The sequence below is a fragment of the Salvelinus namaycush genome, unplaced genomic scaffold, assembly GCF_016432855.1.
Source record: "Salvelinus namaycush isolate Seneca unplaced genomic scaffold, SaNama_1.0 Scaffold1096, whole genome shotgun sequence".
Lineage (NCBI taxonomy): Eukaryota > Metazoa > Chordata > Actinopteri > Salmoniformes > Salmonidae > Salvelinus > Salvelinus namaycush.
In genome coordinates, this window is record NW_024057782.1 from 513 (window position 1) to 72,601 (window position 72,089).

Consider the following 72,089-nt stretch of genomic DNA (forward strand, 5'->3'; position numbering starts at 1 on the left):
AGTGCAGTCTCTCACACCTCAGAGGTTACAGTACAGTGCAGTCTCTCACCTCAGAGGTTACAGTACAGTGCAGTCTCTCTCACATCTCAGAGGTTACAGTACAGTGCAGTCTCTCACACCTCAGAGGTTACAGTACAGTGCAGTCTCTCTGTCTCTCACACCTCAGAGGTTACAGTACAGTGCAGTCTCTCACCTCAGAGGTTACAGTACAGTGCAGTCTCTCACATCTCAGAGGTTACAGTACAGTGCAGTCTCTCACATCTCAGAGGTTACAGTACAGTGCAGTCTCACACCTCAGAGGTTACAGTACAGTGCAGTCTCTCACATCTCAGAGGTTACAGTACAGTGCAGTCTCTCACATCTCAGAGGTTACAGTACAGTGCAGTCTCTCACATCTCAGAGGTTACAGTACAGTGCAGTCTCTCTGTCTCTCACATCTCAGAGGTTACAGTACAGTGCAGTCTCTCACACCTCAGAGGTTACAGTACAGTGCAGTCTCTCACACCTCAGAGGTTACAGTACAGTGCAGTCTCTCACACCTCAGAGGTTACAGTACAGTGCAGTCTCTCACACCTCAGAGGTTACAGTACAGTGCAGTCTCTCTCACATCTCAGAGGTTACAGTACAGTGCAGTCTCTCACACCTCAGAGGTTACAGTACAGTGCAGTCTCTCTGTCTCTCACACCTCAGAGGTTACAGTACAGTGCAGTCTCTCTGTCTCTCACATCTCAGAGGTTACAGTACAGTGCAGTCTCTCACACCTCAGAGGTTACAGTACAGTGCAGTCTCTCACCTCAGAGGTTACAGTACAGTGCAGTCTCTCTCACATCTCAGAGGTTACAGTACAGTGCAGTCTCTCACATCTCAGAGGTTACAGTACAGTGCAGTCTCTCACACCTCAGAGGTTACAGTACAGTGCAGTCTCTCACACCTCAGAGGTTACAGTACAGTGCAGTCTCTCACATCTCAGAGGTTACAGTACAGTGCAGTCTCTCTGTCTCTCACATCTCAGAGGTTACAGTACAGTGCAGTCTCTCTCACATCTCAGAGGTTACAGTACAGTGCAGTCTCTCACACCTCAGAGGTTACAGTACAGTGCAGTCTCTCTGTCTCTCACATCTCAGAGGTTACAGTACAGTGCAGTCTCTCTCACCTCAGAGGTTACAGTACAGTGCAGTCTCTCACCTCAGAGGTTACAGTACAGTGCAGTCTCTCACCTCTCAGAGGTTACAGTACAGTGCAGTCTCTCACACCTCAGAGGTTACAGTACAGTGCAGTCTCTCACACCTCAGAGGTTACAGTACAGTGCAGTCTCTCACATCTCAGAGGTTACAGTACAGTGCAGTCTCTCACATCTCAGAGGTTACAGTACAGTGCAGTCTCTTACCTCAGAGGTTACAGCACAGTGCAGTCTCTGTCCCTCACACCTCAGAGGTTACAGCACAGTGCAGTCTCTGTCCCTCACACCTCAGAGGTTACAGTACAGTGCAGTCTCTCACATCTCAGAGGTTACAGTACAGTGCAGTCTCTCTGTCTCTCACATCTCAGAGGTTACAGTACAGTGCAGTCTCTCTGTCTCTCACACCTCAGAGGTTACAGTACAGTGCAGTCTCTCACACCTCAGAGGTTACAGTACAGTGCAGTCTCTCACACCTCAGAGGTTACAGTACAGTGCAGTCTCTCACACCTCAGAGGTTACAGTACAGTGCAGTCTCTCACACCTCAGAGGTTACAGTACAGTGCAGTCTCTCTCACATCTCAGAGGTTACAGTACAGTGCAGTCTCTCACACCTCAGAGGTTACAGTACAGTGCAGTCTCTCTGTCTCTCACACCTCAGAGGTTACAGTACAGTGCAGTCTCTCTGTCTCTCACATCTCAGAGGTTACAGTACAGTGCAGTCTCACATCTCAGAGGTTACAGTACAGTGCAGTCTCTCACATCTCAGAGGTTACAGTACAGTGCAGTCTCTCACATCTCAGAGGTTACAGTACAGTGCAGTCTCTCACACCTCACAGGTTACAGTACAGTGCAGTCTCTCACACCTCAGAGGTTACAGTACAGTGCAGTCTCTCACACCTCAGAGGTTACAGTACAGTGCAGTCTCTCACCTCAGAGGTTACAGTACAGTGCAGTCTCTCACATCTCAGAGGTTACAGTACAGTGCAGTCTCTCACACCTCAGAGGTTACAGTACAGTGCAGTCTCTCACACCTCAGAGGTTACAGTACAGTGCAGTCTCTCACCTCTCAGAGGTTACAGTACAGTGCAGTCTCTCTCACATCTCAGAGGTTACAGTACAGTGCAGTCTCTCACACCTCAGAGGTTACAGTACAGTGCAGTCTCTCTGTCTCTCACACCTCAGAGGTTACAGTACAGAGCAGTCTCTCTGTCTCTCACATCTCAGAGGTTACAGTACAGTGCAGTCTCTCTCACATCTCAGAGGTTACAGTACAGTGCAGTCTCTCACACCTCAGAGGTTACAGTACAGTGCAGTCTCTCTGTCTCTCACACCTCAGAGGTTACAGTACAGTGCAGTCTCTCACCTCAGAGGTTACAGTACAGTGCAGTCTCTCACATCTCAGAGGTTACAGTACAGTGCAGTCTCTCACATCTCAGAGGTTACAGTACAGTGCAGTCTCTCACATCTCAGAGGTTACAGTACAGTGCAGTCTCTCTCACCTCAGAGGTTACAGTACAGTGCAGTCTCTCTCACCTCAGAGGTTACAGTACAGTGCAGTCTCTCACCTCAGAGGTTACAGTACAGTGCAGTCTCTCTCACCTCAGAGGTTACAGTACAGTGCAGTCTCTCTCACCTCAGAGGTTACAGTACAGTGCAGTCTCTCTCACCTCAGAGGTTACAGTACAGTGCAGTCTCTCACATCTCAGAGGTTACAGTACAGTGCAGTCTCTCACATCTCAGAGGTTACAGTACAGTGCAGTCTCTCACATCTCAGAGGTTACAGTACAGTGCAGTCTCTCACCTCTCAGAGGTTACAGTACAGTGCAGTCCCTCACCTCTCAGAGGTTACAGTACAGTGCAGTCTCTCACATCTCAGAGGTTACAGTACAGTGCAGTCTCTCACATCTCAGAGGTTACAGTACAGTGCAGTCTCTCACCTCAGAGGTTACAGTACAGTGCAGTCCCTCACCTCTCAGAGGTTACAGTACAGTGCAGTCTCTCACATCTCAGAGGTTACAGTACAGTGCAGTCTCTCACATCTCAGAGGTTACAGTACAGTGCAGTCTCTCACCTCAGAGGTTACAGTACAGTGCAGTCTCTCACCTCAGAGGTTACAGTACAGTGCAGTCTCTCACACCTCAGAGGTTACAGTACAGTGCAGTCTCTCACATCTCAGAGGTTACAGTACAGTGCAGTCTCTCACACCTCAGAGGTTACAGTACAGTGCAGTCTCTCACACCTCAGAGGTTACAGTACAGTGCAGTCTCTCACACCTCAGAGGTTACAGTACAGTGCAGTCTCTCACACCTCAGAGGTTACAGTACAGTGCAGTCTCTCACATCTCAGAGGTTACAGTACAGTGCAGTCTCTCTGGCTCTCACACCTCAGAGGTTACAGTACAGTGCAGTCTCTCACACCTCAGAGGTTACAGTACAGTGCAGTCTCTCACATCTCAGAGGTTACAGTACAGTGCAGTCTCTCACATCTCAGAGGTTACAGTACAGTGCAGTCTCTCACATCTCAGAGGTTACAGTACAGTGCAGTCTCTCTCACATCTCAGAGGTTACAGTACAGTGCAGTCTCTCACACCTCAGAGGTTACAGTACAGTGCAGTCTCTCTGTCTCTCACACCTCAGAGGTTACGGTACAGTGCAGTCTCTCTGTCTCTCACATCTCAGAGGTTACAGTACAGTGCAGTCTCTCACACCTCAGAGGTTACAGTACAGTGCAGTCTCTCACCTCAGAGGTTACAGTACAGTGCAGTCTCTCTCACATCTCAGAGGTTACAGTACAGTGCAGTCTCTCACACCTCAGAGGTTACAGTACAGTGCAGTCTCTCTGTCTCTCACACCTCAGAGGTTACAGTACAGTGCAGTCTCTCACACCTCAGAGGTTACAGTACAGTGCAGTCTCTCACACCTCAGAGGTTACAGTACAGTGCAGTCTCTCACACCTCAGAGGTTACAGTACAGTGCAGTCTCTCACACCTCAGAGGTTACAGTACAGTGCAGTCTCTCACATCTCAGAGGTTACAGTACAGTGCAGTCTCTCACATCTCAGAGGTTACAGTACAGTGCAGTCTCTCACCTCAGAGGTTACAGTACAGTGCAGTCTCTCACATCTCAGAGGTTACAGTACAGTGCAGTCTCACACCTCAGAGGTTACAGTACAGTGCAGTCTCTCACATCTCAGAGGTTACAGTACAGTGCAGTCTCTCTGTCTCTCACACCTCAGAGGTTACAGTACAGTGCAGTCTCTCTGTCTCTCACATCTCAGAGGTTACAGTACAGTGCAGTCTCTCTCACATCTCAGAGGTTACAGTACAGTGCAGTCTCTCACACCTCAGAGGTTACAGTACAGTGCAGTCTCTCTGTCTCTCACATCTCAGAGGTTACAGTACAGTGCAGTCTCACATCTCAGAGGTTACAGTACAGTGCAGTCTCTCACATCTCAGAGGTTACAGTACAGTGCAGTCTCACACCTCAGAGGTTACAGTACAGTGCAGTCTCTCACATCTCAGAGGTTACAGTACAGTGCAGTCTCTCTGTCTCTCACACCTCAGAGGTTACAGTACAGTGCAGTCTCTCTGTCTCTCACATCTCAGAGGTTACAGTACAGTGCAGTCTCTCTCACATCTCAGAGGTTACAGTACAGTGCAGTCTCTCACACCTCAGAGGTTACAGTACAGTGCAGTCTCTCTGTCTCTCACATCTCAGAGGTTACAGTACAGTGCAGTCTCACATCTCAGAGGTTACAGTACAGTGCAGTCTCTCACACCTCAGAGGTTACAGTACAGTGCAGTCTCTCACCTCAGAGGTTACAGTACAGTGCAGTCTCTCACATCTCAGAGGTTACAGTACAGTGCAGTCTCTCACATCTCAGAGGTTACAGTACAGTGCAGTCTCACACCTCAGAGGTTACAGTACAGTGCAGTCTCTCACATCTCAGAGGTTACAGTACAGTGCAGTCTCTCACATCTCAGAGGTTACAGTACAGTGCAGTCTCTCACCTCAGAGGTTACAGTACAGTGCAGTCTCTCACCTCAGAGGTTACAGTACAGTGCAGTCTCTCACATCTCAGAGGTTACAGTACAGTGCAGTCTCTCACATCTCAGAGGTTACAGTACAGTGCAGTCTCTCACATCTCAGAGGTTACAGTACAGTGCAGTCTCTCACATCTCAGAGGTTACAGTACAGTGCAGTCTCTCACTTCTCAGAGGTTACAGTACTGTGCAGTCTCTCACACCTCACAGGTTACAGTACAGTGCAGTCTCTCACACCTCACAGGTTACAGTACAGTGCAGTCTCTCACACCTCAGAGGTTACAGTACAGTGCAGTCTCTCACACCTCAGAGGTTACAGTACAGTGCAGTCTCTCACCTCAGAGGTTACAGTACAGTGCAGTCTCTCACATCTCAGAGGTTACAGTACAGTGCAGTCTCTCACCTCTCAGAGGTTACAGTACAGTGCAGTCTCTCACACCTCAGAGGTTACAGTACAGTGCAGTCTCTCACACCTCAGAGGTTACAGTACAGTGCAGTCTCTCACACCTCAGAGGTTACAGTACAGTGCAGTCTCTCACCTCAGAGGTTACAGTACAGTGCAGTCTCTCTCACATCTCAGAGGTTACAGTACAGTGCAGTCTCTCACACCTCAGAGGTTACAGTACAGTGCAGTCTCTCTGTCTCTCACACCTCAGAGGTTACAGTACAGTGCAGTCTCTCTGTCTCTCACATCTCAGAGGTTACAGTACAGTGCAGTCTCTCTGTCTCTCACATCTCAGAGGTTACAGTACAGTGCAGTCTCTCACCTCAGAGGTTACAGTACAGTGCAGTCTCTCACCTCAGAGGTTACAGTACAGTGCAGTCTCTCACATCTCAGAGGTTACAGTACAGTGCAGTCTCACACCTCAGAGGTTACAGTACAGTGCAGTCTCTCACATCTCAGAGGTTACAGTACAGTGCAGTCTCTCACACCTCAGAGGTTACAGTACAGTGCAGTCTCTCACCTCAGAGGTTACAGTACAGTGCAGTCTCTCACCTCAGAGGTTACAGTACAGTGCAGTCTCTCACATCTCAGAGGTTACAGTACAGTGCAGTCTCTCACATCTCAGAGGTTACAGTACAGTGCAGTCTCTCACCTCAGAGGTTACAGTACAGTGCAGTCTCTCACCTCAGAGGTTACAGTACAGTGCAGTCTCTCACACCTCAGAGGTTACAGTACAGTGCAGTCTCTCTGTCTCTCTCACCTCAGAGGTTACCGTACAGTGCAGTCTCTCACACCTCAGAGGTTACAGTACAGTGCAGTCTCTCACATCTCAGAGGTTACAGTACAGTGCAGTCTCTCACATCTCAGAGGTTACAGTACAGTGCAGTCTCTCACATCTCAGAGGTTACAGTACAGTGCAGTCTCTCACACCTCAGAGGTTACAGTACAGTGCAGTCTCTCACACCTCAGAGGTTACAGTGCAGTCTCTCACACCTCAGAGGTTACAGTACAGTGCAGTCTCTCTGTCTCTCACATCTCAGAGGTTACAGTACAGTGCAGTCTCTCTCACCTCAGAGGTTACAGTACAGTGCAGTCTCTCACCTCTCAGAGGTTACAGTACAGTGCAGTCTCTCACACCTCAGAGGTTACAGTACAGTGCAGTCTCTCACACCTCAGAGGTTACAGTACAGTGCAGTCTCTCACACCTCAGAGGTTACAGTACAGTGCAGTCTCTCTCACCTCAGAGGTTACAGTATAGTGCAGTCTCTCACATCTCAGAGGTTACAGTACAGTGCAGTCTCTCACATCTCAGAGGTTACAGTACAGTGCAGTCTCTCACCTCAGAGGTTACAGCACAGTGCAGTCTCTGTCCCTCACACCTCAGAGGTTACAGCACAGTGCAGTCTCTGTCCCTCACACCTCAGAGGTTACAGTACAGTGCAGTCTCTCTGTCTCTCACATCTCAGAGGTTACAGTACAGTGCAGTCTCTCTGTCTCTCACACCTCAGAGGTTACAGTACAGTGCAGTCCCTCACACCTCAGAGGTTACAGTACAGTGCAGTCTCTCACACCTCAGAGGTTACAGTACAGTGCAGTCTCTCACATCTCAGAGGTTACAGTACAGTGCAGTCTCTCACATCTCACAGGTTACAGTACAGTGCAGTCTCTCACATCTCAGAGGTTACAGTACAGTGCAGTCTCTCACACCTCAGAGGTTACAGTACAGTGCAGTCTCTCACACCTCAGAGGTTACAGTACAGTGCAGTCTCTCACATCTCAGAGGTTACAGTACAGTGCAGTCTCTCACACCTCAGAGGTTACAGTACAGTGCAGTCTCTCACACCTCAGAGGTTACAGTACAGTGCAGTCTCTCACACCTCAGAGGTTACAGTACAGTGCAGTCTCTCACACCTCAGAGGTTACAGTACAGTGCAGTCTCTCTCACATCTCAGAGGTTACAGTACAGTGCAGTCTCTCACACCTCAGAGGTTACAGTACAGTGCAGTCTCTCTGTCTCTCACACCTCAGAGGTTACAGTACAGTGCAGTCTCTCTGTCTCTCACACCTCAGAGGTTACAGTACAGTGCAGTCTCTCACACCTCAGAGGTTACAGTACAGTGCAGTCTCTCACACCTCAGAGGTTACAGTACAGTGCAGTCTCTCACACCTCAGAGGTTACAGTACAGTGCAGTCTCTCACATCTCAGAGGTTACAGTACAGTGCAGTCTCTCACACCTCAGAGGTTACAGTACAGTGCAGTCTCTCACACCTCAGAGGTTACAGTACAGTGCAGTCTCTCACATCTCAGAGGTTACAGTACAGTGCAGTCTCTCACACCTCAGAGGTTACAGTACAGTGCAGTCTCTCACCTCAGAGGTTACAGTACAGTGCAGTCTCTCACACCTCAGAGGTTACAGTACAGTGAAGTCTCTCACCTCTCAGAGGTTACAGTACAGTGCAGTCTCTCACACCTCAGAGGTTACAGTACAGTGCAGTCTCTCACCTCAGAGGTTACAGTACAGTCTCTCTCACATCTCAGAGGTTACAGTACAGTGCAGTCTCTCACACCTCAGAGGTTACAGTACAGTGCAGTCTCTCTGTCTCTCACACCTCAGAGGTTACAGTACAGTGCAGTCTCTCTGTCTCTCACATCTCAGAGGTTACAGTACAGTGCAGTCTCTCTCACATCTCAGAGGTTACAGTACAGTGCAGTCTCTCACACCTCAGAGGTTACAGTACAGTGCAGTCTCTCTGTCTCTCACACCTCAGAGGTTACAGTACAGTGCAGTCTCTCACCTCAGAGGTTACAGTACAGTGCAGTCTCTCACATCTCAGAGGTTACAGTACAGTGCAGTCTCTCACATCTCAGAGGTTACAGTACAGTGCAGTCTCACACCTCAGAGGTTACAGTACAGTGCAGTCTCTCACATCTCAGAGGTTACAGTACAGTGCAGTCTCTCACATCTCAGAGGTTACAGTACAGTGCAGTCTCTCTCACCTCAGAGGTTACAGTACAGTGCAGTCTCTCTCACCTCAGAGGTTACAGTACAGTGCAGTCTCTCACCTCAGAGGTTACAGTACAGTGCAGTCTCTCACATCTCAGAGGTTACAGTACAGTGCAGTCTCTCACCTCAGAGGTTACAGTACAGTGCAGTCTCTCACCTCAGAGGTTACAGTACAGTGCAGTCTCTCACACCTCAGAGGTTACAGTACAGTGCAGTCTCTCTGTCTCTCACACCTCAGAGGTTACAGTACAGTGCAGTCTCTCACCTCAGAGGTTACAGTACAGTGCAGTCTCTCACACCTCAGAGGTTACAGTACAGTGCAGTCTCTCACATCTCAGAGGTTACAGTACAGTGCAGTCTCTCACATCTCAGAGGTTACAGTACAGTGCAGTCTCACACCTCAGAGGTTACAGTACAGTGCAGTCTCTCACATCTCAGAGGTTACAGTACAGTGCAGTCTCTCACATCTCAGAGGTTACAGTACAGTGCAGTCTCTCTCACCTCAGAGGTTACAGTACAGTGCAGTCTCTCTCACCTCAGAGGTTACAGTACAGTGCAGTCTCTCACCTCAGAGGTTACAGTACAGTGCAGTCTCTCACATCTCAGAGGTTACAGTACAGTGCAGTCTCTCACCTCAGAGGTTACAGTACAGTGCAGTCTCTCACCTCAGAGGTTACAGTACAGTGCAGTCTCTCTGTCTCTCACATCTCAGAGGTTACAGTACAGTGCAGTCTCTCTCACCTCAGAGGTTACAGTACAGTGCAGTCTCTCACCTCTCAGAGGTTACAGTACAGTGCAGTCTCTCTCACCTCAGAGGTTACAGTACAGTGCAGTCCCTCACCTCTCAGAGGTTACAGTACAGTGCAGTCTCTCACATCTCAGAGGTTACAGTACAGTGCAGTCTCTCACATCTCAGAGGTTACAGTACAGTGCAGTCTCTCACCTCAGAGGTTACAGTACAGTGCAGTCCCTCACCTCTCAGAGGTTACAGTACAGTGCAGTCTCTCACATCTCAGAGGTTACAGTACAGTGCAGTCTCTCACATCTCAGAGGTTACAGTACAGTGCAGTCTCTCACCTCAGAGGTTACAGTACAGTGCAGTCTCTCACATCTCAGAGGTTACAGTACAGTGCAGTCTCTCTCACCTCAGAGGTTACAGTACAGTCTCTCATCTCAGAGGTTACAGTACAGTGCAGTCTCTCACCTCAGAGGTTACAGTACAGTGCAGTCTCTCACACCTCAGAGGTTACAGTACAGTGCAGTCTCTCACATCTCAGAGGTTACAGTACAGTGCAGTCCCTCACCTCTCAGAGGTTACAGTACAGTGCAGTCTCTCACATCTCAGAGGTTACAGTACAGTGCAGTCTCTCACACCTCAGAGGTTACAGTACAGTGCAGTCCCTCACCTCTCAGAGGTTACAGTACAGTGCAGTCTCTCACATCTCAGAGGTTACAGTACAGTGCAGTCTCTCACACCTCAGAGGTTACAGTACAGTGCAGTCTCTCACATCTCAGAGGTTACAGTACAGTGCAGTCTCTCACATCTCAGAGGTTACAGTACAGTGCAGTCTCTCACCTCAGAGGTTACAGTACAGTGCAGTCTCTCACATCTCAGAGGTTACAGTACAGTGCAGTCTCTCACATCTCAGAGGTTACAGTACAGTGCAGTCTCTCTGGCTCTCACACCTCAGAGGTTACAGTACAGTGCAGTCTCTCACACCTCAGAGGTTACAGTACAGTGCAGTCTCTCACACCTCAGAGGTTACAGTACAGTGCAGTCTCTCACATCTCAGAGGTTACAGTACAGTGCAGTCTCTCACATCTCAGAGGTTACAGTACAGTGCAGTCTCTCACATCTCAGAGGTTACAGTACAGTGCAGTCTCTCACCTCTCAGGGTCGAGCAGAGCGTTGCTAATGTGACGCATTTCATCTCCTCTGTCACAGCCTCCTCATACACTGAACACCATCTCAAACACACAGTCGTATACCTACAAATATATGAATTCAATCCAATCCATTTGTGTAACTGTATTGCCCTTTACCCAGATACATCTTATTCCACTTGGATGGTGATGTTGATATTAATGAAAGGCCTCTGAATTCAACAAAAATTCTCACAGATGTTATGGAACTCTAGCCATTGTTCCCCTTATCACAAAAGCAGTCACACGTGCTCCTTGATATTATCAATACAAACCCTACAGCCAATAGTCCATTACCAGGGCATTATGACAGGCCTACATCCACTGGGCTCTGCTGCTGGCTATCCTCACTCCATCAACACCAGAAGCTCTGCCAAATCTGCACTGAGCAGTAGGTAAGATTTCTTCCTTTTATATTTTATTGTGATTTTTTAGGGGGTGCTATAGCACCCTCGGCAACCCTGCTTCCCTCGGGTATGTACTTGAGAAGTTGTGAACCAGTACATCTGTTTGTTTATCCCCTTTGAGGTCAAATGCATTAAAAAAGTTGTACATCATTCCTTGGTCTCTCAGGAAAAAAACATACTGGATATTATTTTGTTTGTGTTTTTGTGTGTCTGTTGCAAAGGGTTTCCACAGAGGCCTTTATCTGTTATTTTGAGATATTAGCCATTGGTAAGGACTCAAGTCCATGTCAAATAGACACGCTTCACTGATTGGCGCACCGTTTACTCCAACAGCAGACAGCTGTGCACTGAGACCACATCAAACTGGGTCTACAAATAAACAGATTTGACAATGATCCGCTGACTCAACAACAACATAGAGGGGGTATATCTGAACTCAAAATACAAGTAAGTATTTGACAAGCACTCATTGAACCTCAAGATCAATGGAAACATTGTACAAGTTCAAGTTCTTTAAGCTTTATGCTGCTCAAGTCAGTGAGGATCCAGTAAACATTAGAAATGACAGGTATTTTATAGACTGAATGCCTCCTTTGACCCAAACGGAAGTCCTAAAGAGACTTTTTTCATAATACAGTTCCAAAAAGGTATATGACTGACAGAGCTGTGTGCTACTACTTTACTGACATTTAACAGCATCCAAAGATCAACATTCTGCAACATAAACCACCTCAATGACCAGAACGAATCATCTTTCATATGCAGAGGTCAATGTCTAATGGTTGAAAGGAATTCTTTGAAAGTGGGTCACCTTGTAATTGTCAATCAGTGTCAGCCATGTGGTGCACTTTGGAGGGGAAATGTCTGTTAAACTTGAAAGTGTGTGTGTGTGTGTACTGTCTTACCTCCAGTTGTGTCTCACATCTGTTGATGTCGTCTGTAGACTGGTTGAGTTTCTCCAGTTCTCCCTGTAAGAAAGAGAGCAAAGGAGAATATTGAGCAACGCCAAGAGAAAGGAATGTATCTGGGAAGTCTGCAACATCTGGAAGGTGTTACACTAGGCTGAAATACTAGACTGGACAATAGAAGTTAGCCAGAGTGATGGTTTGAACGAACACAAGAATCAGCTACTATCTTGATTTATGGATATATTAAATGCACATAGCTTTTAAGGTTAAACAATGTTATTTTTCAACCATAACAGCCTAATACGCAGCAGAAGGTATATTCAGATGAACATGCTATTTGAGTGTCAGGCCTTTACTCCCATGCATTCCATTAAATCAGAAACAAGTTTGGCTAAAACATAGACAATCATAAACATAACCAGTAGGCCTACGTCGCAACTAAGTCAGGTACAATACTGACCTTTTGTTCAAGGTAGACAGACACTCTTAATAAATCAATACATGAAAAACTATTTTTAAAAAGACCCCAAATCAGATAGACTTTCTGCCAAGGATAATACATACTCTTAAGATGTGCACTGAATAGTGGATGTATCAAATGCAGTTAAATGAATTAATTAGTTCATCTCAATTGAAACAACGAGTAATTGTTATTATAACGTACCTGAATTCTAGGGTCCACCTCCTCTTCTTCGTATTCCGAATCTTCGTCAGACCTATTTTCTTTCTCCAAATTGTCCATTCTGGATGATAAAGCAGACTGTGTGCTGTCGGAGCGAACAAAGCCAATTTCCAAGAGACGCTCTAACCGCGCGACAGGAGTTTCACGAACACGATCAATCACACTGCAACGTTAGCAATGATAAAAAACGATGTTTGAAATATTTATATGTATATCAAAGCGATATACAGGTCATTGAAAGACAAAAGACTGATAATCGTCTTGTATGTCAATTGACATAGCAGCGCTCTGTCTGCGTCCAATACCAAGCCACTGAGCAAGTGATGATGAAACGACTTGTGTACGGGTATCTACAGCGTAACGTTACGCCCCTTCTGCTCTCCAAACCGATGCACATATAGATAGATGTATGTACCATCAGAGACTACTTACTATGTGGTAAAACAGTTATAACAAGCTGAATATACAATTTGGGAAACTCAATACCTTTTTATAAATGTATTTGATATATATTTCTTCCCAAAATAGAATGTTACAGATTTCATATAATAATGAATGAAATTGGTATTTAATGAACACCCTCAGATATTCATTGCCCCTACATTCCATATAGACCAGTTAGCCATGCCCACCAGATACCCTCTTTGTATTAGCCAACTCCAAAATACCAGATACTCTCTTCATCCTATATTCTAGAGTCACTTTTTCCAATTCTCAGATACCATATACTGTGTACTCATAACATAAGTAGGCCAGTATTGAGCAGTAACACCATAAGAAATGCATGATACAATACATTACTGGGGGATGTCCTATAGATTAAACATGCTATTAGGTCTGTTAGGTCTGGATTCAAATAGAGTTCAAGAACAATCTGATGATGTATCATTCATAGAAATATAATTATATTCATATGGTATCATGCATGTCAGTTGTGTACAGTATGCCTATATTAGATAAATACTCACCCCAAGTAATATCAGTATGGGGAATGGCCTATATAATCAAAACCTTATGTTATATTGATTTATAGCTTCCAGCTTTTAAAACAATTCCTTCAAGTTGAAATCATACCCATAACAAGGCACATTTATGTTAAAAAATCCTATTAAAATGCATTATTTCCAGCAATACGATCTGTGTTTCGGAGGTTGTAATGCTGTTGTGTAAAACACTCACCAATCATGTTAGACAGGACTCATTTGGGATTTTGTACATCTGAGTGGAACTGTCCCCTTTCTTCATGGACATTTTTGACCTAAATCTTTTAAATTCTCACTTTCTCTCAATCTAAGGTAATGGAATGCCCAGTATGTCAATGTAATGTGTAGGTGGTAATGTTATAAAGAGTTTGTGAAGCGATAGAGGCTTTGAATGACACCTATCAGTGCAATTGCTTGACATTAGAACATAAGGCTTGGTTATCATTCAACTACCATTAGAATGTTTGATTTCCAGTTATTTTACTGCAGTGCACTATGATGACAGGATAGACCTATCAATGTTATTGAGCCCATATAATCTAATCTTCCATTAGGTTCACGTCTTGTTATCTGTGTTTGTCCCATCCTGATTCAGACACCATGTGACCCAGATATACTTAATATGATTAGATAGGCAAATAGCACCCATTCACATCATCAGTGAAGGACCCTTATCCTCAGACACAGTTCTGTTCAACAGCCCATTTTGTTCATTAACCTCAGAATATAAGAGGTCCTTATCGGTGCTGCAGTGCGTGATTAGACAGCCGTGGATAGTAAGGTGAGCTACAGTACGTAAGTACAGGGTACTCAGACAAGGCGCTGCCTTTTTGGGTTGTTCCCATAGCTAGAACAGGAGGATAGCATCTCTGCAATGTGGGACTAAATCCAGGTATTACACCCTCTTTTTCTCCCACACATACAAACACACACCTCTTGGACCTGTATTCACACAGGAACAGTCAACACAAACACACACCTCTTGGACCTGTATTCACACAGGAACAGTCAACACAAACACACACCTCTTGGACCTGTATTCACACAGGTACAGTCAACACAAACACACACCTCTTGGACCTGTATTCACACAGGAACAGTCAACACAAACACAGGTGCTTACTTGCTCCTTCTTTCGCTCTCTCTTTTTCTCTCCCTCTGTCATACCCACATCCAGACACCCTTGTTTTCATTCCCCATGCCCATCAGAGGGGAAAAGAGAGAAGCAGAGGATGGCTGGCAGGCAGACGGGCAGATTGAGGAGGGTGATTGTTTTGAAAGTTATGTAACTCAGACTGTCTGGCTGTTCACCTTAAAGCCATCGGACAGACCAGCTAGAGCGGGCCTGTTAGAACTCCAGTTCACTGACAGTGTTAATAATGATACACGACGACGGGAGGAAGCAAATCAATCAGTCAGGAAAAGCTCAATTACTTTTTCCACAGCGCTCCAATCTGATTGGGTCATGTCCCGTTTGGAAAACCGTCTTGGAATACATCCGCTACCCATTCACCGACAGAGAATAACATGCCTCATTTAGGAGAATCAAATATATTGTATACAGCCTACTTATGTAGGATGGCAGTGATCAGGCAGGGAGTGGGAGTATGCAGTATATCAAGAACCAATGTGAAATCAGGATTAATATTTCAATAGGCATTCATAACTGCATAGCCTACAGTGTTTCTCCAATACTTTTTTAAACCATAAGCCCCAAAATGCAGTAGGACTGTGAACATATATACATTTTTTTACTTAAATCAATATCAATATCATTAAGGAAGGGATCCCTTCCACAGTAATTATACAGGGAACAGTGTACTAGCCTTATCTCACAAGCGTACAGCTTCCCACTTTACATCAACGTAACTACTATCAAAAGCACAAGGTCATCTACAGCAGTCAGCATGTTCTGTCCACCCAATGGAATTAGTCTGAATAACAGGATATGTCAAGCCCCTCCAGATATAGAGTACTAGAAGGCTATGAGCTCTTCAGTGCTCTCTTCCACTTTGTGGAGCAGAGCTGACCTCAGCCTGAGCCTGTGCCTGTACGAAAGTCTTTTCTACAGGAAGTGCCCTCTCAATAAAGGAAAAGACAGCAATATAAGAGAGGCGGATGTTGGCATGGTCCTGTTGAGTAGGGCAGAACATTGAGGATAGAGATATGTACTATATTTTATCTCTGAGACACACTGAACATTCTGCCCAATTGAATAAGATAGTGAAAAAGAGAGGGGGCGAGAAATATGAAATCATACCCTGCAATCCCTCCTATCACATTCCTCTTATGTAATATCATCACACTCATGGGGGCTCCACTTCACAAAACATTCCAGGTGCCTATAGCATCTTCATATACAAAGGATCCTAAGGGCTGATAAGGATCACAGTGCTGTAAATGTTTAGAGGAAAAGTGCCAAGTGTTATAGCAGTGAGTGAATGTGGACTGGGTTAGATTAAGAGAACATTGTTGGGGGTAGAGGATTCCCCTGGACCATCAGTAAGACCCCTTGTCACGCGATAGAAAGACGGGCGCCACTTGTTTATGTGTGTGTACAGGACGGATCAGGGTGTGTACCTGTGTCACGAACGTTATAATGGTGACAGGTGATGAGTGATGATGGGGACCTTGAATAGGACTGGGAGCCCCTGTGTACTCCCTCTACAATTCATTGTGTTGCTATAGACTTCCTATTGACAGGATATGGAAATGGCGGGTACTGTGCATATTCACTATCCACTGGGCACACACTGGTCGAATAAATGTTATTTCCACGTTGTTTCAATGAAATTACGTGGAACCAAGGTGGAATAGACGTTGAATTGAGTTCTGTACCCAGTGAGTAGGGTCGGTCTGACCTGGGAGCTGCACTGATTATCTGATCTATAAATCAACCCCATTTCTAAACAAATGATAGATCTCTGTCAGAGATGAATGTCAGTGAAACTGTGCAAAGCCTTTCTCAGACTAATCTCTTGTGGACAGATATTAACATGGGCTCCCGAGTGGCGCAGCGGTCTAAGGCACTGCATCTCAGTGTAAAAGGTGTCACTACAGTCCCTGGTTTGAATCCAAGCTGAATCACATCCGGCTGTGATTGAGAGTCCCATAGGGCGGCGCACAATTGGCCCAGTGTCGTCTGGGTTTGGCCGGGGTAGGCCGTCATTGTAAATAAGAATTTGTTCTTAACTGAGTTGCCTGGTTAAATAAACAAAGTCGATGCAAGACTTTGGTTCTAGGATGTTGAAATGATGCTCAGACCCATGTGAACCTACCTGGTGATATAAATAACCATTTTAAAACGGCAGTGCTTTGCTGTATCAGTAAACCCAGAATAGGCTATAAAAAGCCAGAAGGGAGCTGGCCTTTGAGCCCCAGGTGTCTGGTGGGGTTGTGGCATTTCACTGAATGTCAGACTCCTCGTGTACTGTGGATACAGCTGCCCTCACGTTCCTGATGATGTGAGAGGAGTGACACGTGTTCCCTTGTCTCATCTCCCAAAGGTGACATGGCACAAACCCACACTGACCCAGTCCACTGCTGGAAAGGGCAAATGCATGGTGGGGTCAGTTCCACATGAAAAAATACACACAAAAAACCTACAAACACATCTGTAAGGTCTTTGAAAAGGTTACATGTGATTAACAATTTCAGCTTCTTGCTGTTGACTCATCCTACTACAGGGTCAGGGGTCACTTTGTGGTGTCACAGATGGGTGGATTTGGAGGGGGGGGCAGAAAAAAAAGAGGTGGTCTCAAAAACGAATCCAGATGCTTTTTTTTCAGTGCCTAAAGACATAAAAGCAGAGGTATTCTCATATGTAGTGGCAACTTAAAAATATCAGGATCTATTACTGTTGCACTAAAACAAATCCTGCCCACTCAAAATCATTAAGGTGAATAATCTCAGACACCAAGAACTAAAATCTTGCACAATTGTGTCAGATATGTTACATGCAAATCCTGCCCACTGTCCACGAGAGATTATTAGGTGCATGACATCTACATTAAATCCCTCTTACATTTTTAGAAGTCAACATGGGTTTGCCAACTATGCACATTGTGTGGTAAACATGATCAACTGGAAACATAAAACAAATTGAGCAGGATAAAAAATATGAATATTTATTTCGACTAACCAAGGAGCACTTGATGTTACATATTTTTTTACAGGTTTTGTTGCCCCCTTGTGGTAAAGAAAATGTATTACATGATTAGAAAAGTTGGCAGCAAAAAATAGTATTGGAACTTAAACAACTCTGAAACTACACAACAAACCATTCTCTCTAAGAAATTATCCATCATATACAGTTTTATCATTGGTGTAAAGTAATTAAGTAAAAATACATTGAAGTACTACTTAAGTAGTTTTTTGGGGTATTTGTACTTTACCATTTATATTTTTTACAACTTTTACTTCACTACATTCCTAAAGAAAATATGTACTTCTTACTCCTATTTTCCCTGACAACCAAAAGCACTCGTTACATTTCGAATGCTTAGCATGATAGGAAAATTGTCAAATTTACGTACTTATCAAGAAAACGCGCAGTTATCACTACTGCCTCTGATCTGGCAGACTTCACTAAACACAAATGCTTTGTTTGTAAATTATGTCTGTGTTGGAGTGTGCCCCTGACTATCAGTAAATAAAACAAATTGTGCTTTCTGGTTTGCTTAATATAAGAAATGTAAAATTATGTATAGCATTTACTTTTACTTTTGATACTTAAGTATATTTTAGCAATTACATTTACTTTTGATTATACTATTTAAAAACATTTTTTTTACTTTTACTCTAGTGGCTTTTACTTGAGTAATTTTCTATTAAGGTATCTTTACTTTTACTCATGTATGACAATTGGGTACTTTTTCCACCACTGAGTTATAATAATAAAAAAGCATAATCAAACAAATGGCACTTAAATCAGCAATACGGCAGTGTAGGCTTTTGTCCAATGATATCCATTTATATATGAAGGTTTCAGTCCATTTGTGCCTTTGAAGGTTTCAAACATTTGTTGAGGAAAGGGACTTCAGGAGCCCTGTAATTGGTCTGGCCTTCGGAACTTGCTTTGAAGGAACACCCTGGGCACACAAAGCCCCTCCTTCTTATTGACAGTTTCTCGTAGCACGTACTCATTGGTTACACTCTCGAACCCCGCCCCTCTGAACAGGTCTGCTAGGAGCTCTGAAACACAGACGTTCAGATTTGGTATTTTATTAGGCTCCCCATTAGCTGTTGCAGCAGCTACTCTTCCTGGGGTCCACACAAAACATGACATCATACAGAACATTAATAGTCAAGAACAGCTCAAGGACAGAACTACATTAAAAAAAGGCACACGTAGCCTTATTATTGATGCATACACACAAACTACGTCAAATAGTGGAGAGGCATTGTGCCGTGAGGTGTTGCTTCATCTGTTTTTTGAAACCAGGTTTGCTGTTTATTTGAGCAATATGAGATGGAAGGAAGTTCCATGCAATAATGGCTCTATATAATACTGTACGTTTTCTTGAATTTGTTCTGGTTTTGAGGACTGTGAAAAGATCCGTGGTGGCATATCTGGTGGGATAAGTGTGTGTGTGAGAGCTGTGTGTAAGTTGACTATGCAAACAATTTGGAATTTTCAACACATTAATGTTTCTTATAAAAAGAAGAAGCGATGCAGTCAGTCTCTCCTCAACTCTTAGCCAAGAGAGACTGGCATGCATAGTATTTATATCAGCCCTCTGATTACAATTAAGAGCAAGACGTGCCGCTCTGTTCTGGACCAGCTGCAGCTTAACTAGGTCTTTCTTAGCAGCACTTGACCACACTACTGGACCATAATCAAGATTAGACAATAATCATGATTCAAAATGTATAAACAGAGAAAGAGTCCCACAGAAGAGACCAGACCAACTGCTTACTGCTTGTGGGTAATTCGAAAAGACAAAAAAAAGACAATAAAGAAAGACAAAAAAGCTAAAATAACTACGAGGGAAAATGTTGGAGAGGAAAGAGGAATGGACTGACCTTTGGAGAAGAAATAAGACCTGGTACCATCCTGTCTGACGTAGAAGTTCTCTCCCAGTTTGTTTCCGGCCTTAAACCTCATCATGGCGTGGTCATACAGACCATAGTCCCTGAACAGAATGATGCCCCCTGGCTTCAGAACCTGACACAGAGAATGTCAATTCAGTCACAAGTTATTTTGAGGGTGTTAAGTGTTTACTGCAGTTTCATCCTTTTCCTCAGCCCCGTCTCACCCTGTAAATGTTGTCCAGAGCCTGCTGCATCTTGTCTGGGTGGATGGCTGAGAGAACGAATATGAGCGTGGCCACATCCACACATCCCACTGGGATGTTTCCCCTCAGGTCATCCTTAGTCAGGTCACACTGGAACGCACTGCAGCGCTCAGCGCAGTACAGGGAGTGTTGCTGAGGACAAAGAGAAAATGACACTGGATATCAGGGTTGTTTTGTTAAAAGTCCCACTGGCTCTGGGTCATCCGTGATACATCTTCTTACCTTCACAAACTCCACAGCTCGTGGTGAGAAGTCACAGGCATAGACAAAGATGTTAAGGTCTTCCTCCAGTAGTGGAAAGATGCAGTTCCCAACCCCACAGCCAGCTTCAAGCAGGACCAGCTTCTGGGCTTCAAACTGAGAGAGAGAGAGAAACGTACCGTATTGAGAAATGTATTGAGATGCACCCCTAGTTGGAAACCTAACAACTTCCTACGTCATCTTCTTACCTCAAGGCACACTTTCAGTTCTTCAAACTCTCTGGTGGTCCAATGCCTATCCTTGAAAAAGTTTGTTGTGTTCCTTTTGTAAAACAAGTCCCAGTTTTTCTGTGCCTCCTTTTCCAACTTCATCTGCTTGAAGTCAGACACCAAAGTCTGGTCACCTGTCAGTTTCTCCATCTCTTTCTCATTCAAAGTCCTGCCAGTAGATGTTTTGCTTTGGACAGGTGGGGTAAGACATCGCAATCCGTCTTTGGGTTCCTCTCCAGGGAGTACAACATTGGCTGTGTCGTCTTGCTTTGATAGAGCCATAACTTGCACTACTGTAATTAACGGCAGTAGCTAATAGCAGAACTTCCTTGACATCCTCAAATCTATTATTTCATCAATCCATATGAAATTATCCTGCTAATGTTAATGGATGGCACTAACACATTATAGTGATAGATAGACTGTTATTGAAAATGCACGAAATATTTTCACATACATTTTTTATGAACGCAAATGTTCCAGAAATGTTCTAAGACTTCGCGTGTGGCATGTAGTCTTCTTCGTCCGTGTGGGAACAGTGTTTGATTACGATGATTCCGGCATGTTCATCTCAGTCAGTAAAAACGTTGTACTTATTCGTGTGAGTGAAAATCGTATTATTATACTAATATATAATAATACATCGTTACTAATTCTAACGTGCTGAATATGCTGATTTTTCGGTGTTTATTTTGGGGTCAACCCAATTAGGGTGCTCAGATCCTATCGGTGACATTTCAGCACTGGAACAAACAGGAAAAGGAGTGGTCATGTGACGTAGGGATTGCTTTTCAAAATAGCTTAGCTAGCTGCATAGCTAGCTGAAGTATCTTATATACTACGTTATTATCATTCAATTTTATAACGCAGCATAATTTAAATAAATGTGAATATTAAACTTCTAACATAGTCATGAATGGGAGTACAAATCCGCTCTTGGACAAAGAAGAACATGTTTTGAAGCTCGGAGAGAGCTTTGAGAAGAGGCCAAAATCATCATTTCACACCATCAGATGTTAGTAGTCTATTTTTATTGATTAAATATAAATTTGTAAATATGTTACGTTTATTTTACTATACCCAACTTTAGTCACTCCTTTTGACAAGTTGGTAAGTTAGATAACGTTAGCTAACTATCTTCGTCAGCTAGCTAACGTTATCTAACAATGTAGCTAGTTATTGTTAGTTAGCTAGCACAAAAAACTAACGGTAACGTTAATCCGGTACGATAGTACATTACCAGAAAAAATATTGTAATCAGATTACAAATACTTTTGAAAACGTAGGTAGCGTACATTAGCTAGGTCATTACTTTTAAATTCAGAAAGGATGTTTGCAAAAAAATACATTAATACCTTTCTGTTTTCTCAATGACATTCAATTCAGTACTGAAAAAAGGCGCAAATTAAAAACCTCTTAATGGATTGGGCCCTTTTTCTTTTGACATACCGAAATCTAACTGCCTGTAGCTCAGGCCCTGAAGCAAGGATATGCATATTCTTTGTACCATTTGAAAGGAAACACTTTGAAGTTTGTGGAAATGTGAATGTAAAGGAATGTAGGACAATATAACACATTAGATCTGGTAAAAGATAATATAAAGAAAACCCCCCAGGTTTTTTTTGTTTTTTTGTACCATCATCTTTGAAATGCAAGAGAAAGGCCATAATGTATTATTCCAGCCCAGGTGCAATTTATATATTGGCCACGAGATGGCAGCAGTGTATGTGCAACGTTTTAGACTGATCCAATGAACCATTGCATTTCTGTTTAAAAATGTTCAAGATTGCCCAAATGTGCCTAATTTGTTTATTAGTAACTTTTCATGTTCAAAATTGTGCACTCTCCTCAAACAATAGTATGGTATTATTTCACTGTAATAGCTACTGTAAATTGGACAGTGCGGTTAGATTAACAATCATTTTAGCTTTCTGCCAATATCAGATATGTCTATGTCCTGGAAAATGTTTTTGTTACTTACAACCTCATGCTAATCACATTAGCCTACGTTAGCTCAACCGTCCCGCAGGGGACCCACCAATCCTGAAGAAGTTTTAAGGTTGTTCCAGATCACTATGATGACACACCAAATGCGTTTGATGGGTCCTTTTTTACTTCTTCTAATGCCTCTTAAGGGGAAAGTAATCAGATTACGTTACTGAGTTTGCGTAATCCAAAAGTTAGGTTACTGATTACAATTTTGGACAGGTAAGTAGTATTTCTGACATAATTGCCTTTCTCACTCTTTCACACTTGTAGATGATTTCAAACCAGCTTCAATTGACACAAGCTGTGAGGGAGAGTTGCAAGTCGGTAAAGGAGAGGAAGTCACCATCACATTACCTCACATTCCAGTAAGAGTGGGTGTTTTTTAGTCATTGTTACTCAACTGTGGTCTTTTGCCTGTGCTGTACAATGACAAAAGTTATTTCTGATAACTCCACTTCAGAAAGATGAAAGCAAACTGTGTACTTGGTCATGATACTTGTTATTGTGTTGTTCGTAGGGCTCTACACCACCCATGACAGTATTCAAAGGGAATAAGCGGCCATATCAGAAAGACTGTGTTCTTATCATCAATCATGACACTGGGGAGTACATGCTGGAGAAGTTGAGCAGCAGTATCCAGGTCAAGAAAACCAGGTGAGGGGTTAACCAAAACACTGTCTCAAAAATGCATAGTAACAATTAACCTTTAGGAGAAATGTGTTTTGCAGATCATTTGTGACAGTAGATGTGCAGCTGTTGACTTTGTTTTTCAGAGCGGAGGGCAGCAGTAAGATCCAGGCCAGGATTGAGCAACAGTCGGTGCGTGCCACTGCCACCCAGCCTCAAGCACAGTTCCGTGCCCCCACTAAGCCTGGTGCAGGGGCCAAGACCTCCCCCTCCCCTTCCAAGGACAACCCCTCCCCTGAGCCCCAGCTAGATGACATCAAGAGAGGTGAGCCTCTTCATGTGTTGCCACCACTTTTACTAAGTGATCATTCTTGTTTCTCTATTGACTTTGTCTGTGTACTGACTCTGTTGCCTCTGTCGCCCCATCCTGGCCTGGCACAGAGCTGCGAGCGGAGGTGGATGTTATTGAACAAATGAGTAGCAGTAGCGGCAGCAGCTCATCTGACTCTGCCAGTGGCTCTGGTAGTGGGGACGACAGCTCCAGCAGTGATAGGGAGCATGACGCCCCTCATCCTCAACCTGTCCAACTCCCTCTCCCCCACATCCAGCCCTCCCCCAACCCCATGGTCAATGGAGGAGCAGACAGGCAACAGGGCAGCAACCAGCTGATGAACACGCTCAGTGAGTACCAGGGATGGTAGGGCCAGTGTAGCACTCTACGTTGAGATTACTACTAATCATTTATCTCTTGATAGAAGTCTGTAGGTGGTGGTTGCAATGTAGTAATGTGTGTGTTGGTGTGTCCACAGGGAATGACCTCCAGTTGAGCGAGTCAGGCAGCGACAGTGATGATGACTGAACTGCCCCCAGTCTCTCTCCTGCCCTCTCTTTCTACCTCTCATTATTATACCATCTTGCTCTCCTCTTTCTTCTCTTTGCCTGGTTCCGTTGTTTCGTTGCTGTGGTAACCGACCCAACTGTAAAGTCTGATTTTATTGTATTTTTTAATGTCTCTGTGAAGCCGGCCAACCTGGAGATTTAATAGTGTATTTTTGATTAGCTGTATATTTTGTTTTGTATTTTTTAAATCCTTTTACATATGAAAACATGCTAAAGAATATATATTAGAATGCATGTACATATTTTCTGTAGTTAGAGCTCCTAGTTGTATCAACTTGTATCACAAGTCTTTGTTGTTTTCTTGTTTCATCACAAGGGGAGGGGCTTATTTGGACTATATCACCCCCATCTTCCCTATTTATCTGGAAATCAAAAGAAAGCACTGAAAGCATTTCACCCATTCCATGTTTTTATCAGTATCATGACACTTTCAAAATCAGTCTTTCAAGAGGCCAGGATACAGCTCACATCGAACTAAGCTACAGATGATACAAAAGGACATGCTCATATTTTTTATGTAAAATCAGTTTCTAAAGTTTCAGTTTCTGTTCTGGTGAACAGGTAAATATCAGTAACATGTAAATGAGCCTGGGTCAATCCTTTACATGTCAAAGCACTTTAGTTTAATTGTAATATCAACACTTTCAGCAGTTTCCACCGAAAATATTTTGCATTGCTTTTAACAGCACCTTTCTGACCTAACCTTTAAATGCAACTAACACCCAGTACTTAGAGTTCACCATACCCTTTATAGCTAATATTCTACTATTTCCACATCAATCATTTGACTTTCTGATTCTGTCTCACTCAATAGCTAGGTTTCCATCCAATTGGTGACAGATTTTCATGCGAATATTCTAAAAATCCGCATTAAAACAATATGTGCACATTCCCACCAAAGATGTTTCCATCACATTGACTTGTTGCGGATAACAGTCTGTGCGTAATGACGTGGTGCACGTAAAAACAACTTTAGCGATTTAATTACCATTAAATACAAGTTAAATGGGTTTCCGTCGCATTTGCTGTTTTTTTAAGAAGAAATGTTGCGTTATATTGCGAATCTCTGGTCTTTGCACGTGCGCTCTAGCCAACAGTTTGCAGGTAGGCTAGTCTACATGATGAGATTATTACGGATAAGAGCGTGATTATTTGTATTTGTCAAACGGCAGCCTAGGATCGATCATCATGTCACCAGAATAAGACCCTCGATATTTATTGGAAAGAAGCATCAAGCTCATCACCGTGCACTTTCACCACCCTGTGAAGTTTAGCATCATTTATTTCATATAGCCTAATAAACTGCAAGCTTTCCTGAGTCGTAGTGGGAGGACCACACAATATCACATGACTCTAAATGTACTTCTACATCAATATTTGCACATAAATGCGTTTCCACCGCGATTTCTCGCATAATTCATTTTACAGACACAAAAAGATCCCACTTTGTCTAGCGTATTTCATTTGGAAAGTTTACCTACAAATGTGCTGTTTCCATCAAGCCTGTCGTGGCATTTAAAAAAAAAAAATCTGACATGTACTTTACTCGCATAAAAAGGTTGGATGGAAACCTGGTTACTGGCCCAACCATATATCACTGTCCAAAGTTCCCAACCATATATCACTGGGCTAGTTTCAGACCAGTGTAGACATTTTTAGAAGTACCAAAGAAGCAAAACAAGTACTTTTTAGAATACAGACACTGAACATCTATTTTTACTTAGATATAAGTCTATTTTCATGAGACTGAGTTACTCATAAAATGTAACAGCTGCTATACATTGACCACTTGTTTTTTCATTAGTTCCATAGATTCAACAGATTTGGATTGATAGCAGTCGCATTGGATCACATCGTTTAATTTAGCAACTGTTGTGACAGTGACCAATAGCGCGCTAGAATCTGCGCAGATTATTATAGCAATTGTGAAGATCACCACAAACCTGCAGTGTTTGCATGCTATTTTGGAACATGCACGCTTTCTATTATTACAGAAGACATTTATAGTTACTGTAGGCTAACCTCAAAATTTGGCCATGGATGTGTGTTACTCATTTTAAGGTTGAATAAATACCTTTACATTAGTTTGTAAAATAGCCTTAACTTTATGCTATTTACTGTATTCCAAAAGTCAACCAAATATCAACATTTTAAAGGAGATGTGTCTAATGATTGGATGGTTTCATCTGAGCCACTGGCTTAATCCTATTCTTTAACTTTTATTTTTGGTTCAGTTGGAGACGTGAATCCAACATATAATTTGTCTCAAGTTAATAGGCTATTTACTGTATTGCAAAAGTGATATTGAATTGTGTTTGGTTGTCAACACAACCAAATATCAACATTTGAAGGAGACGTGTCATTTTTGCCACTGACTTAGTCTGGCTTTAATTCCAGTTTGTCTACATGAATTTATGTCAACCAAGAATCAAAATGAAAGAATATGACTACATCAAAGTTTAAGTGCATTTAAAGTTAGATGTGATTTAGTCCTATTCTTTAACTTAGATTTTTGGTTGAGATGGAGACATGAATTCAACATATCAATTATTCATTTGTAGACAAACTGGAATTAAAGCCAGACTAAGTCAGTGGCACAGATGAAACTATCCAATCAGAAGATACTCTCCTTCAAATTTTGATGTTTGGTGACAAATATCAAAGCTTAGCAGGAATGGGCTTGGTTAAAACCCTGGATGGGAGACCAAATGAATAGCTGTATATAGATCAACTCTCCAACAGAAGGTGCTGCTGAGCCTATTGTTTTTTTCTTCTGATAGTGGATATGTCGTTGAAGATCTGACGTTGTTTCAAAGGTACAAATTCAACATATTTTACACAAGGGTTGTCTTTGTTGAAAAGTGGTTACAACGATGACATAATCCTGTGGTTGAAATTTCACCCTCAAAACAATAGTTTTTTCAAATCCAATATATTTTCCACATAGATTCCATGTTACAATACATTGACAAATTTACGTTGAAACAACGTTGATTCAACCAGTTTGTGCCCAGTGGGATGTGTGTTCATAAGGTGCTTAAATGGTATTTAACTGGTGCTGTTGTGTGCTGGGACATGGGTATACAAATGTAATATAATGTTTTGTTTTCACAGCCATTTGGATCCATGAACTTGAATGGCTAATGATATTTCCAATTTGTGTCTCTCTGGCATCCAGTGTTATTTCTGACCCATACTGTCCCAGTACAACCTCTCTTGCCACATTTATCAAAGTGGTTGACTTCTTGCTTCTATCTCTAGTTTTATGTGCTTTGAGGTTTATTAACGTGTGCACATGTATTTAAATTGGAATTAACTTTTTATCAGTCAACCAAAATAAAGAAAGAAAACAGTCAGCGATGAGTTTCATGGAAATTATATATTGCTGGTCTTAAATAATAACTTACAAGGTCAAGTGAAATGTACGTCTTGAGGAACACCTTCAGTTTGAGAATCAACACACAACAACCTGTACACTGAGCATTTAAAAATACAGTACGTTTCTTCCCTGCGATGATGCAACAACCGAGTCACATTTGGGTATTTCTCTTCACACAAGACACAATTACACAAACGCATAAATAGCTTTTTTCCCTTTAAATCATTTATAACAAAATAAAATTTTTGATTCTGGCTCTTGCTACAACATATCAATTGATCGCTATATAAATTAACAATATCAACAACAAACAAATAACAATAATAATAATACAAAAAGCTATCTCTTTTTATACAAATCTTGTTAGTTTAGGGTATAAAATAATCTTATGCAAGTGAGACCTGGGGGTTGTTCAATATGTTCATCGTAGAGTTTATCCCTTATGCTGGCAGGGTGAACATGCTTGTTCAAGATGCATTGGTTGGTTTCCTGATTTTGAATGTCTGTGTGCTGCAACAGAGTGAAACACTGAGGCCATATTGGCTCAACACAGAGCCAGCCCCACCCTTTTCCTGAAGGTCCATGACAGTCTGGATGAATGTCCCTTGAGTGTCCAGTAACTAAAGAAGCATAGCCACAAAGGCTTTCCCAAAGGTTCTCTTCCTCTTTTAACTACAAGGGTGATGTTTCCCTCCAGATTCCTATCCCATTTGAATGACAACATGGGCGCCATCCTGTGGAAACACAAGGTAGTGCTGGACGAGTAAGAGCAGCCGACAGTGGAGTTCCAAACCCCAGTTTGTGATGGCCGGTATCTATCTCCCTCAGAGTGGATGAGGCCTCTACCTGACCCACCTGTCTTCTGAGAATCCCTTCAGTCCATCGTTGCCTGTCTGCAAATCCATTAATCACCCCACACTCACCCCCATGTCCCCCCCACTCCTCACTCCCCCAGGTATGGACCCTGAGTGCTAGGCAGTGTTGGTTGTTTGGCCCTCTCTCAGCCCCCTTCCCCTGGGGAACTAGGGTCACCGGCCGGGGCAGGCTGTGGGCTTGATGCAGCGGCCCTGGAACAGCACCAGGTTGGCTGGGCAGTGGCAGCCGGCCACGCAGGACTTGTGGCAGGGCCCGATCTCATTCCAGTTGTCACAGGTCTTGGTGCAGCCCGGGCCACAGGTGTCGTACACCGCTCCGTGTTTACACTGGGTCGCTGAGAAGATGGGAGTTGGTTAGACATAACTGCAGATCGCCTAACATGAATGGATTTCAGAGATACGTCGATCAATTCTGTTGAGCAAATTGAATGTGGGGGGAGTCCCCTGTTCCATGACGTTTAGTGATAGGCTGTGTGTGCTGTCACTCACCCATGCAGGCAGCCTCTGGCTTCCAGTAGACGGGGGCTCCCTCCCTCTCACAGGCCCGACTGTAGGCGATGAAGGACTCACAGTAACAGTTCTTATGCACCGGACACTCACACATGTCTGTTACACAGGACCTTGAGAGACAGAGGGAGAAAGAGAGAGAGATAAGACAAATAAATGTGGAAATAAATTGAATGAACTGGATTAAATGTATCTCCATACTAAGAGGGTTCCATATTCAACACAACATTGGACATTTTATGCACATTGGAGACAATCAAATATCACGTTTGCTATATGAACAAAATGTCACAAGAGCATTGGAAATGTTGCAGATTCTAGGACAAATCTCATTACAAATTAAGCTCCCCAACATTCCTGAGACACTCCAAGAACCACTGACCTAAAGAAGGAGGCAAAGTCCACCACCCGGTGACACTTCTGGAACTCCCAGGACTTGAGCTTCTGACACTCCCTGTGAGCGCGGAACCTGACCTTTACACTGCCGGGACAGAGGTACGAGGTGGGCCTCCTGACGGGCTGGGCACAAACCTCGTTCCCCTCCATGCGCCACGACTCTGCAAACTCATCCACCACGAACTTGAAGAGGCCGTCGCTGCCCATGGTGTCATCCCGCTTGTGTCCATTGTAGTTCCCACAGAGGCCGCAGAGACGACCGCGCAGGTGAGGAGCAGCCACCACCTCCACGAAGCTGTCCCCGTCCCATGTGATCTCCAGACCTGAGGGAGGGGAAGGAGGGAGAAAGAAAGAGACAAGAGAGTTATGCTTCAAAAAGGAGCTAAAATGCACTTTAGCAGTGTCCTTTAGGTTCCAATGAAGTTAACATGAAGCCTGTCTAACCTGCAATGGTGGTGAGTTTGAGCAGGTATCCATCCAGGTCGATGTGGACCCCAGGGCCATGGTAGGGCAGGGCGATGCGTGTGCCGTTCCGCCTCACCGTTAGGTGCTGGTGCAGGCTGAGACTCAGCCCTCCTATCCTCAGCTCCACTGACTGGGTCCAGGAGTAGGAGCGGGTTCGCCTCGCATCGTTCCTCACCACAACCGTGAAGCCAGAGTCAGAGCCGGCGCTGTTTCCACCCCCGCCAGAGGGGGCGCCACCACAGTCTCGAGTTAGAACATACTGGCAGGTTCCTTGGAAGTTAAATGTGCGCCCGTCAAAGGTGTTGTAGTGGGGGTCGCCGAATACAGTGCACACGCCTGGCTCTGGAAGAAGTGATTGGAGGGAGAGAGAGAGGCGAGTGTGTTTAATTATGGGCATCAATTTGATCCAACTTGTTTTCTTGTATTTTGCATGAGAAATCTGTGCTTAATACAACATGACTAAATGTCTATTTGAGAGAAGACCAAGAAAGAAACAACCGCCACAAAACTGGAAAATGCAACCCACAAAGGTGTGTGAGGACCCAGCAGAGGAGAGTAACTTACTCACTTTCAGTGCAAACCGGGCAGCAGCCTGTCCTGTTCAGGATCTTATTCTAGAAGAGACAGACAGACCGTTACACAGACATAGAGAGAGATCAGCAGGCAGCCAGTCAGAGTGCAAGAGACAGACAGTCAACTGGACAGTTGGACACATTACACATTAATACCCACACACATAGACACAGACAGATACAACCAGTCAAACATGGACAGCCAGACAGTGAGACATTGATACAGACAATTGATACTCTCTGCCTGGTGTATGTGTGTGTTTGCTAGAGAGATGGTGGGGGGTACGTTTCAACCTCCATCAGAGGTGCACATTTGAGAACTCTATCCCCTTCAACCTCCACTTACCTTTGCCCCAGGGCTGTCCTCATCCCTTACACCCCCCCCCCACACACACACACCCTGGTCCCACCTAAACCCCATCACAGTGCACAAAGGGCTCTCCCTCTTTGAAGCTCTTTGAGAGATGGAGAGATTGGCTTTCAGGATCTAAATATAGGGAAGCTCTTCTTTACTGTCACTCAAACATCACCCAGACAAAGACCTGACTGGAGTGTCTCCTATGGGACGGAGGGGCAGACACATGGGTGACCGCACTGTGACCGCGTGACAGGTGAACGCTACATGACCACCAGGAAGGTATGATGAGTGGATGTTGTGATACTGTATGACAGGTGACCGCTATGTGACCAGATCTATATTGCAATTGACCGCTAGGTGACCGTGTCTCAGTTGGCTGTTATGTGACTATTACGACAGATGACCATGACTCAGTGACCAAGACACAAACACAGATGGCCGTTAGGGGATATACTACATGACTGTATAACAGGTGAACGCTGTGTGACCACTAGGAATCCATGACTAAGGCAGCCATATGTGACTGTAATTGTACTGTCTGACTAATGACCGTATGACAGTTCATTATACTACTATGTGACCATTATCTGCTCCATAACCATACGGGCGTGGTGTATATGTGATGGTGGGGTGCTAGCTTAAAAAAGAATGACAAAGAGTCTTTAATTTCGACTATATGAACGTATGAAAGAACAGATGACCACTACATTACCGTGCAACAAGCAACCGCTATGTGACCATAACAGGTCAAGGCTAGGTAACCATTGTAACCGTGTGAAAGCTGGTCACTGACAGTATGAATAAGTAACTGATCATTTGGTCGCTGGAATGCAAAGAATCTACTACATCACCCCAAGACAGGTGACCGCCGTGGGAACTGGGACTGTTACTCAGCCCAAAAAACTTAACAGCTGAAGCTATGGTTACTGTGGTAAGTTACCAGGGTCGTGCCTTGGCCCACTCACACTGTTCTGGCCCAGCTGAATCGTTTTTGACTCCTCCTTACCGCTCCACCCTAAATCAGCTTCCAGCCAGCTGCCTACTGTGACACCAACACGTCACGCATGTGGGTTGAACATGTGGCGGTTAGTCACACACAGTAACTCTGGATGGTAGAAAGCCTCTGTCTGTCTCAGCGGGAGGGGGACCAGATAGAAGGGGACGTGGTGAAGTGTGAAGTGTCTCATGTTGATGATTCAGGGAGAACAGAGAATAGGGTTCATTTGGACCCAGAATAGATATTTGCTTTAGTGTCTGACATTTTGGATTCACATCGGAATTGAGCAGTGGACAGTGTCACTGAGACTGTGTTGGAGTGACAACATAAGTTTTCTGTAATCATTCGCAAGGAGATTCCTGCAAAAATATTATTTGAAGATGAAAAAATGTTCAGGGCTATGTCCTATAGATATAGGCAGTGTTCATAACATAAGTGCATGTAAGTTGCGTATGGTGAAACAGCCACACTGTCCGCCACAGCGCATTTGTTCTCGTTTATATTTAGTTGATGAAACGGAGGAGAGGAGCAATCAGCATCGTGGTAAAAAGGATTTGCAGGACATACTCTGCTGTTCTATCACGGGTCCAATGAAGAGAAAAACTGGGTTTGAAGTAACTTCTTTGTTGAAGTAATATCGCAAACGGACGTGGCAGTTTCACCGCTAAGGATTCCAGCTTTAAGGTGATAGGTAAAGTGAGTGAGCATGATTCTTTTTTTTAAGTCTATTCTAATCGATGTTGTCATTCACATCAATTCATTGAAAAATTCCTGGAATGAAAAGGTGCAATACAAAGAGAGACAGTTTGTGATTGGGCCTTGAGCCTGTCACTCACCGAGGGGCAGCTGGTGATTGGCACACACTGCTTTGGCTGGCACTCAATGGCCCCCTTGACACAGGCACACAGGGTGCAGTTCACAGACGACCACATGTCTCCCTCCTAGAGCAGAGGAAGAAGCAGAGAGGGACCCAATCAACCACAACATCAATCAACTTATCAACGGCTGTATAAATATGCATATAAATGTCAGAATGAGGACAACTGCGGTGGATAAGTATCAGTGTTGAATGTTGAGGCAATGGTAAGGTTCTATTTTCCCAGTTGATATCAAGGATGCAGCATTAGGACTTGTTGTCCCAGACTGTCTCACCCGGTAGATCTTGTTCCTAACCCGGCAGTACTTCACTTCCGCTACCTTCACAAAGGACAGACACGCCTCACAGCACTGGTCACCATGGCAACTGCCCGGCTGAGAGCAGCGCTTCCTACACACCACAGTGGAATTCTGGGAAGGTTTAGGGATACGAGGGAAGGAGAAGGGGTCAGTTATTGATGGTAACTTGGTGATATGGCACATAAATTGAATAGAGTTCTGGGGCCTGGTTCCCTGGTTAGTTCTTACCTTGCAGGTACAGGTGGTGCAGTTGTCGTGCTTGAAAGAGGTGCCGTCCTCATAGACCTCACTGTGGAACAGACAACTCCCCATCGACAGGTCAAACACTTTCCTCTGACCTGACGGAGAGAGAGAGTGAAAGAAAACAAGAGATCAGCTTGATGATAATTATTCTGACTGTTAAGATGTTTTAATAATGTGTGATGTTTTAATAATAATTCATGAAATATGAATATGTTCTCCAGACTTCTATCAGAGAGTCCTATGAGGTATTTGATGAGAGTGGGGTGTTACCGAGGCATTTGGGACAGCACTGTCCGGGCTGAGTGTGGCTCAGGTGGGCGGGGCATGAGAGGACAGGACACACATCCCTGACGCATAGGGTCCGCCCTCCCTGAAAGAACACAGCATATCAAATCAAATCGTTATTTCTCACATGCGCCGAATACAACTGGTGTAGACCTTACAGTGAAATGCTTACTTACAAGCCCTTAACAAACAATGCAGTTTTAAGAAAATAGAGTTCAGAAAATATTTACTAAATAAACTAAAGTTAAATAAATACCACAATAAAATAAGAATAAGGAAGCCATATACATAGACGTTAAAACAATGCTGTATTCATCTTCTCTTATGCATTACTCAACTTATCTCCACTTAATGACCGTTTCCCTTACATAATATCATTTGTACCTTTGTCTGCACCTGTGAAACCCGGATTACTACCTTCAACAGCTCACAAACACAACTACTCTAGATGCCAGATGGTTGTCACAGTTCCCCCTGGCCTTGTAGCAGTGTGCCCTCATTAACGGCTGGTACAGGACACAGTGTACACTAGTCCCACTGAGGCGTTAATGTGTTTACAGACTCACCTCACAATGTGTTTACTCACTCACCTCCCCTGTTTGTTTACTAAGGGGAGGAGGAGGGGGGGGGGGGGCATGACCACTGTGAGTCCCCTGAGAGCCAAGACAAACTAATTTGGACCACAGAGGGGCCAGTCACTGTACTGTGGGGACTGGAGACATGCATGTCTATACAGTGTATACTCACAGTGCAGGTGCATTTAATACAGGGTTTTCCCTCAGGGTGAAACTCTTCCCTCTCTTTGTACAGACGGCCCTCCAAGATACAGCCTGGAACAGAAGAGACACACAGGTTAGCTTTATTATCGATGTATTCCTTTTTCACACACACGCACACATGCACACACTCACTCGGGCACGTTGGACAGCACTTCTTGGGGTGAATCTTGGGGTTCCTGCAGTGGACGACACATTGTGCTTCCGCTTCAGTTACGACACCTTCCTGTCAAAACCAGGAAGCAATTAAAACAGTGATTTATTTATTATTGTTAGAGCAAATTTCCTACAACATATTCCCAGCAGCATACATGTCCAGTCCTAGGCTACGTACATCAGTGAATATTCTGCTGCATACCTCTCATTCCTGTATTAGACAAATTCGTCTCTCGGTTGCTTAGCGGTTTGAATCCCGTTTCAGTTATGTAAGGCATGTACTACGTAAGCAGGATATTAGATAGGGACATACCATTCTGCATCTCACACATGCATCTATTCTACACACTGGGACACCTCTGATCACCCCCTGTAAATGTACCTGAAAAAATATCCTGAATCAACAAGATATTCAATGAGAACCACCAACTGAAGCTCAGAAACACACACGCACACACCTCCCTTGTTGGGCAGATCTCAGTAGTCTGCCATGTGTTTAGTTCAATAGAAGTGACATGTATTATACATACCCTAGGATTGTTAGAAGTAGGAGTGTTAGAACTAGGGACCTCAACACATTGTTTGTGTGTGAGGTCTGGATACTGGTTAGACCACCCCTCCCTTTCCCTCTGCGTGGGTATCTTGGGGATGGAGTAAATGAGTGGTGTGTGGAGCTCAGCTTTTTTCGCACTCCACCCTTCAACACGCAGACTAACACATAGCTTAGTTTGACTGGACCTCCCCAATGCTGGAGCTGACACTCCCTCACACAGCTGTGTCCACTGCCATTTTATTTTGTTTTATTTTTTACATTTAACCTTTATTTAACTAGGCAAGTCAGTTAAGAACAAATTCTTAATATATATTTACAATGACAGCCACTGACTTACAGTGTTCAGATCTGTGCATGTGTTTTGTGTTTTAAGTGGTATTGTGGGACCCTGTGAGTGTGTGGTGTGTATACAGTAAGTGAGGTTGGGTGTACATGTGGTTTGAGTGTGTTTTGAGGAGACGTGTGGGGTTAGTCTTGTGAGGTAGACACTGGGTTGGGAAGGCTTGGAACCAGATGGGTGGACTGTACTGCCAAGTTCACCTGGCTCCTCTCCCAAAGATATTGAGACATATATCATCCTCCTTTATCTTTCTATCCCTCTCCTTCACTCGCTCTCTCTCTCTCTCAGCCCCCCCAACTTCATCTGCCTTTCTTTCTCTTTATGTCTCTTCTTCCTCCAACCCCATGGCTATCTGTCCACTGTCTCTTTTTCTCTCCCTCAACTCTCGTTCCCTCTCCAACTCTTGTGTCTCTGTCTGCGTCATTCAGCCTCCCACTCTAAATGTATGTCTATCTTTCCCTAGATCCTCATTTATCTTTCTCCCTTTCTTCATTAATCTCTCTCTCCCTTTCCACCCGTCTCTCTTTCACTCACTCCCCCTCTGTCTGTTTGCCTCTTTTCCACTCACTCCCCTCTATCATTCCCTCTCTCTGTCTGCCTCTCTCTTAGTTCTCCCTCTTTCCTTCTCTCCGTCATTTACTTTGCATTCCCTCTACTTACTTTTCTCATCATCATCTCTCTCTCTGTCTTTTACCCTCCCTTTCTCTCTTTCATTTCTCTGTGTGACACTCACCTGACAGCGGCGAGAGATGCAGGGCTTGAGGGAGCTGGTCCAGGAGACAGAACTATTATAGGACTCTCCATCCAGCTGACAACCTAGAGAGTGAAAGGGGAAGAATAGAGAGAGAGAGGGAGGGAGAGTGAGAGAGAGAAAGTTAGCACTCCAAACCTGGATGTGAATGTTTACTAGTTCGTGGAAACTAAAAGTCTACAGGGAGCACTAAATGGACCACATGTGTGAACATAGAGCTGTTTGCCTCTCCAGACCATAAGTGTTGAGACAGATTTAACACAGGGTTATAAATCCACTGTATGCGATGCCTGGAGGGAGTCTGTCTGCCACCACCGTCAGAGCCAGCTGGCTATAGTGCCCCCTATGGCTTGGGAAGACCTTTCTTTGATTGTCATGATTTGGCATAGTGATGGTGAGGTTTAGTAGTCTCGACACTGTCAGATATGTGCAATTCAGACACTTGAGACAGACAGACAGACAGGCATGCACACACTCTGACAACCCCAATCCATTATATAGATGTATCAAGATACCAGAACATGTTGTTGTGAACTGTCCAGGTCCATTCCAAGGGCATGATAAAAACACCATGTGAAATGGGCCTGGGCCTGAGATCCACTATGAGCAATCACAACGCTCCAGATACACCACCCACAGTCAATAAGGGACTAAATGAATACGCTCTTCAATTTCAACAGATATAGGGTTGTCTGGTATTGGAAACACAGCAAAACCATTCCTATGATAAAACCATTGCATTAAGTATTTGAACAGTGGGAAGTTTTCGTGCTGACACCAGCAAGTTCCTGTTCTAAATGTAGACATGGTCATGAATAAAACCCAAAGTCAACCACAATGGAGGAACAATAGGCACTAATACCGTTCACCATGACAACATGGGGCTTTCCATGGTCGACTTAAGCGAGCTCCACCTCTTTTCATTTGAATTAACTCTAGTCTCGTATAATCTTGACCGCAAACAAAGGACCGCGCCCCTGATCATGAGGTGGTCAATGCTGTGGACCGTGTCCAAGGTGACCCCAACACTACGCGACCCCTGTGTGTTCCAACCGGGAGGTGAATGAGTGCAGTCCTAGTCTGGGAGGTTGAGAGGTGCAGTGGCTCGTAAACTAGGTTTATTTCTGTGCCCCATAAACCCAACGCTGAACCCCAACGCCAACGGGTCCCAACCCGTCCCAGAGAGGAGAAGTCCACCACTGCAGCTGTGTGTGTGTGTGTGTGTGTGTGTGTGTGTGTGTGTGTGTGTGTGTGTGTGTGTGAGAGAGAGATGCTGGCAAACAGTGTGAGAAAGAATAGGTCTGAAGACTTAAATACGATCCGCTGTATGCCTGTCACATGTTTGTGGGTTATGTGAGTAGAAGCCTGGAAAATAATAGCTATATGTGTTTGTGTATGTAGCAATTTACCCTCAAGCAGAATCTTCAATTGGTCTGATACAGTACACATACACACGTATAGTAACTATTGTGCTGTGGGAAGAAAAACTATTCCTCATTCCTCCACAAGGAGGCAGTAGTGGTTAAATAAGTAGGTTGACCAGTGCAGCTGGACACAGTCTTCTACAGTGGGACTCAAGCGGTCACGTCACCCTCACTCCTACAGGTAGCATCAATGACCGTCAAACAACATCACTGCAATGCTGCAGCAAGGTCTATACATCAACACTAAAGAGATCCAGATATAGACCTAACTCACTCCACTAGACAAAGTTCCAAGTATATTGGTCTCGCTGAGACTACAGAACAGTACATGCATCCCCTAACCTTCGACCTCATGTTTTCATGGTGATGAGAGTAGTAGAGTGTGTGTGCTGCTCACCTTTGCATCTCTCACAGCAGGCTCCTGTCTGTTTGACCACCAGAGCACAGTCCTCAGACACCAGGGGACACTTCTCCTGTTTACAGTCTGCCTTCCCCTTCTGATGGAGAGGGGGAGGGTGGGAGGGGGGAGGGAGGGTAGAGAGATAGAGATCGAAAGAGAGAGGGGGGAGGAAAGAGAGAAAGAAAGAGACGGAGGGATGGAGGGAGAGAAAGAGAAGATGCTTTTTGATTGCCATCAGTGTATTCACATTATAAAGTCTCCTACACATTCTTTGTCGACACACTCCCTTTTTACAGGCTAAAATGAACTCTGGTTACATGTACTTTATGCAGATGTTCTCTTTCTCTCTTCTCAATTTATATACAACCCCACTTTATATACTCGCTTACCCATTATCACTTTGCCACTAGCTTTATACACTCCCTTTATATAGTCCCCATTTACTCAGTGCAACCAAACTGGACTGTATAATGAGTCAACTTCAAAGCCTGACCGTGGACCATATAACTAAAATAAAACTGGGCGGTTTTATTTACAGAGAGCCTTCACTGGTTCCCTAACCACGCTGGTTTGGGGGATGCCATCAGTGAAGGCGAGAGAAGGCCGGCGAGAGGCGAAGGCACATGGAATCCATACATAGTCTCTGTAAAGCTCTCCCCAAACCACTGGCTTAAATCGTAGAGATTTTCATATATGATGCCAGATATATATATAAATGAGATATATATATAAATATGAGAGAGAGAGAGAGAGAGAGAGAGAGAGAGAGAGAGAGAGAGAGAGAGAGAGAGATTATGTGTCTTCTGATGACCACAGTTATCTCCAGTAGTGTCATAGAGGTCACGTATTTGTCCTTGAATCTTTATGTCTCTCCACACCTGTGCTTTGGAGCCATTCCACCTGGCAGCCATTAACACTAAGTGGTGTGAAGAGGTTTGACCTCTCTCAGCAAAGGTCAGGGGTCAAATCAGGTCACCACGCCTCATAAACACTCAACATACAGTGCACTTTCTGAAGCTTCTTACTGGTCTACTGGTGGTATGTTATGGCTTCTAATAGGCCAACGGGTGGTCTGGGGATTGTTATTGGACTACTGCTAGTCTCTTGTAATAACTAGAGAAATATTTGACCTGAGGGGTAATAACATGTTGATAGGTTAATGTGACCATCTAAAAAGATATATGTAGAGTATGTAAGATGCATTGATCCCTGACATGATGGTCATGTGCTGTGGAAAGATTATCACTAGATGGCGACAGCACAGTCAGTTTCACTGTCTCCATTTGCCAACTTCAGATAATCAAAATGTGTTCAGTCAAACCATGGTCTACGGATAATTTCTCTCTCCCTCCCTCCTAATCTCTCTCCCAATCTTTTCCACTATCACTCTCTCTCTCATTCTGACCTCAGAGGGCATGTCAAAACAAGCTGACAGGCTCGCCAGCCGCCGTGTCGTCGGTCTTTCATGGAAGGATGGAGAGATCACTAAAAGGCTCTTCAGAGTAGCACTCAAATCAAAGGCCTATTTAAACCTGGACTCCTTGCCCTCGTGACCCTTCACCTCCCTCCAAAACAAACAGGTCGCAACCCCACAGGAGCAGCAGTTGTGGCTTAAAACTGGATGAAAAAAGATAAGGGCAACAATATATACATTTCACTGAGAAGTCACAAGCCTATCCAAGAAGTAGGCCTATTCCTGCACCAGTAGTAGAAAGTGAATGGTGCTGAATGAACTGAATGTAACTTTTGGCTCCGATAGGTAGGCTAGCTCCATGACTTTTCTTTGAATTCAGATGGTTGTTGTCCTATCCTTATTTATGTCCTGGCAGGTAGCCTAGCAGTTAGAATATATGATCCGTTAAGGTGAAAATCTGCCGATGCGCCCTTGAGCAAGGCACTTAACCCTATTTAATCCAGGGGAGCCGTACTACAGTGGAGGCTGCTGAGGGGAGGACAGAAACCATGTGTTTGATGAATTTGTATACCATTCCACTGATTCAGCTCCAGCCATTAACACGAGCCCATCCTCCCCAATTAAGGTACCACCAACCTCCTGTGCCGTACTACTATGGCTGTCCCTGTAAAACAACAGATTTCACTGCCCCTATCTTGTGTGTGACAATAAAACATATATACAGTACCAGTTAAAAGTTTGGACACACCTACTCATTCCAGGGTTTTTCATTATTTTTACTATTTTCTACATTGTAGAATAATAGTGAAGACATCAAGACTATGAAATAACACATATGGAATCATGTAGTAACCAAAAAAAAGTGTTAAACAAATCAAAATATATTTTAGATTCTTCAAAGTAGATACCCTTTGCTTTGATGACACCTTTGCACACTGTTGGCATTCTCTCAACCAGCTTCATGAGGTAGTCACCTGGAATGCATTTCAATTAACAGGTGTGTCCAAACTTTTGACTGGTACTGTATTATTGTTATTTAACCTTTATTTAAATAAGGCAAGTCAATTAAGAACAAATTCTTATTTTAAAATGACAGCCTACCCCGGACGATGCTGGGCCAATTGTGCGCCGCACTACGGGACTCCCGATCACGGACGGTTGTGATACAGCCTGGATATTTTTTTTGTCTCTACCCCTCTATTAGAAGTATCCTGGAAGGTCCAATTGCAAAGCTGCTCTGGCGATTCTCTAACACCATCTTTGCTATATAGACCACTGGGAGAACTGAAGGGGATGGAGAAAGAGAGCGGAAAATAAAGGAGGATTGTGTCTTCTAGACTACACTCTTAGAAAAAAAGGGTTCCAAAATGGTTCTTCAGCTGTCCCCATAGGATAACCCTTTTTGGTTCCCGATAAAAACCCTTTTGGGTTCCATGTAGAATCCTCTGTAGAAAGGGTTCTACCTGCAACCAAAAAGGGTTCTACCTGCAACCAAAAAGGGTTATTCAAAGGTTCTCCTATGGGGACAGCTGAAGAACCCATTAAGGTTCTAGATAGCACCTTTTTTCTAAGAGTGTAGAGATATCAATACTGACAACGCCAGGGGCAGAGGTAAAGACTGTAAAGGTACACGGTGAGTATTGATCTCCATGTTTGTGGAGCGGTTGGAACAGGAAAGGACCTTTGGCTTCCCAAATGTTTGCAGATCACTGGTCAGCCCACTGAGCTCATCAATCACTGCTACTGAGAAAGAGGAGAGGGGGCAAAAAGCGAGGGAGAGTAGTAGATAGCAGGTTAACGAGAGCTGCCTCCTGGCTGTCTGTATATAATGTTTAGCGAGCGGGAGGCAGATTCCTGCGTCTTGTGAGATGGCTGGCGAAAAGAATGGCTTCTCTGTGTGCCTCAGTTTCCGCCAGTGAAGGGCCATTAACAAGTACTCCGCTGCAACTGGGAGCCTGTGAGTGACACTAGAGCCCTGACAGCTCACCCCCCCACCCTTTAAAATCCGCTAACCCCCCTAAAAGACAGCATGGCGACACAAGTGTCTTTCAGGCTGGCCTCCCTCCCCTGCGAGGCACTCTGGGGCCAGTGACATGATGGACGGGCCAAGATGAAAGGCTAGCCGTGGCCCTCTGATGACTGATAGCATTCAGCAGGGCTCCTAGTGATGGAAGCCTGATAAGGAGGTGGTTAGCAGAGGGAGACATAGCAAAGAGACTATCAGAGCCACTAGAAACAGCCGAGGCAGCACGGCCACAGTAGCGTGCACAGTGCACACATAAATATATAACCTTGCACGCACACACACACTGTTTCTCTGTTTCACATAGGGCAAATACCCTGCAAGTCAAACACAACATTTGTAGAAACTTCCTCACAACATGACACTTAAAGAGGGACTAAAAAGACAGGCGAGGGAGAGCATTATTGAATCTGGCTGCTGGTGACAGAAAAGCCTCTTACTTGCATTCTCAACCCCTAAAACAATGACCTTCAAAGCAAGGAGAGACAGAGGTCAAAGAGCAAATGTTCCAGGAAAGACGCCTCCTTTCACATGTATAACGTTAGCCTCGATTTAACAGGCATTCGGGGCAAAGTCAGCATAAAGACAAGGGCGTCTTTAAACAAACAATGCCATTTTGTTTAAAAGCCAGTGTGGGCTTAGAGGGGAAATAATTACGTAGCTAGACTACTGCTCTTATTGAAACATTATTCATCATTCTTTGTGATTAATAGAAAAAACAGTACAGGCCTATTTGCCCACTTAGGCCTACAACTCGGCTTTAGACTATACATAATTAGGCCTCAATATGAATATTAAAGCTATTCAGTCAAGCGCAGAGGCAAGAATTACGCACAACAATTGAGTTTTGTTCCTCCTCCGTGGAACCTACGTGCCAACAACAAATAGGGATGCTCAATGTCAACTAACAATTACCTGCCCTAACACCATTTGAAAGTTATTTAGCAAGAATTGGGATTTGTTCTCACCAGACAGACGCAGGTGATGCACGGGTTGTCCGTTATGTTGGGTATGTGGAGCACCTCTCCTTCGTTCTCGCAGCTGGCTTCTGTACCTGAGAAGGGCGCGAGGAGAGAGGCAATAAATTCGCGCCTTTTCATCTTCATTGACGTGATAAAACAGCGAAACAAGACGCCCCAGAGAAGATATGTCATGGACAGGCTCGCCATATTCGAATTGTGCTTTTTCTTTAGGCCTACCGGGAATTGCACCGGCTATGCCATAACGGTGAGGTATATTTTGTAGACGTTAAAATAAGTAGTTCATATTTCTAATTTATTTTTATTATATAGGCTATAGCCTATAACTTTTTCTAAATGACGAAATATTAGATCAGCTTACCTCAGAATATTTTTGTCAGAGTGACTTAATTTAGATGAGACATTACATTTTTAGTTGAGCAGGGTAATGGCAGCCAGGGAAAGTGTTGGGGGGAAATTTGGTGACAAAGTGGTTTCTGTGAGAATTGGAGCAGGGCAATTACCCCGACAGTAGCGTACCCTACAACCTTCGCGTGTAATTAAACCAGCACAGTTTTAAGTGATTGTGGGGAAACCCAACACTTTAGCCTCAATCCAATGAGGCTTTTCTTCTTTTATAAAGCAGAGATGAATAGCCCTATAAATGTTGTTTACTCTAAATCCACCTCTTGCAGCCGAGCACAGTGACAGGGCGCATTTGTCTTTCTACAACCAGACAACTTTCCTCTTCCACGAAAACGGTGCGTTCAACCCGGGTCCTGCAGGGGAAACAATAGACAGATGATATACCGCATATTTTGAATACCAGGTAGCGACACGCCATGGGAATTTGATGGTAGCCTACTCAGCTGATACCGATACGCAGGTTTTTCTTTCCCCTGAAATAAATGATCATGTTTGCACGATGATAAGGCGCCAGGTGACTTGGATACTGACCTCGACAGCACGACCCAACGCGAGTTTCCAAAACAACAGTAGATGGGCAAATTATACTGGTAATCCAATGCTCCTGTCATAAGGTTTCAAACGAGCCCGGGGGTACCAGTTACCCGACAGAACATGTTTTTTTCACTCAACTTTTAACGTCAATCCAATGACATTGTGACATTTGTTGTTGATTTAACGTTGATTTCACGTTAGTTTTGATTTACATTTGGTTGAATTGTCAACTAACGTTAGACATTGAGCTAACGTCTGTGCCGAGTGGGAAGTAACGGGAAAAGTGAATAGCCTACCTCTAGGCCTATAGGCTAGCTTTTGGGCTTTTTTCTTGTTTTTGTCAATTGCTTGACATGTTTTGAAACTAAATAGGCCAAGTCAATGTATCTTACCTGTAATTAAAGGCGAGGCGGACTGTGGCATTTGGAACAGTAAAAACACGAATAAAAAGCTGCAGGTGAACGAAAGTTCCAAGGCGCTCGAGCAGCAATATAACATCATCCTAAAATTGTTCCAGTAAAAAAATAAGGAAAACGTAAAAAAAGAAAATGGTATGCTAGAATATACATATATATATATATATATATATTTAAATCCCCATGAGTTGGTGTGCGAATGAAAACCCTAGAATATATGGGACTCCAGCATAATTGCCCCGATTCAGGCTACTATAGCGTTCTTCAGTTGGTTTTGTTCCAGCCCATAACCTTCAGTTTGTCAAAATGCTAAACGACATCCCGTGTCCTCCGGCATCCGACAATCGACATGACACATGAAAATTACAATGACAATGACGTGCGGACAGCCAGGCGACAGTCCTCATGTTGCGTCAAGGAGCGCTCTTGTGTTCCAAAAACAAGTGCAGGGGTTAGAAAATGTTTCCAAAAAATGAAAAACAAAGTTCATAAGAGATTAAAATAAAACAGATGCGTATAATAAAAAGACAAATAAAACTATTTGGAAATAAATTCCCCAAATAGCCTAAAGATATACTCGTAATTAAATGTCTTCAAAAATCCTCATATTTGGCAATATCAAAAATATACAGATGTTGTCAAGTGCTAAAAGAAACCGGTTGTTTAGAATTGTAGGTCCGTTTTGCGCCGAGATGCTGTCCAACTGTCTCAGGTTTAGTAGCGGGCTTTAGGTTAGGCTACACGAGCCGGCACTGGTCTCTCACTCGCGAGAAGCGAACCACCTCCAGCCCAAAGTTATAGTAAACTGCTCCTACTGAGGCGCACGGCAATGCCAGCGTAATAGAAACCCTACTACTCCAGTTAAACATACCCGCAGGGTGCAGGAACCTCCTCCAAACAAAACGAGAACGGCCCCTCAATATTTCAATTGTTGCGGGGGGTTTAATAATCCGAGTGATTTGAAGTACAATCTTGCCCGCTGCTCCCGGCTGGCTGCAGCTCTGGTAATGAAACACTCCGTACAATACCGCGCTGTGAGAGAACCACCTACTGCAATCAGATCTCGAGGCTGGATCTCGTTTCACTACAAACAAGCCTGGATACACAACATGCGATTCACCTGTCTTTACTGTTAATCTCTGCTGCGCTCTCTCAACACGGTCACGCTGCAAAACAGGGTGAAACGCAGAATGGAACAACGAAAATTCCCTAATTCAGGCCACTTTGTATCAAGGTGGGGTTTCTGCGCCGCTCGAGATGCCGGTGGACCAAGCGTCATCCCACAATTGTTGATCTCCCCCCACCCGCATTGATGGGGCGCACCACAATGTCTGTCTGTTCAGTATCATAAATTTTACATTTTCCAGTCATATCCTCAATGCAACACTTATTTGATAAATTAGGCATTTTCTTTGTTTGACCCCACTTCAAAGGTCTGATGTCAATTCAGTATATATCATCTATAACATTTCAATAGCCTATAATAAGGGCACATATCTAGTTTAGTTTAGGCTACATTAACCAGCTTGCATTTACATTTAAGTCATTTATGCATGACATGAAGTGTCTGTTACTGTTGTTTGAGACAGATTTAGAAATCGACACCTTTTAAAACAGTTTGTCACTCTTAAAATTGTGCTTCTGAAGAACCTCAAATGGGAAGGAAAAGCATTTCTTCAAAGAACCAATTATGAACCAACCCTGTATTTACAGCATTTAACTGTCAAGGAACAATGTTTTATTTTATCTAATTGCATTGCTCTTGTTACTTCGCATTGTAAACATGCCACGAGTGACGAGTAAACTTAGTGAATGTGTGTGTGTGTGTGTGTGTGTTAGAAAGGGAGTGTGTGTCACTGTCTTTGTGTCGACAGTGTGTGTGTGTGCATTCAGCAGTACAGATGAACGTTGTGTTAATATTGAACGCAAGATGGCGCCAAAGAGCACCCTTTTGAAGTAGAGGTGTCTATTCCCAAATTCTCCGCAAGATTATTACAGATGCCGAGTTGAAACAGTTATTTAACTGTGCCATAAATGACCCTCTTCCACTCCAAAACGACATAGGCCTATTGCACTGTCGTAATTCAGATTCCTTAGTATGGTCCTTTGTAGCTCAGTTGGTAGCGCATGGTGCTTGTAACGCTAGGGTAGTGGGTTTGAATCACGGGACAACTCATAAGTACGTTTTGGATAAAAGCGTATGCTAAATGGCATATATTATTATATTATAGAGCAGGGAGGGATGCGCAACTTTGATGGAGTCGGGGGACACAAAAAAACGGAACTCGTCATGAGGGGCCGCAGCAGCTCCCCTCGTCACAGTGAATATATATATATGTTTTGTTTAAAAGTACATTTCCTGCAATTCTGCACATTTTGCCATGGGGTGTAAAGAAAAGTTCAATTTTAAAACAAGTTTGCTGCAATTCTACCCATTTTGCCATAGCTGGAGGCAAATCTTTGCTGTTTTTAATATTATAACTGATGATCAATAGGCCCCACCCTGGTTGGTAATTCAACCATGTTCACTACATGTTTAGATAGCTGGCCACTAGACTAATTTACCAATCAGATTTTTAAATTTTTTACATGGGCTAATTGAGTGGCTGCTGATGCACAACCAAATTTCGAAGTATTATATATATTATATATGTATTATATTATTCAAAAAAAGTTCCTAAAAAAATGATAATAATATTTGTATTTGATTTATTTTGGGGTGAAACTGCTCTACGGGCCTACAAAAGAGGGCAAGAGTTGTCCATCCCTGTTATAGTGTTGTGCTGTTATGACTAAGTCGATTTAGATAAAAGCATCTACTAAATGGTATATAATATTATATCAGATATTATAGAGTGTTGTGCTTTTGTGTCACTGTCCCTGCTTGAGGAGTCAATATGTATGTAATCAGTGTGAAGGGAATTTTTGAGCATTGTGTCTACTACTACATCTTATTGATATGTGGCAGACGTTGTGGAGACATTGCACAGACGTTAAGAGAGCCCTGGGAGTCAGCTGCCCAGGGTTAAGACTGCGGGCAGACGGTGGGTCTGGGTCCAGAGGGGAAGGGGTTAGACTCAGCTGTCGTGTCAAACTGGAGCGCAACCTCCGTCCGGCTCAGACCCACGCCAGCCTGGATCAGACAGCAGCACCACAGTGGATCCAGGGACACCCTCGCTCCATCCAAACTTAAAACAAGCCTGAACTCTGACCTCTCAGGGTGAGAGGTCGGGTACCCGCGGGCTTCAGCTGTGCGAGCGGGCGACTCACAGGCGACTTCATTTGGGAACCGATCAGAGACGACACACTCGCTCACAGAAACGCACACACACACACACACACACACACATCTAGAAACACACCAACACACTCGAATAGAACCGCAGACATAGAAAACACTATCATGCACAAAAACACCCATAGAGAAAGTGAGTGTCTCTTTAAGACAGGGGAGAGGAAAACAGAGGCATTTATCAAAGAGCATCGTGGGAGCTGTAGATTTAGTCTGGGGCTGGGACCTACCACACTCAATACTTTCCATCATTTTACAAGCTTGTCACAGGGAAGTAGGGATAACAGTTCATCTCCTCTCAGATACACATTAGCGTTACATACTGTTCTGATGCACATACATCAGATATACATTCTCTCCTAAGCCTCTCACAAGACAGCTTCTTTAATAAAATGACACCAACCCATTTGTTTCTAAAAGTCTAATCCAAAGGGCTTTTTATTACATTCTCTCAAAACTGTGCGGCACTGTTCGTTTTTCACAGTGGGGCATGTAACAATGTTTGGTCCTATGTCAATCATTTTTCTGCACTTGAACCTGTCCTGTACAACATTCATGTTGTGAAACACAGAGCGTCACAAAGCATTTAGTCAAAGACACAAGTTAATGAGGAGAATAATACAAAAAAGTGAACCCACTGACGTCAAACAGACATAATATAACACAGACCTGAGAGGAGAGTCCGCCGGAGTCCATCCCCATCTTCTTCCACAACGTGACTTTAACGCAACATCTACAAACGACCCGTGCCAAATTAAACAGTGAGTCTCACAGTTACTCAATCTTAAATTGACCTTGTGCCGAGCTCAGGAAAATTTGCACAGACCTTTTACACAACAGTAAGGAAAAAACAAACCTAAAGCCACTGACCAAGGACAAACAGTGACCATTCCAATATACTCGAATATATACACTGTCCTTTATACTCAGTACGCAAGGAGTGAAAAGAGACAGACTTAAAGGGATAGAGAAAGACATACATACGGAGGGAGATTAAGAAGATACCAACATTAAACAATAGTTTCATAGCACTAACTTGAATCACCCTGCTTTGTCTATAAAAACAGGCATAGAACAGGTGCCTGGTGCATCAGACTAGCTGATTACGGTACAAAACCTTTGCTATAATACATTCATTAAGCTGAGTTAGGAAACGATACACATCTAAATTCATCAAGACAAGTACAGACAACACACACATACAGGACTTACAGGTACAGTACAATACAAAGAGCTGTTTGGATTGTCATTGGTCAGGCTGGCACAGCGATCCTCTAACAGAAGGTGGCCTATGGTCTCAGAAGCTTGCTGGAAACACTGTACCGCTTGCAGGGCTGTGTGTTGCAGAATACGAGCAGGTGCTAGCTAGTGTTTTCACATGTATAGTTGCGCATGTTTTGTATTCTTGTGTTTGTGTGCATGTGTTTGTGGATTCAGGTGTGTGTGATTGAGTATGTTCCTGCAAGTCCTCACAAACGATCATGAGGGCTGCTTGAATTCCCCCCCCCCCCCCCCCGCTTTTTGTTTCTCTGCTATTGTCTCAGTTTGATGGTTTTTCTGCTTCTGTGTGCTGAAAGCTGCTGATGGGGGGGTGAAAGTGACCTCGTTTTACCCAAGGGGACATGCGGAGGGATGGACGGAACGCAGGGGTTATTCTTAGCCTGAGGTGGGGGTGGCTTTGGCAAGGCATGGTGCCACACGAGGGGGCGAGAGGGCGGGGTAGATGTCAGAGTGCCCGCGTGTAGGCGGGGTGGTTAGGGCTTACCGACGCACAGGGCTGTGGGTTCCACTGCGAGACGCTGCCACTGGAAGGAAGGGAGGGGAAGGGCTTTGATGTCGCACGTCCGACTCCCAGACTGTTCTACTGGAGTTTCTGACTGGGCCTCATCTTCTGCACCGCACCTTCACCCAACACAGACACCAGAAGTCCTGACTATGGACCAGCATCAGCCCTGATAGAAGTGTGTTTGTCAATGAATATGAGTGTATAGGTGAAACTGTGTCTGTGTGTCTGTCTGTGTCTGTGTGTGTGTGTGTGTGTGTGTGTGTGTGTGTGTGTGTGTGTGTGTGTGTAACAATGTATTTATTGCATGACATTATCAGCCCTCTCCAGCAGCAGCATCTGGCTCTTTCTTTTTCTCCTTGACCTTCACAGATGACTTTCTCGACACCTTCTCTTTCCCAGGCTCCTTCAAAGACTCTTTGCTGGTGTCCTTAGAAGACTCCTTATTTGACTCCTTTCCAGATTCCTTGGAGGACTCCTTCTTTTCCTTGGAGGACTCCTTCTTTTCCTTGGACTCTTTCAAAGACTCCTTTTTTGACTCTTTCCCAGGGTCCTTGGGCTCTTTGGGCTCCTTGGTCAACTCTTTCTTCTTTTCCTTAGAGGACTCCTTCTTTTCTTTCTTCACTTCTTTCACAGGCTCTTCTGCAGTCTCTTCCACTGTCTCCTTGACTGCCCCCTCAGCAGACACTTTCTTGTCCTTGGATTCTTTATCTGAAAAGGGCCAGACAGAGAGATAGGAGTGATTAACACGTTATTATGAACAGAACTCCCACACGTCATCAACTTGAGATTCCTCATCTGTGATGGAGGATAGACAGTCCCTTCTCTCCATCTCTGATGCGTGGTTTAGAGATGTTCTGTCATTTAGTGGTGACCAATAGGCCGAGGGGAATCTGAGCCAAATGCACTCCTGTGGTGTTAGCTATGGATAACACTGTTCATAATATAGGTTAAGATTGAATTGTTAGACACTACTGCACTGTTGGAGCTAGGTACACAAGTATTTTGCTACACCTGCAATAACATCTGCTAAATATGTGCATGTGACCAATACAATTTGATTTGATTAGCACTGTGCTGTCGGCATCGGGCCGACAGAAACAAAGATCTCTCTGGTAAGAAGAAGGGCGGGGATGTATGCCTTATGATTAACGAGTCGTGGTGTGATCATAACAACATACAGGAACTCAAGTCCTTTTGTTCACCTGACCTAGAATTCCTTACAATCAAATGCCGACTGCATTATCTACCAAGAGAAATCTCTTAGATTATAATCACAGTCGTGAACATCCCCCCCAAGCAGACACCTTGACGGCCCTGAAATAACTTAATTTGACTCTATGTAAACTGGAAACCACATATCCTGAGGCTGCATTTATTGTAGCTGGGGATTTTAACAAGGCTAATCTGAAAACAAGGCTCCCTACATTTTATCAGCATATCGAATGCGCGACCCGGGCTGGGAAAATTCTGGATCATTGTTATTCTAACTTCCGCGACGCATATAAAGCCATCCCTCACCCTCCTTTCGGCAAATCTGACCATGACTCCATTTTGTTGCTCCCAGCCTATAGACAGAAACTAAAACAGGAAACGCCCGTGCTCAGGTCTGTTCAACAGTGGTCCGACCAATCAGATTCCACGCTTCAAGATTGCTTCGATCACGTGGACTGGGATATGTTCCGGATAGCGTCGAACAACAATATTGATGTATACGCTGATTCGGTGAGCGAGTTTATTAGTAAGTGCATCGGTGATGTTGTACCAACAGCAACTATTAAAACCTTCCCCAACCAGAAACCGTGGATTGATGGCAGCATTCGCGCAAAACTGTAAGCGCGAACCACTGCTTTTAATCAGGGCAAGGCGACCGGAAACATGACCGAATACAAACAGTGTAGCTATTCCCTCCGCAAGGCAATCAAACAAGCTAAGCGTCAGTATAGAGACAAAGTAGAGTCGCAATTCAACGGCTCAGACACGAGAGGAATGTGGCAGGGTCTACAGTCAATCACGGACTACAAAAAGAAAACCAGCCCTGTCGCGGACCCCGATGTCTTGCTCCCAGACAAACTAAACAACTTCTTCGCTCGCTTTGAGGACAATACAGTGCCACCGACACGGCCCGATACCAAAACCTGCAGACTCTCCTTCACCGCAGCCAACACGAGTAAAACATTTAAACGTGTCAACCCTCGCAAGGCTGCCGGCCCAGACGGCATCCCTAGCCGCGTCCTCAGAGCATGCACAGACCAACTGGCTGGTGTGTTTACGGACATATTCAATCAATCCCTATCCCAGTCTGCTGTTCCCACATGCTTCAAGAGGGCCACCATTGTTCCTGTTCACAAGAAAGCTAAGGTAATTGAGCTAAACGACTATCGCCCCGTAGCACTCACTTCCGTCATCATGAAGTGCTTTGAGAGACTAGTCAAGGATCATAACACCTCCACCCTACCTGACACCCTAGACCCACTCCAATTTGCTTACCGCCCCAATAGGTCCAGAGACGACGCAATCGTAATCACACTGCCCTAACCCATCTGGACAAGAGGAATACCTATGTAAGAATGCTGTTCATCGACTACAGCTCAGCATTTAACACCATAGTGCCCTCCAAACTCGTCATTAAGCTCGAGACCCTGGGTCTCGACCCCGCCCTGTGCAACTGGGTCCTGGACTTTCTGATGGGCTGCCCCACCCATCAGAAAGGGTAGGAAACAACATCTCCACCCCACCTCTCCTGCACTCCCTGTTCACCCATGACTGTGTGGCCATGCACGCCTTCAACTCAATAATAAAGTTTGCAGACGACACTACAGTGGAAGGCTTGATTCCCAACAACGACGAGACGGCCTACAGGGAGGAGGTAAGGGCCCTCGGAGTGTGGTGTCAGGAAAACATCCTCACACTCAACGTCAACAAAACAAAGGAGATGATCGAGGACTTCAGGAAACAGCAGAGGGAGCACCTCCCTATCCACATCGACGGGACAGTAGTGGAGAAGGTGGAAAGTTTTAAGTTCCTCGGCGTACACATCACGGACAAACTGAAATGGTCCACCCACACAGACAGCGTGGTGAAGAAGGCGCAATAGCGCCTCTTCAACCTCAGGAGGCTGAAGAAATTTGGCTTGGCACCGAAAACACAGCATCCTGTCGGGCTGTATCACCGCCTGGTACGGCAACTGCTCCACCCACAACCGTAAGGCTCTCCCTCCAGAGGGTAGTGAGGTCTGCACAACGCATCACCGGGGGCAAACTACCTGCCCTCCAAGACACCTACACCACCCGATATCACAGGAAGGCCAAAAAGATCATCAAGGACAACAACCACCCGAGCCATATATATATATGTGGATATTCTTATCCATTCCTTTCCACTTGTGTTTATAGTTGTTGTGAAATTGTTAGATTACTTGTTAGATATTACTGCATGGTCGGAACTAGAAGCACAAGCTGTTACGACTTCCGCCGAAGTCGGCTCCTCTCCTTGTTCGGGCGGCGTTCGGCGGTCGACGTCACCGGCTTTCTAGCCATCGCCGCTCCATTTTTAATTTATCCATTTGTTTTGTCTTGTTCCCTGCACACCTGGTTTTCATTCCCTAATCACACTGCATGCATTTATTCCTCTGTTCCCCCTCATGTCTTTGTGTAGAATTGTTTGTGTTACGTGTCATGTTTGACGCGCCAGACTGCTGTTCGTATATTCCGTGTTTTGTCACGAGGTATGTTTATTTGTTTGAACATAATTATTGTGACTGTTTGCGCGTTTTGCACTTTTGCCAATTGGCTGGAGGTTTTGACGTAGTGGCGTCCGTCTGTTGGTTTCTCCTGCCTCAATAAAGTGTGCGCCTGTTCACAACTCTCTGCTCTCCTGCACCTGACTCCGCTACCAGTACGCACACCCTTGACACAAGCATTTCTTTACACTCGCATTAACATCTGCTAACCATGTGTATGTGACCAATAAAATCTGATTTGATTTGAGTTGCCCGTCCGCTAAAGTTAGCAATATGTAAGATGTCAAGGTTATCCTAGACTTGCATTGTGCCGATGCTGTGGTTAGCATACTGTTACACAATGCTATTATGTACAGTACAGCAGAGAGGACTGTGACCCTTGGTACAATTAAGTTCAGACGGCTTCCAAACCCTCCCATAGACAAATTGAATTACAACGGCACCTGTCGCATCACAAAAAAAACTCCCCTTTCTCCCCCCTCCTCCACATTGGATTGGCTCTTTGATAAGATAATAGCGGACCGTTGTCTCCCAACAATGAGACGTCCTTATCTCCATGAGAAAGGAGAGGGCTGTATGTGTAGGGGGGCTGTGGTGAGTACTCTAAAAGACTGTGTGTGTTTAGAGACTCCGGAGAGGGACTCCAATCAGCTGGGTAATCGTCTAGGGCTTACAAAGTCCTGGCTGAAGTGTGTGTGTGCTGGCTTTTTGTGTGCAGGGCTCCGTCTGAAAGGTTCAGTGTGTATCGTGTGGGAGGTGAGTTCCAGTGTGTAGGCCAGGGTGCTGTATCTGATGTGCTGTGCACGGTCAGGTGCAGTGTGTGACCTACACGATTCAGTGTGTAGAGCGTCATTGTTGCTAGGGCACAGTGTGTATCAAGGCTGAGTGTGTATCAAGGCTGAGTGTGTGTTCGTTGAGGGGCCTTATAAACTGGCCTGTTTTTCCGCCTGCGGCCTCCGGCTCTTTTGTCTAGCCTTCCTAAATGATCCCCACAGGCAAGCCAGTGTAAAAATAACCAAATAAACCAAAATCAACCACCCAAAAAAGACAGAACTGGTTAAAAGACTCATCAGAAAAGCCTGTGTGAAGCAGCAGCAAAGTGCCAGTAAAGCCCAGTAAAAGGGCCAGTTAAACAGGGAGCAGTGTCTTATTGTCCTGACTGAGAACTGGCTGCTGTTGGGTTTCCATTTGGGTAACACGGAGGAGAACCGGGCCAGGCGGGCTCGCACACACACACACACACACCGGGCAAGGCAGGCGTATATATACACACACACATACAGTGGGGCAAAAAAAGTATTTAGTCAGCCACCAATTGTGCAAGTTCTCCCACTTAAAAAGATGAGAGAGGCCTGTAATTTTCATCATAGGTACACTTCAACTATGACAGACAAAATGAGAAAAAAGAATCCAGAAAATCACATTGTAGGATTTCTTATGAATTTATTAGCAAATTATGGTGGAAAATAAGTATTTGGTCACCTACAAACAAGCAAGATTTCTGGCTCTCACAGACCTGTAACTTCTTCTTTAAGAGGCTCCTCTGTCCTCCACTCGTTACCTGTATTAATGGCACCTGTTTGAACTTGTTATCAGTATAAAAGACACCTGTCCACAACCTCAAACAGTCACACTCCAAACTCCACTATGGCCAAGACCAAAGAGCTGTCAAAGGACACCAGAAACAAAATTGTAGACCTGCAACAGGCTGGGAAGACTGAATCTGCAATAGGTAAGCAGCTTGGTTTGAAGAAATCAACTGTGGGAGCAATTATTAGGAAATGGAAGACATACAAGACCACTGATAATCTCCCTCGATCTGGGGCGCCACGCAAGATCTCACCCCGTGGGGTCAAAATGATCACAAGAACGGTGAGCAAAAATCCCAGAACCACACGGGGGGACCTAGTGAATGACCTGCAGAGAGCTGGGACCAAAGTAACAAAGCCTACCATCAGTAACACACTACGCCGCCAGGGACTCAAATCCTGCAGTGCCAGACGTGTCCCCCTGCTTAAGCCAGTACATGTCCAGGCCCGTCTGAAGTTTGCTAGAGAGCCTTTGGATGATCCAGAAGAAGATTGGGAGAATGTCATATGGTCAGATGAAACCAAAATATAACTTTTTGGTAAAAACTCAACTCGTCGTGTTTGGAGGACAAAGAATGCTGAGTTGCATCCAAAGAACACCATACCTACTGTGAAGCATGGGGGTGGAAACATCATGCTTTGGGGCTGTTTTTCTGCAAAGGGACCAGGACGACTGATCCGTGTAAAGGAAAGAATGAATGGGGCCATGTATCGTGAGATTTTGAGTGAAAACCTCCTTCCATCAGCAAGGGCATTGAAGATGAAACGTGGCTGGGTCTTTCAGCATGACAATGATCCCAAACACACCGCCCGGGCAACAAAGGAGTGGCTTCGTAAGAAGCATTTCAAGGTCCTGGAGTGGCCTAGCCAGTCTCCAGATCTCAACCCCATAGAAAATCTTTGGAGGGAGTTGAAAGTCCGTGTTGCCCAGCAACAGCCCCAAAACATCACTGCTCTAGAGGAGATCTGCATGGAGGAATGTGCCAAAATACCAGCAACAGTGTGTGAAAACCTTGTGGAGACTTACAGAAAACGTTTGACCTCTGTCATTGCCAACAAAGGGTATATAACAAAGTATTGAGATAAACTTTTGTTATTGACCAAATACTTATTTTCCACCATAATTTGCAAATAAATTCATTAAAAATCCTACAATGTGATTTTCTGGATTTTTTGTTCTCATTTTGTCTGTCATAGTAGAAGCGTACCTATGATGAAAATTACAGGCCTCTCTCATCTTTTTAAGTGGGAGAACTTGCACAATTGGTGGCTGACTAAATACTTTTTTGCCCCACTGTATATATATACACACACACATATATATGTACATACATATACATACACACACACATACACACACACACCTAACCCCCTCAGATCTTTTCCAATCACACATAAAAGAGGATGGCTATAGTAACCTGCCCTGAGGAAAAGCTGAACTCTCTCATTCATATATAAACACAAATGCATGCAGACACAGCAGAATAGAGTATTGATTATGCAAATATTCTGTGTGTGTGTGTGGGTGTTTGAGTACATACATAAAAGTTTGTCTATGTCTCTATAGATGGAGTGTGTGTGTAGCAATGGTTAATCCTGTGCTGTGCGGTAGCGACAGGGCTAATCCAGGCTGGACACTATCTGTCTGTCACTACTCTGATTGGGAGACTCAGGTATCAGAGAGAGAGAGAGAAGCCTCTCTGTCCACACTTCACTCCTCAGCAGCTGAAGAGACACTGGAACAAGTGGAGACATCAGTGGGACTGACACATCAGATCTCTATGTGTGTGTGTGTGTATTGATAGGAGTTAGAAAGTGCGCGTGTGTGTGCTCATGCTTGAAAAATGGGATAGTATGGGAGTGTGTTAGATAGGGAGAGAATTGTGTGTGCGTGAGAGAGAAAGAGAGAGAGAGAAAGAAAGGAGAGAGAGAAGTAGCCAAAGTCAAATGCATACAGTCGCAAAAATCTTCCTGACAAACACCACCCCCTTTGCCAGAAACAAGCATTGATTGACAGTCAGGTTTCCTTCTACAATCAGTCCCATTGTGACAGACCCATGTCCAAACCACATCACCACTTCAGTTGCTGCTGCTACTCCCCAGACATAAATACATGGGCGATCACGTAGCAGTAAAAAAGCTGTCAGACATTTTTCATCCAGACAACCAGAACCCTTTTGGGTTAACAGGGCCATTTTATCAGGACTTGATAAACATTTCCATCGTAAAAGATGGGGTTAAAGCATAAGACAGTCAGGTCATCTCCTATTTTTATTTGATCACCAAAGTAACTAAGCAGAACCTTCTAGACTAAATAGAGCATCAACTTCACCGTGGGCATCTCTGCAGAGGAAACATCAGTAAACAGTCCCCAGCTGTAACGCTAACCCAATACCACAACAGCAACACCGTCATCATCACTAACATTGTCATATTAACCTACATCAAATATGTTTGCAGATGTTCATTTTATGAGGCCTGAGGTAGAGTATCTCATGATAAGCTGTAGACCACACTAGTTTTTATATTTAGAGTTTATCTGTATTTTTCGTAGCCGTCTACATACCACAACAGACTGAGGCTGGCACTAAGACCGCACTCAATGAGCTGTATTCCGCCATAAGCAAACAGGAAAACACTCATCCGGAGGTGGCGCTCCTAGTGGCCGGGGACTTTAATGCAGGGAAACTTAAATCAGTCTTACCAAATTTCTATCAGCATGTTAAATGTGCAACCAGAGGGAAAAAAACTCTGGACCACCTTTACTCAACACACAGAGACGCATACAAAACTCTCCCTCGCCCTCCACTTGGCAAATCTGACCATAATTCTATCCTCCTGATTCCTGCTTTCAAGCAAAAATGAAAGCAGGAAGCACCCGTGACTAGATCAATAAAAACGTTGTCAGATGAAGCAGATGCTAAGCTACAGGACTGTTTTTCTAGCACAGACTGGAATATGTTCCGGGATTCCTCCGATGGCATTGAGGAGTACACCACATCAGTCATTGGCTTCATCAATAAGTGCATCAATGATGTCGTCCCCACAGTGACCGTACGTACATACCCCAATCAGAAGCCATGGATTACAGGCAACCTCCGCACTGAGCTAAAGGCTAGAGCTGCCGCTTTCAAGGAGCGGAACTCTAACCCAGAAGCTTATAAGAAATCCCGCTATGCCCTCCGATGGACCATCAAACAGGCAAAGCGTTAATACAGGACTAAAATTGAATCGCACTATACCGGCTCTGACGCTCGTCAGATATGGCAGGCCTTGCAAACCATTACAGACTACAAAGGGAAGCACAGCCGAGAGCTGCCCAGTGACACGAGCCTACCAGACGAGCTAAACTACTTCTATGCTTGCTTCGAGGCAAAAAACACTGAAATATGCATGAGAGTACCAGCTGTTCCGGAAGACTGTGTGATCACGCTTTCCGCAGCCGATGTGAGTAAGACCTTTAAGCAGGTCAACATTCACAAGGCCACAGGGCCAGAGGGATTACCAGGACGTGTACTGAGAGTATGCGTTGACCAACTGACAAGTGTCTTCAATGACATTTTAAACCTCTCCCTGTCCGAGTCAGTAATTCCAACATGTTTTAAGCAGACCACCATAGTCCCTGTGCTCAAGAACACTAAGGTAACCTCCCGACCCGTAGCACTCACATCTGTAGCCATGAAGTTCTTTGAAAGGCTGGTCATGGCTCACATCCACACCATTATCCCAGAAACCCTAGACCCACTCCAATTTGCATACCGCCCTAACAGATCCATAGATGATCCAATTTCTATTGCACTCCACACTGCCATTTCCCACCGGGACAAAAGGAACACCTACAGTTGAAGTTGGAAGTTTACATACACCTTAACCAAATACATTTAAACTCAGTTTTTCACAATTCCTTACATTTAATCCTAGTAAAAATTCCCTGTTTTAGGTCAGTTAGGATCACCACTTTATTTTAAGAATGTGAAATGTCAGAATAATAGTAGAGAGAACAATTTATTTCAGCTTTTATTTCTTTCATCACACTCCCAGTGGCTCAATAGTTTACATATACTCAATTAGTATTTGGTAGCATTGCCTTTAAATTGTTTAACTTTGTCAAACGTTTCAGGTAGCCTTCCACAAGCTTCCCACAATAAGTTGGGTGAATTTTGGCCCATTCCTCCTGACAGAGCTGGTGTAACTGAGTCAGGTTTGTAGGCCTCCTTGCTTGCACGTGCTTTTTCAGTTCTGCCCACAGATTTTCTATGGGATTGAGGTCAGGGCTTTGTGATGGTCACTCCAATACCTTGACTTTGTTGCCCTTAAGCCATTTTGCAAGTATGCTTGGGGTCATTGTCCATTTGGAAGACCCATTTGCGACCAAGCTTTAACTTCCTGACTGATGTCTTAAGATGTTGCTTCAATATATCCACATAATTTTCCTTCTCATGATGCCATCTATTTTGTGAAGTGCACCAGTCCCCCCTGCAGCAAAGCACCCCCCACAACATGATGCTGCCACCCTCGTGCTTCAAGGTTGGGATGGTGTTCTTCGGCTTGCAAGCATCCCCCTTTTTCCTCCAAACATAACGATGGTCATTATGGCCAAACAGTTCTATTTTTGTTTCATCAGACCAGAGGACATTTCTCCAAAAAGTACGATCTTTGTCCCCATGTGCAGTTGCAAACCGTAGTCTGGCTTTTTTATGGCGGTTTTGGAGCAGTGGCTTCTTCCTTGCTGAGCGGCCTTTCAGGTTATGTCGATATAGGACTCATTTTACTGTGGATATAGATACTTTTGTACCTGTTTCCTCCCGCGTCTTCACAAGGTCCTGTTGTTCTGATTGATTTGCAATTTTCGTACCAAAGTACATTCATCTCTAGGAGACAGAACGCGTCTCCTTCCTGAGCGGTATGATGGCTGCGTGGTCCCGTGGTGTTTATACTTGCGTACTATTGTCTGTACAGATGAATGTGGTACCTTCAGGCGTTTGGAAATTGCTCCCAAGGATGAACCAGACTTGTGGAGGTCTACAATTTTTTTTCTGAGGTCTTGGCTGATTACTTTTGATTTTCCCATGATGTCAAGCAAAGAGGCACTGATATTGAAGGTAGGCCTTGAAATACATCCACAGGTACCCCTCCAATTGACTCAAATGATGTCAATTAGCCTATCAGAAGCTTCTAAAGCCATGACATAATTTTTTGGAATTTTCCAAGCTGTTTAAAGGCACAGTCAACTTAGTGTATGTAAACTTCTGACCCACTGGAATTGTGATACAGTGAATTATAAGTGAAATAATCTGTCTGTAAACAATTGTTGGAAAAATTACTTGTGTCATGCACAAAGTAGATGCCCTAACCGACTTGCCAAAACTATAGTTTGTTAACAATAAATTTGTGGAGTGGTTGAAAAAACAGTTTTAAATGACTCCAACCTAAGTGTATGTACACTTCTGACTTCAACTTTACGTGAGAATGCTATTCATTGACTACATCTCAGTGTTCAACATCATAGTGTTCAACACCTCAAACATCAATAAGCTAAGAACCTTGGGACTAAACACCTTCTGCAACTGGATCCTGGACTTCCTGACAGCCCCCATGTGGTAAGGGTAGGTAACAACACATCCGCCACGCTGATCCTCAACACAGGGGCCCCTCAGGGGTGCGTGCTCAGTCCCCTCCTGTACTCCTTGTTCACTCATGACTGCACGGCCAGGCACGATTCCAACATCATCATTAAGTTTGCCAATGACACAACAGTGGTAGGCCCGATCACCGAAAACGGCAAGACAGCCTATAGGGAGGAGATCAGAGACCTGGCTATGTGATGCCAGGACAACAACCTCTCCCTCAGCGTGATCAAGACAAAGGAGATGATTGTGGACTACAGGAAAAATAGGACTGAGCGCACCTCCATTCTCATCAACAGGGCTGTAGTGGAGCAGGTTGAGAGCTTCAAGTTCCTTGGTGTCCACATCACCAACAAACTAACATGGTCCAAACACACCAAGACAGTCATGAAGAGGGCACGACAAAACATATTCCCCTTCAGGAGACTGAAAATATTTGGCATGGGTCCTCAGATCCTCAAAAGGTTCTACAGCTGCACCATCGAGAGCAACTTCTCGGCCTCTGAACGCAAGGCACTACAGAGGGTAGTGCTTACGGCCCAGTACATCACTGGGGCAAAGCTTCCTGCCATCCAGGACCTCTATACCAGGCGGTGTCAGAGGAAGGCCCTAAAAATTGTCAAAGACTCCAGCCACCCTAGTCATAGACTGTTCTCTCTGCTACCACACGGTAAGTGGTACCGGAGTGCAAAGTCTAGGTCCAAGAGGCTTCTAAACAGCTTCTACCCCCAAGCCATAAGACTCCTGAACATCTAATCAAATGGCTACCCAGACTATTTGCATTGCCCACACTTTACACCGATGCTACTCTAGGTTGTTATCATCACTTTAATAACTCTACCTACATGTACATATTACCTCGACTAACCGGTACCCCCGCACATTGACTCTGTACCGGTACCCCCCTGTATACAGTCTCGCTATTGTTATTTTACTGCTGCACTTTAATGACTTGTTACTTTTATTTGTTAGTCTTATTCTTTTTTTTTTTTTTTTTTTTACATATATATTTTTTTAGATTATTTTTTTATTATTATATATCTTTTTTTTTTTACTGCACTGTCGGTTAGGGGCTCGTAAGTAAGCATTTCACTGTAAGGTCTACATCTGTTGTATTCGGAGCATGTGACTAATACAATTTGATTTGGATTTGACATTTGTACCATATTGGTGAGTATGTGTGTGTGTGTGTTCATGATAGTGTGTATTGATATGTATGGTGTGGGTTCAAAGAAGTTTGACGGCAACACTGTACACTCCCGTCAGTAATACAAAAGCTCACACAAAAACAGCCAAACAAATGTCAACAAGTAGATAACATTTCCCCAGAGGAGAATGGTCCTATCGCCTTTTCTTCAAAGCAGAGATTTTCCGCTCCGCTTCCCCTCTAAGAGAAAAGAGCGGGTGCTCTTTAAAGCTTCAGGGGGCCGTAGTCAAAATACACACAGGCCTCACAGAGCGCCTGCATTCCCCTGTGTCCCCAGACCATGCGGGAGGCTTCTGCCTTGCTACCCACTGTTTTATAAATACCGCCGCTAAACTGCTGCGCTTGCCAGGGACCGTCCACGCAGCTCTGTGATGTGACGTGCGTGTGTGTGTGAGCGTGGTCCAGACTAAACGGCCACAACAGCATTGTGTTAATTTAAAAACAAAACGTAGAGGCTGGCAACGTGGGAATGGAGGGTTGAGAGAGGAGAGGACAGAGAGAGGAGAGAAGAGAAGAACAGGGGACAGAGAGTGGAGAGGAGAGGGCAGGAGAGGAGGGGACAGAGAGGAGAGGAGGGGACAGAGATAGGAGAGGACAGGAGAGGAAAGAAGAGCAGGGGACAGAGAGAGGAGAGAAGAGCAGGGGACAGAGAGAGGAGAGGAGAGGAGAGGAGAGGAGAGGAGAGGAGAAGAGAGGAGAGGAGAGGACAGAGAGAGGAGAGAAGAGTAGGGGACAGAGAGAGGAGAGCAGGAGACAGAGAGAGGAGAGCAGGAGACAGAGAGAGGAGAGGAGAGGAGAGGAGAGGAGGGGAGAGGAGAGGAGAGGAGAGGAGAGGAGAGGAGAGGAGAGGAGAGGAGAGGAGAGCAGGAGACAGAGAGAGGAGAGCAGGGGACAGAGAGAGGAGAGCAGGAGACAGAGAGAGGAGAGCAGGAGACAGAGAGAGGAGAGTAGGGGACAGAGAGAGGAGAGGAGAGCAGGAGACAGAGAGAGGAGAGCAGGGGACAGAGAGGAGAGGAGGAGACAGAGAGAGGAGAGCAGGAGACAGAGAGGAGAGTAGGGGACAGAGAGAGGAGAGGAGAGCAGGAGACAGAGAGAGGAGAGCAGGGGACAGAGAGAGGAGAGCAGGGGACAGAGAGGAGAGCAGGAGACAGAGAAAGGAGAGGAGGGGACAGAGAGAGGAGAGGAGGGGATAGAGAGAGAAGAGGAGGGGACAGTATACAAGCTAGGTAGTTGTTGGTGGAACAGGAGACTTGAGTTGCACCACATATACAGACAAACACATATTCAGGTGTCAGAGAGCAGTTACCTTACTAGCTCCTCTATGCTCTCTTTAAGCACGCACGCACACGCCACACACACAAGCTGTATGAGGGGTGGGTGGAGGTTGGGGTTATGTTCACGTGGCTGTGTAAACACTGGGCTGTAATCCCAGAAGTCGTGGTGTCTAAGCCAGTAACCCCTCTGGTAAACCACTGCATGATCAAGCAAATTACAGTCGCAATAGGAGGGGGGGTTCCAGTCCCATCCAACCCCCTCCTACTCACAGGCAGCGCTGGAGAGAGAGACGGAGACTGTAACCACAGAGAAAAGGTTCTTAGTGGGAGACACCAGTGTTGGGACAGCTGCTAATGAAATGGCTACTGACTGTGTGTGTGTGTGTGTGTGTGTGTGTGTGTGTGTGTGTGTGTGTGTGTGTGGGTGTGTGTGTGTGTGTGTGTGTCTGTCCAAGGGAAAAGTTAATGTGTGATAAATGATGTGTCTTTGTTAGAGTGCTTATGTATGTGTCTGTGTGTGTGTGTGAGGGAGAGAGAAAGTGTGTGTGTATAACCGACTGTGTGTATCTATGTGTTCCCTCCCCTGGCCTGGCTGTCTCTCAGCAGCAGGTCTAGTTAATAAAGCAGTCTATCAGTCCATCTGGGGGTGGCGCACGGAGAGGTAGAGTCAACGCAGAGACAGAGGAGTGTGGCTTTAATAACTCCTCTCAGACAGGGAGGGGCTGTCCCTCACTGGGGGCTGTGTGTGTGTGTGTGTGTGTGTGTGTGTGTGTGTGTGTGTGTGTGTGTGTGTGTGTGTGTGTGTGTGTGTGTGTGTGTGTGAAGCTTGTCAGCAGTGTGTGTGTGTGTGTGTGTGTGTGTGTGTGTGTGTGTGTGTGTGTGTGTGTGTGTGTGTGTGTGTGTGTGTGTGTGTGTGAGGGGGTTGAAGTGGATACACAGGGTCGGGGTCTCTGGGTCAGATGCCCAGAGATATGTCCAGTCCACACACTCAGGCCTTTGTCTGTCTGTGGGACGTCTGAACAATATGTTTCGTATGTGTCAGGACAGGGTGGCATTATGGCATAGAACAACAAGGCTTGGGCCTAAGCTAAATAAACACAGCCGAACAGACTGAACTCCAGTCTGTCTTAACCATTCAGTAACAAACTGGTCCAGACACAGAGGCTCTATGACTATGACCAGCCTGGAGAATGCCAACTCTGCCGTGTTTGGTACACACATTGCAGGCTGGAGATGGGGAGGGGTTTTGACGTGATTCTAGACCCATTGTGTGACCGTGGCAGAACCACCTCGTTTGACCCATTCAGCAGTCAGACTCCAGCTGAGCCCACAGCTACAGTAGAGCGTCTGTGTCTTTCCCAAACCTGGGAGAACTGTCAGAACTGCCAGCCCAAACCTGACCTAAACCTGGCCCAACCCTGCGGCGTTTACCTACCCGTCTCAAGTCCCAACAATGAGGTCCAAATGCTTCCTGGAACCCAATCTCACACACGTCTCAGAAACGGCAGCATGGCCATGAGGGGGAACGCAAATATAGCAACACGTCATTCATAAAATAATGACCGGGCGCCGCTTTCCAACATTTCCCTTTACAAAAGGTCAAGCAGGAAAAGAGCGTCTGACTCCGAGGAAAATAGAAAGTTCCCTGAAAAATGCCTCAGAGGAGTAAGCAAGGTGACTGGAGAGAGAGAGAAAGTGGGAGGAAATTGGCAGAAATGAATTTTGGAAACAAATTACAGAAGCCAATAATATCGTTCAGCCAGACGGGCCACTGAGAAAGCTCTCGCTAACGTGTTTCAGGCTGGAGCAGGCAGCTCGCTCCACAACGCTGGAGCAGGCAGCTCGCTCCACAACGCTGGAGCAGGCAGCTCGCTCCACAACGCTGGAGCAGGCAGCTCGCTCCACAACGCTGGAGCAGGCAGCTCGCTCCACAACGCTGGAGCAGGCAGCTCGCTCCACAACGCTCCGGCACTTACACAATGTCCTTCTGCTCCTAACACACACATTCCATAGTCTGCATAGCACTCTGTGATGGAGGTACAGTGGCTGTGAAGAGAGACTAGCTTAGCACATGTTCAACCACATAGGCCTGTATATCCCCTCTTACTTTCCCTCGCCATACTGTCTCCGTCCACAATCCTAGTCTATCTTCTATACCTCTCCTCTGTCAAGTTATTCCTCTATCCAATCAATTGAGGCCTGGCTTGTTGTTAAGCAGGTTGAGACAAATGTATTTATAGGAAAGGTGCTACATATCCAGTTTACCATTAACTGAACATTCTTTAAGAATCCTTGGCGCTGCTGTCACTACTACCGGGCAGACACTCCAGACTGCCCATGATTGGTGAGTTTGTGAGCAGGAAACAGCGGGAGAAGGAGGGAGGGAGAAAGAGGAGAGGAGAAGAGAGGACCTTAATCATCTTGCAGTGTGGCTGCTGGATAGGGTTTATTTCATACTATTCCTGGGCCTGGAATGTGCTGTGAGGCAGACCAGGGCTGCCCATCGCTTTGTGTTCTGCATAGCCCACTGACATATCAGACCAGCTCAGCTCGACCCACCAAACACCAACCACTCAGACACACAGGAATGCATGCCCCTAACCCCGCAAACCAGAGAATGTGATATTATTCCAATGTATATGTACAAATACTGTGATGATGTATACAAACAAGCACTCGCACTCGCACCCCCACACACACACACACACACACACACACACACACACACACCATAATCACTCTGCAACTGCATCTTTATTACTGTCTGCATCCTCCTGTCCCACACTGATGATGCGGAATGTCCCAGCAATCCTCTCCTCTATGGTCACAGTATGAGGAAACTCCCGAACAGAGATGAGAGTGGTAAGTATGTACATGATATATAGATGGGAGACAGAGACTAAGATATAAATTAAAAGAGCGAGAGACTAGGAATATATGGAGAGAGAGTGAGTTGTGGACAGAGAGACACACAGAGCAATAGATGGAGAGATAGAAACAGGGAGGAGAAACACACAGGCACAGACAGAGAGAGAAAGAGAGGGGGGGGGGGGGGGGGGGGGAGAAGAGGCGGATGGTGCAGGCAGCTCTTGGCCCCAGAGGGTGTGGTGCAGGGGGGGAACCATTCCCGCGGTCGGCAGGGATATTTTCTCTCTGCTGGCCACGCCCTGCTACTAACCATCTCTGCACTGCTCCAGTCACACACACACACACACACACAAATCTATGCATTATTCAGACATACACACTAATACAGTTTGAACTTCTGTTGTCAACTCCCTCTTGTGTTCTACAGTCTGAACTCTGCCTAAATACAGCTAGCCACATCTTAAGGCACAATTACAATACTGGGCATAGTACACACAAACACACACACACACGCTACCCTCTCCATAAACAAACAACTATTCACTACCCACACACACCCTTCATGTACTAACATAAACATTTGACTCACAAACACAAGCACTTGTACACACACACACACACAACCATATGCTGCCCACACACAAACATACTGTCAGTGTCCACACACACAAACATACTGTCAGTGTCCACACACACAAACATACTGTCAGTGTCCACACACACAAACATACTGTCAGTGTCCACACACACACTCTCTCTCTGTCCACACACACACACACACTCTCTCTCTGTCCACACACACACTCTCTCTGTCCACACACACACTCTCTCTGTCCACACACACTCTCTCTCTGTCCACACACACTCTATCTCTGTCCACACACACTCTATCTCTGTCCACACACACTCTCTCTCTGTCCACACACACTCTCTCTCTGTCCACACACACTCTCTCTGTCCACACACACTCTCTCTGTCCACACACACTCTCTCTCTGTCCACACACACACACACACACTCTCTCTCTGTCCACACACACACTCTCTCTGTCCACACACACACTCTCTCTGTCCACACACACACTCTCTCTGTCCACACACACACTCTCTCTCTGTCCACACACGCTCTCTCTCTGTCCACACACGCTCTCTCTCTGTCCACACACACTCTCTCTCTGTCCACACACACTCTCTCTCTGTCCACACACACTTTCTCTCTGTCCACACACACTTTCTCTCTGTCCACACACACTCTCTCTGTCCACACACACTCTCTCTCTGTCCACACACACTCTCTCTGTCCACACACACTCTCTCTGTCCACACACACACTCTCTCTCTGTCCACACACACACACACACACACACACACTCTCTCTCTGTCCACACACACACTCTCTCTGTCCACACACACACTCTCTCTGTCCACACACACTCTCTCTCTGTCCACACACACTCTCTCTCTGTCCACACACACTCTCTCTCTGTCCACACACACTCTCTCTCTGTCCACACACACTCTCTCTCTGTCCACACACACTCTATCTCTGTCCACACACGCTCTCTCTCTGTCCACACACGCTCTCTCTCTGTCCACACACGCTCTCTCTCTGTCCACACACGCTCTCTCTCTGTCCACACACGCTCTCTCTCTGTCCACACACACTCTCTCTCTGTCCACACACACTCTCTCTCTGTCCACACACACTCTCTCTCTGTCCACACACACACTCTCTCTCTGTCCACACACACACACACTCTCTCTCTGTCCACACACACACACACACTCTCTCTCTGTCCACACACACACTCTCTCTGTCCACACACACACTCTCTCTGTCCACACACACACTCTCTCTGTCCACACACACTCTCTCTCTGTCCACACACACTCTCTCTCTGTCCACACACACTCTCTCTCTGTCCACACACACTCTCTCTCTGTCCACACACACTCTCTCTCTGTCCACACACACTCTCTCTCTGTCCACACACACTCTCTCTCTGTCCACACACACTCTATCTCTGTCCACACACACTCTCTCTCTGTCCACACACACTCTATCTCTGTCCACACACACTCTCTCTCTGTCCACACACACTCTCTCTCTGTCCACACACACTCTCTCTGTCCACACACACTCTCTCTGTCCACACACACTCTCTCTCTGTCCACACACACACACACACACACACTCTCTCTCTCTGTCCACACACACACTCTCTCTGTCCACACACACACTCTCTCTGTCCACACACACACTCTCTCTGTCCACACACGCTCTCTCTCTGTCCACACACACTCTCTCTCTGTCCACACACACTCTCTCTGTCCACACACACTCTCTCTGTCCACACACACACTCTCTCTCTGTCCACACACACACACACACACACACTCTCTCTCTGTCCACACACACTCTCTCTCTGTCCACACACACTCTCTCTCTGTCCACACACACTCTATCTCTGTCCACACACACTCTCTCTCTGTCCACACACACTCTATCTCTGTCCACACACACTCTCTCTCTGTCCACACACACTCTCTCTCTGTCCACACACACTCTCTCTGTCCACACACACTCTCTCTGTCCACACACACTCTCTCTCTGTCCACACACACACACACACACTCTCTCTCTCTGTCCACACACACACTCTCTCTGTCCACACACACACTCTCTCTGTCCACACACACTCTCTCTCTGTCCACACACACTCTCTCTCTGTCCACACACACTCTCTCTCTGTCCACACACACACTCTCTCTCTGTCCACACACACTCTCTCTCTGTCCACACACACTCTCTCTCTGTCCACACACACTCTCTCTCTCCACACACACACTCTCTCTCTGTCCACACACACACTCTCTCTCTGTCCACACACACACTCTCTCTCTGTCCACACACACACTCTCTCTCTGTCCACACACACACTCTCTCTCTGTCCACACACACACTCTCTCTCTGTCCACACACACACTCTCTCTCTGTCCACACACACACACTCTCTCTGTCCACACACACACACTCTCTCTGTCCACACACACACTCTCTCTCTGTCCACACACACACTCTCTCTCTGTCCACACACACACTCTCTCTCTGTCCACACACACACTCTCTCTCTGTCCACACACACACTCTCTCTCTGTCCACACACACACTCTCTCTCTGTCCACACACACACTCTCTCTCTGTCCACACACACACTCTCTCTCTGTCCACACACACACTCTCTCTCTGTCCACACACACACTCTCTCTCTGTCCACACACACACTCTCTCTCTGTCCACACACACACTCTCTCTCTGTCCACACACACACTCTCTCTCTGTCCACACACACACTCTCTCTCTGTCCACACACACACTCTCTCTCTGTCCACACACACTCTCTCTCTCTGTCCACACACACTCTCTCTCTCTGTCCACACACACTCTCTCTCTGTCCACACACACACTCTCTCTGTCCACACACACACTCTCTCTGTCCACACACACACACTCTCTCTGTCCACACACACACTCTCTCTGTCCACACACACACTCTCTCTGTCCACACACACACTCTCTCTGTCCACACACACACTCTCTCTGTCCACACATACACTCTCTCTGTTCACACACACAACACTCTCTCTGTCCACACACACAACACTCTCTCTGTCCACACACACAACACTCTCTCTGTCCACACACACACACTCTCTCTGTCCACACACACACACTCTCTCTGTCCACACACACACTCTCTCTGTCCACACACACACTCTCTCTGTCCACACACACACTCTCTCTGTCCACACACACACTCTCTCTGTCCACACACACACTCTCTCTGTCCACACACACACTCTCTCTGTCCACACACACACTCTCTCTGTCCACACACTTTCTCTCTGTCCACACACGCGATGCTGACAGAGAGCTGCGTGTCCTTGGCCCACCGCAGGCTGCCTTTGTTGCGGTGTAACCGCTGGTTGGTTTCAGAGTGCTGCCCGCGGAATCCCTCCAAATTGTTTTCACACTCCTTTGGTTGGCCTGGCAACAGTCATCCACACACACACCAGCCACCGCTGCTTGCCTTGTTTCACAGAAATCCCCACCAACACACACAACTATGCTTTTGTAAAAAATATGGACTGGTGTGTGTTTACAGAAATATGGATGTATTTAAAGAGGCCCGGCCACAAACAGGTGGTCCGTGTCAGATGTCTTTCCTGAATAGAACTCGACATAATTTCTGAAAACCTCAGATTTTTCTCTCCGGGGAAAAAGTACGTGCTTTCTTCAGCTAGTGTGTGACTGCGGCTAAACCCAGAGTGGCTACAACAAGGACAGAAGAGTTTCACTTGAACAAATAACAACGTATTGTTGTTCTCATGCACCCAAAGAGATTAGTTTACTACTAGACTGAGATACACAATTATAGCCTTACTGCCGTTATAGATTTAATTAGCAAATAACTAACAGCACAGAACTACTATTTCAACAATCATTTGAAAACCATTGTGTTGAATCAAATCAAATTTGATTTGTCACATGCACCGAATACAACAGGTGTAGACCTTACAGTGAAATGCCGAATACAACAGGTGTAGACCTTACAGTGAAATGCCGAATACAACAGGTGTAGACCTTACAGTGAAATGCTGAATACAACAGGTGTAGTAGACCTTACAGTGAAATGCTGAATACAACAGGTGTAGACCTTACAGTGAAATGCCGAATACAACAGGTGTAGACCTTACAGTGAAATGCTGAATACAACAGGTGTAGACCTTACAGTGAAATGCCGAATACAACAGGTGTAGACCTTACAGTGAAATGCCGAATACAACAGGTGTAGACCTTACAGTGAAATGCTGAGTACAACAGGTGTAGACCTTACAGTGAAATGCCGAATACAACAGGTGTAGACCTTACAGTGAAATGCCGAATACAACAGGTGTAGACCTTACAGTGAAATGCCGAATACAACAGGTGTAGACCTTACAGTGAAATGCTGAGTACAACAGGTGTAGACCTTACAGTGAAATGCTGAATACAACAGGTGTAGTAGACCTTACAGTGAAATGCCGAATACAACAGGTGTAGACCTTACAGTGAAATGCTGAGTACAACAGGTGTAGTAGACCTTACAGTGAAATGCTGAATACAACAGGTGTAGACCTTACAGTGAAATGCTTACTTAACTGCATTGTTGGTTAAGGGCTTGTAAGAAAAATAAGTGAAAAAATAAAAGTAACCAATAATTAAAGAGCAGCAGTAAAATAACAAAAGCGAGACTAAATACAGGGGGTACCGGTACAGAGTCAATGTGCGGGGCACCGGTGTCGAGGTAATTGAGGTAATATGTACATGTAGGTAGAGTTAAAGTGACTATGCATAGATAATAACAGAGAGTAGCAGCAGCGTAAAAAAGGGGGGGTGGCAATGCAAATAGTCTGGGTAGCCATTTGATTAGATGTTCAGGAGTCTTATAGCTTGGGGGTAGAAGCTGTTAAGGAGCCTTTTGGACCTAGACTTGGCGCTCCGGTACCGCTTGCCGTGCGGTAGCAGAAAGAACAGTCTATGACCAGGGTGGCTGGAGTCTTTGACCATTTTTAGGGCTTTCCTCTGACAGCGTCTGGTATAGAGGTCCTGGATGGCCGGAAGCTTGGCCCCAGTGGTGTACTGGACCGTACGCACTACCCTCTGTAGTGCCTTGCGGTCAGAGGCCGAGCAGTTGCCATACCAGGCAGTGATGCAACTAGTCAGGATGCTCTCGATGGCTGTAGAACTTTTTGAGGATCTGAGGACCCATGCTAAATCTTTTCAGGCTTTGTCGTGCCCTCTTCACAACTGTCTTGGTGTGTTTGGACCATTCTAGTTTGTTGTTGATGTGGACACTAAGGAATTTGAAACTCTCAACCTGCTCCACTACAGCCCCGTCGATGAGAATGGAGGCTTGCTCGGTCCTCTTTTTCCTGTAGTCCACAATCATCTCCTTTGTCTTGATCACATTGAGGGAGAGGTTGTTGTCCTGGCACCACATGGCCAGGTCTCTGACCTCCTCCCTATAGACTGTCTCATCGTTGTCGGTGATCGGGCCTACCACTGTTGTGTCATCGCTAAACTTAATGATGATGTTGGAGTCGTGCCTGGCCATGCAGTCATGAGTGAACAGGGAGTACAGGAGGGGACTGAGCACGCACCCCTGAGGGGCCCCTGTGTTGAGGATCAGCGTGGCGGATGTGTTGTTACCTACTCTTACCACATGGGGGCTGTCAGGAAGTCCAGGATCCAGTTGCAGAGGGAGGTGTTTAGGCCCAGGGTCCTTAGCTTATTGATGAGCTTGGAGGGTACTATGGTGTTGAATGCTGAGCTGTAGTCAATGAACAGCATTCTCACATAGGTGTTCCTTTTGTCCAGGTGGGAAAGGGCAGTGTGGAGTGCAATAGTGATTGCATCATCTGTGGATCTGTTGGGTCTAGGGTTTCTGGGATAATGGTGTTGATGTGAGCCATGACCAGCCTTTCAAAGCACTTCATGGCTACGGACATGAGTGCTACGGGTCGGTAGTCATTTAGGCAGGTTACCTTAGTGTTCTTGGGCACAGGGACTATGGTGGTCTGCTTGAAACATGTTGGTATTACAGACTCAGTCATTGTCAGGTAGAAAATGTCAGAAGACACTTGCCAGTTCATGCTTTGAGTACACGTCCTGGTAATCTGTCTGGCCCTGTGGCCTTGTGAATGTTGACCTGTTAAAAGGTCTCACTCACATCGGCTACGGATCATACAGCCGTTCCGGAACAGCTGATGCTCTCATGCATGTTTCAGTGTTACTTGCCTCGCTGCGAGCATAGAAGTAATTTAGCTCGTCCGGTAGGCTAGTGTCACTGGGCAGCTCGCGGCTGTGCTTCCCTTTGTAGTCTGTAATAGTTTGCAAGCCCTGCCACATCCAACGAGCGTCCGAGCCAGTGTAGTACGATTCAATCTTAGTCCTGTATCTGATGCTTTGCCTGCTCTTATCCAGAGCAAGACATGAGAACACGTGGTTGACATAGTAACGGTTTCTTTTTCCAACACTGTGAATTGGCCTATAGCCTAGCTACTGTTGTTGAGTGATGAGAATGGAAAGGGTGACTTGGATGACTGTATGGAGTGTGTTGTTGATGACAGAAGGTTCTGTTGACTTCACATGAGGACAATGAGGATGTGTGTGTGACTTCCCTCTGTCCTGCCACGTCTAGTCACACATTTCAATTTTCACACACCCTTGATGAAACGTTCGCGTAAGCTAGCTTCTATTATTTTAAGTGCTACAAAAAAATGGAATTTAAGCATACATTTATGGTATTTAAAAAATATATAAAACTGTAAAAGTAAGGTAATTTCACTCATACACACCAATAACCAGAGCATGACCTTGGCC

The 72,089-nt window shown here is 45.1% G+C and overlaps 3 protein-coding genes across 4 annotated transcripts; 1 reads left to right on the forward strand and 2 right to left on the reverse strand.

The window, feature by feature from the left end:
• Positions 1-18,384: 18,384 nt before the first annotated feature.
• On the reverse strand, positions 18,385-20,885 carry LOC120035695 (tRNA N(3)-methylcytidine methyltransferase METTL6-like). Its single transcript, XM_038982259.1, has 5 exons — positions 20,321-20,885; positions 20,094-20,228; positions 19,833-20,003; positions 19,600-19,741; positions 18,385-18,768 (listed from the first exon to the last, which is right to left on the reverse strand). The coding sequence occupies exons 1-5, from the start codon at positions 20,621-20,623 to the stop codon at positions 18,614-18,616; spliced, it is 906 nt and encodes a 301-aa protein (XP_038838187.1). The 5' UTR covers positions 20,624-20,885; the 3' UTR covers positions 18,385-18,613.
• A 219-nt stretch (positions 20,886-21,104) lies between these two features.
• On the forward strand, positions 21,105-25,035 carry LOC120035694 (ELL-associated factor 1-like). Of its 2 annotated transcripts, none has more exons than XM_038982256.1 (6): positions 21,105-21,356; positions 22,601-22,701; positions 22,848-22,984; positions 23,104-23,282; positions 23,399-23,638; positions 23,767-25,035. In XM_038982256.1, the coding sequence occupies exons 1-6, from the start codon at positions 21,254-21,256 to the stop codon at positions 23,814-23,816; spliced, it is 810 nt and encodes a 269-aa protein (XP_038838184.1). In that variant the 5' UTR covers positions 21,105-21,253; the 3' UTR covers positions 23,817-25,035. The 2 variants fall into 2 exon arrangements, with proteins under 2 accessions (XP_038838184.1, XP_038838185.1); XM_038982257.1 differs by having other exon boundaries at positions 22,601-22,695.
• Positions 25,036-27,217: 2,182 nt separating this feature from the next.
• Positions 27,218-44,136, reverse strand: LOC120035693 (BMP-binding endothelial regulator protein-like). Its single transcript, XM_038982255.1, has 15 exons — positions 43,259-44,136; positions 41,916-42,001; positions 37,508-37,607; positions 35,669-35,751; positions 34,022-34,112; positions 33,858-33,940; positions 33,096-33,195; positions 32,811-32,920; positions 32,559-32,693; positions 32,243-32,347; positions 30,048-30,093; positions 29,459-29,821; positions 29,001-29,337; positions 28,601-28,731; positions 27,218-28,446 (listed from the first exon to the last, which is right to left on the reverse strand). Exons 1-15 carry the CDS (start codon positions 43,365-43,367, stop codon positions 28,265-28,267), a joined length of 2,061 nt encoding a protein of 686 aa, XP_038838183.1. The 5' UTR covers positions 43,368-44,136; the 3' UTR covers positions 27,218-28,264.
• Positions 44,137-72,089: the final 27,953 nt, after the last annotated feature.

Bases quoted from the DNA above. Each gene is read 5' to 3' on its own strand.
- LOC120035695 (XM_038982259.1), bottom strand. From the start codon at position 20,623: ATGGCTCTATCAAAGCAAGACGACACAGCCAATGTTGTACTCCCTGGA. The intron at 20,004-20,093 runs GTAAGAAGATGT...CTTTGTCCTCAG, and splicing joins GAGCTGTGGAGTTTGTGAAG to CAACACTCCCTGTACTGCGC. The intron at 18,769-19,599 runs GTCAGTCCATTC...TCTGTGTTTCAG, and splicing joins GTCTTATTTCTTCTCCAAAG to AGCTCCTAGCAGACCTGTTC.
- LOC120035694 (XM_038982256.1), top strand. From the start codon at position 21,254: ATGAATGGGAGTACAAATCCGCTCTTGGACAAAGAAGAACATGTTTTG. The intron at 22,702-22,847 runs GTGGGTGTTTTT...TGTTGTTCGTAG, and splicing joins TACCTCACATTCCAGTAAGA to GGCTCTACACCACCCATGAC. The intron at 23,283-23,398 runs GTGAGCCTCTTC...GGCCTGGCACAG, and splicing joins GCTAGATGACATCAAGAGAG to AGCTGCGAGCGGAGGTGGAT.
- LOC120035693 (XM_038982255.1), bottom strand. From the start codon at position 43,367: ATGATGTTATATTGCTGCTCGAGCGCCTTGGAACTTTCGTTCACCTGC. The intron at 32,694-32,810 runs GTAAGAACTAAC...AAACCTTCCCAG, and splicing joins GCACCACCTGTACCTGCAAG to AATTCCACTGTGGTGTGTAG. The intron at 28,447-28,600 runs GTGAGTGACAGC...CCATCTTCTCAG, and splicing joins GCCAGAGGCTGCCTGCATGG to CGACCCAGTGTAAACACGGA.